This window comes from Carcharodon carcharias, chromosome 10 (assembly GCF_017639515.1).
Source record: "Carcharodon carcharias isolate sCarCar2 chromosome 10, sCarCar2.pri, whole genome shotgun sequence".
NCBI classification, from domain to species: Eukaryota; Metazoa; Chordata; class Chondrichthyes; order Lamniformes; family Lamnidae; genus Carcharodon; species Carcharodon carcharias.
The window spans coordinates 44,285,649-44,357,737 of record NC_054476.1 but is presented as its reverse complement, the minus strand read 5'-3'; the positions used below and the strand labels follow the sequence as shown (position 1 = coordinate 44,357,737).

Sequence of the window (72,089 nt, the reverse complement as noted above, 5' to 3'; positions counted from 1 at the left end):
ACAGTTGAGATAATAGCGCAGCATTTGAAACTGGAAGGGATAACAGAGAGACCATATTCCCCAGGTGGTGAGTCAATTGAGTTAGCTAAGTTCGAGTTGCAAATGAAGCAACATGAAAATGAAATGAAAACTTGAATTAGAGGCAAAGAAAAAAGAAAATGAAAGAGAATTGGAATTGAAAAGGCTGGAGGCAAAAGAAAAAGAAAAGGAAAGATAAAGTGATGAAAACGAAAGATCAAGGGCAGAAAAGGAAAGAGAAAGAGCATTTAGGAAGCTGGAACTGGAATTTCAGGCAATGGAGAAGGTTAAAGAAAGAGAGGCAAAGGAAAGAGAAGGAATGAGAAAGGGAATACAAGATTAAAAGGCTGGACCTTAAAAAAGAGGCCTCAGATACTGAGGAAGGTTCTGATGATGAAAAAACCTTCAAGGGAGATGTTTGAATTTGTAAAAGCTCTTCCAAAGTTTGAGGAAAGAGACGTAGAGGCATTCTTTATTTCATTTGAGGAGATAGCTAAGCAAATGAAGTGGCCAAATGAAATATGGACATTGCTCTTACAGAGTAGGTCAGTGGGTAGAGCTAATGAGGTTTATGCTTCACTTTCAGAAGTGCTATTGGTGGATTATGATACATCAAAAAAGGCTATTCTTAGTACACATGAGTTAGTCCCTTGAGGCATAAAGGCGGAAATTTCGGAATATAAGGAAACAGCCTGGGCAGACCTATATTGGGTTTGAGAGGGTAAAGCAATGTAATTTTGACCGTTGGACATGGGCATTAAAGGTAGAGACAATATATGAAGCTCTTAGAGAAATAATTCTCTTGGAAGAATTTAAGCATTCACTTCCTCCAGTAGTTAGAACTCATGTTGAAGACCTAGGCAGGCAGCAGAGATGGCTGACAATTATGGGCTGCTGCATAAATCTGAACCCTTTTTCCATCATCCCCACAAACCCGAGAAGGATGGAAGGTGAAAGGAAGGCAAGTAGCTAGGGAAGAGAAGGACAGCTGGAAATTCCCCAGAAACCCCTCCTCAGGCCAGAAAGGAAGATGCTGAGGGTGGAAGTGATATTCCAAAGCCTAAGTGTTTCCATTGTAACAAGGTGGGACATGTTCATGCCAAATGCAGGAATTTGTGTGGGAAATCTATGGGACTTACTGGGGTACATAAGGGTAATTCAGGAAAAAGAGCCATGACTGAGAACACAACAGATCAAGTTGTAGCATTAACTGCAGCTGTGAAACCAAGTGTGAACACTGCTGTGAGTTCAGGAAAGGTGAATAAGGTACATGAGAGTTACAAAAAATTTTTATTAAGGGGAAAGGTAATGCCTTATCCCTCAAATGAGATAGCTAAATCTATAATTATACTTAGAGATACAGGAGACACTAAAACACTTTTGCTGGTGAAAGGCATAACTTTTCCACCAGAGAGTGCATTAAAAACCAAAGTTTTAATTAATGGTAATGGTGGGGAGTATATACCTGTACCACTTGGAATGTGACCTGTTGTCTGGAACAGTGACAGTAGGAGTCGTTCAGCAGTTACCTATAGATGGTGTTGATTTACTCCTAGGAAATAATTTAGCCGGAGTGAATGTTCAGCTTCTCCCATAATTCCAGGAAGCCCAAGCGAGGTTAAAGAGACGAAGCAGTTGCAGGAAAAGCTTCCAGGAATATTTCCTTCATGTGTGATGGCTTGAGAAATGGCTAAGCAAAGTCCATCATCAGAGGTCAAAGTGATACCACAGACAGATATTTGGTTAGCTGAAACTTGCTTTAAAGACTTTGATAATCTGAAAGAGATGTTTAACAAATCTTTTCTAGTTGAGGCTCAAGAAGCTGATCCAGAGTTAAATAAGGTGGCACAATCAGCCCAAACTGAAGCTGAGGTTAAGGCAGTTCCAGAATGTTATTATATTCAAAATGGAATTCTAATGAGGAAGTGGAGACCTCCTCGCAGAGCTGCAGATGACGAGAGGATGCTTGTTCATCAGGTAGTGGTACCGCCCAAATATTGTAAAGAAATATTATGGATAGGACATGAAATTCCTACAGCAGGACATGTAGGGTTATGGAAATCTCAAGCATGGATAAACTAGCAGTTTTACTGGCCAGGTCTTCATAAGGATGTGGTGCAGTTTTGTAAAACGTGCCATACTTGCCAGATGGTAGGAAAACCACAACATTCAATCAAACTGGCACTCTTAATTCCCATACCAGTTTTTGAGAAACCATTTAGTAGGGTGTTAGTGGACTGTGTGGGACTATTACCAAAAATGAAAGCAGGACACCTGAATATCCTTACTATTATGGATATGACAACTTAATTTCCAAAGGCCATCCCTTTAAGGACCATTATGACTAAAGTAGTGGTAGAGAAGTTAATCCAATTTTTTATTCGAAATGGATTATTGGCAGAGATCCAGTCGGATCAAGGTTCCAATTTTATGTCTAAACTTTTTCAGAACATAATGAGTAGTTTGGGTATAAAACAGTTAAAGTCCACAGCATGTCATCCACAAACACAGGGAGCTTTAGAGAGCAACCATCAAATCTGAAAACAATGATTAAAGGGTATTGTCATGAATATCCCCATGATTGGGACAAAGGACTGGATTTTCTTTTATTTGCTACCCAAGATGCAACAAATGAATCTACTGGTTTAGGCCCTTTTGAATCGATTTACAGGCATGAGGTAAGAGGTCCTCTGAAATTAATCAAAGAAAAGTTTTTCAGAGAAAAGGACAAATCCTCTCTGTTAGATTATGTGCCTGTGTTCCAACAACGGTTCACAGGAGCCTGTAAATTGGTTCAAGAACATCTTAATGTTTCTGAAACAAAGATGAAAGAATGGGCAGACATGCAAGCTGTGATTTGAATATCACAACCAGGAGATGAAGTGTTAGTATTATTGTCATTACAGGGGGAACCCTTGAAAGTATGGGTTAAGTGGTCCATACAAGGTAATTAAGAGGCTTAGTAAATTATTTGATAAATACACCAGATCGTGGGAAAAAGAATCAACTGTGCCATATCAATATGTTAAAATGATACTATCATAAAGAGGAAAATGGGAACGAGCAGGTGTGTCAGGTTGTACACTTAATGGAGGATGAAACAGACAATGGGCGGAATTTTCTGTGCCTACTGGCGTTGGATGTGTTTGGCGGCATGAGAGGACAATATGGTGAGAAGGCCAAAAATCGGTTTCATGATGTCGTGAAACCACTTCGTAATCGCCGCTCAGCCTGTCAAAGGCGGGCTGCGTTTCCTGCCATCAAATGTCGGTTACCTCATTGTAATTACCCTGTATCCTCTTGAGCAAATTGATACAGGGAGTGACAAGATATTGGAGGTGTTGGCAGGCTTAAAAGTGGACAAATCTCCATGTCCAGATGATTTGTGTCCCAGACTGCTGAGGGAGGCAAGGGAGAGATCGCAGGGGCTCTGACCCAAATTTTTAATTCCTCTTTGGCCACGGGGGAGGTGCCAGAGGATTGGAGAACAGCTAATGTGGTTCCGCTATTTAAGAAGGGTTGTAGAGATAAGCCAGGGAACTACAGATCAGTGAGTCTCACATCAGTGGTAGGGAAACTATTGGAGAAAATTCTGAACGAGAGAATCTATCTCCACTCGGAGAGGCAAGGTTTGATTAGGGATAGTCAGCATAGCTTTGTCAGAAGGAGGTCATGCCTAATAAATTTGATTAAATTTTATGAGGAGGTGACTAGGTAGATGAGGGTAGTGCAGTTGATGTAGTTTATATGGATTTCAGCAAACCTTTGACAAGGTCCCACATGGGAGATTTATATAGAAGGCAAATGCACATGAAATACAGGGTAATTTGATAAGGTGGATTCAAAATTGGCTTAGTTGTAGGAGACAGAGGATGATGACAGAAGGATGCTTTAGTGACTGGAAGACAGTGTCCAGTGGCGTACCACAGGGCTCTGTGCTGGGTCCCCTATTATTTGTCAGTTATATAAACAACATAGATGACTATGCGGGGGTAGGATTAGTAAGTTTGTGGATGACACAAAGATGGTTAATAGTGAGGTTGAGTGTCTTGGGCTACAGGAAGATATAGATGGGATGGTCCAATGGGCAGATAAGTGGCAGATGGAACTTAACCCTGAAAAGTGTGAGGTGATACACTTTAGAAGGAGTAATTTGACAAAGAAGTATTCGATGAACGGCATGACACTAGGAAGTTCGGAGGAACAAAGGGACCTTGGCGTGTGTGTCCATAGATTTCTGAAGGCGGTGGGGCATGTTAGTGGGGTGGTGAAAAGGCATATGGCACACCTGCCTTTATCAATCAAGGCATAGATTACAAAAGTAGGGAGGTCACGTTAGAGTTGTATAGATTGTTGGTGAGGCCACAGCTAGAGTACTGTGTGCAATTCTGTTTGCCACATTATAGGAAGGATGTGATTGTATTGGAGGAGGTGCAGAGGAGATTCAATAGGATGTTGCCTGGGATGAAACATTTAAGTTATGAAGAGAGGTTGAATAGATTTGGGTTGTTTTCATTGGAGCAGAGAAGACCGAGGGGCAACCTGATCGAGATGTACAAGATTATGAGGTGCATCGACAGGGTGGATAGGGAGCAGCTGTTCCCCTTAGTTGAAAGGTCAGTCACAAGGGGACATAAGTTCAAGGTGAGGGGCAGGAGGCTTAGGGGGGATGTGAGGAAAAATTTTTTTACCCAGAGGGTGGTGACGGTCTGGAATGCACTGCCTAGGAGGGTGGTGGAGGTGGGTAGCCTCACATCCTTTAAAAAGTACCTGGATGAGCACTTGGCAGTTCATAACATTCGAGGCTATGGGCCAAGTGCTGGTAAATGGGATCAGGTAGGTAGGTCAGGTGTTTCTCATGTGTTGGTGCAGACTTGATGGGCTGAAGGGCCTCTTCTGCACTCTGTGATTCTGTGATTCTGTAATACATCCGCATATCATTATGAGGCCAGCCTGCCAGAATCACATCTCCATGCTGGATCACCTGAGCACATTGACGTGATTGCACGCTGACATGTTTCACAGCAGCATATATAAGACGTCCACTTGGGGGGCTGCACTTTGAGGGGACCTCGGAGGCGAGTGCACAGTAAGGTTGTGCGGCACTTGTGAGGGTTGTGTGTTGGACTTCAAGGTTGAGGCATGTTGAGGGGGGTGGGTAAGGGCTGCCCAGCAGTTGACGATAGTGCACAAGCACATGCGGGGTGGAGGGGAGGGAAACATTGTATAAAATGACCATTCCCCTGCAGCTGAGACAGTTCAGGTGTAGCTACATTGGCATGTGTGGAGTTGGGCCTCTAGCATAACTGCCCACTCAAGCAATGCAGAGGCATGAAATTGCCACCAAGTGCTCCAGACCTTCTTACCCCTCGGGTACAGACTACAAACTAATGAGCATTTTAGTGGACTGCAGAACAGTTGGATGACCTGGCATCTTGTAGTCTCCTTGCTAAAGCTGGCCATGGAGCAATCACTGGTGGAGGTTGCTCACAGCCCCTTGCAACAGTGCAGCCTTGCTGTGTGGGTTAGGAGAATGCCTATGCCTGAGCTGAGAGCACAGCATGCAATCCAGTGAGCAAAGCTGCAGCCAATCGGTCGAGTGGAGTGGGGCAGAGGAGGGTGGGGTTTCAGGCAGCCATGCACTGCACTAATCTCTGGCCATCCAAGTGGTGGCTAGCCATCTCCAAGATGCATTAACGGGCCTTCAAACTTAACCAAGAAAGTTCCTTAGAACTCCCAAGCTAACCCACACGTCTCTCTCTTTCAGCCTGCAGAAGGAGTACATCAGGAGCATGGAGCCTGGTGAACTAGCTGCAGAGCCACAGCGAGCCATTGCAGGTTAGTGCCTAGCTAGACCCAGGGTCTATAGATGCCACCTTTCATCCCTGCTGATGACCAAGAGCCAGTGTTGCCGGAGACTGCGCATGTCTAGGGAATTGGTCGGTCACATCTGCCACCTGCTGCAGGATTTGGCACCACAGGGACAGGGATGGCATCCACTGACAATGATTCCGGTGCCTGGACTGGTCTGGTGGAGCTCTAAAATATAGCCCACAGAAGGTGTCATGCATCATCGTTGCCTACTGCACCCTTTACAACCTAGTGCTGCAACAGGGAGAGGAGCTGGCTGAGGAGGAGATGGAGGAGCTGAGGTCACCTCTGATATGGTGGACTTCAACGGGGATGAGGATGAAGAGGTCCTCAAGGCGACAATGATGGTGATGAGGCAGACGTGCTCGGGAGGCCCTCATAGCTGCTAGATTTGTGGAGGTTGATGACAACATGCAGTAAGGAAACCCCATAGATCCTTACATTGCATCTGTGAGCGCTTGGCTCCAGCCAGGCTGATGACAGCGCACATACCCTCTTTGATAATGCTCCTGTCATGGAAATGCAGCGGAGGCCCTAATAGTCACTCGATTGCAGGAGGATGATGATGATATGCAGTGGGGACATTCCATAAATCTTCACGTAGCCCCTGTGAATGTCTGACCCCTGTCTGGCTGAGGGCAGCTCGCTTGCATTCTGCGATCAGCGTCATATCATGGAGAAACAGCTATGATCCTTTAAATGCATCTGATCCGTAATCAGCCTTCTGCACCTGACCCCTTTAGGAGCACAGTGTCACTGGTCACAGATGCTGACAGAAACCAGCTACACCCCCAAGGTGCTGAGAGCACACAGAGAGAATGATGAAACTCTGTGGCGCCTGCCCACTACATTCTGGCAGCAATGACAAGCATCACTGAGGTGCAGGCATCAGTAATGTGTCCAGGGAGTGTGAAGCCGGATCATCACTTTGGTATGAAGGCTGCACAAAGCACAGTGAAGAGACTCTGGACTGAGAAATCTGCTTTTATATTGTGCAGGAACCAAGGTTTCACATCTGAGTGACACAAACACTGCTCATCACAACAAGGAGCCATAGGCAGGGAGACGTTCTTGAGAGTTTATTTACAATAGTGAACATTACGTACAAGTGATTAACACCCATGCCCATGCACCTTTTTAACCTTTCTAACTCTGCCGATACATTCTTGGTGCTCTCCAGGCATCCACAGCGGAGGTGTGGGCAGCCTGCTGACTGCGACACCCATCTGTGATGACCTTGGCGAGTGTCCTCTGGAGGGCCGAGACATGGAGGGCCCCAGCCTGCTTTTGGGGTCCTGCTGTGTGGCAGTGGTACCCTCCTCGGCCTGTGGAGCTGGAGCTGCTAGGGTCACAGGAAGAGGGGACTCAGATAGATCGCAGTCTCCCAGAGTCAACTGGGTGGATGGCTCCAGGGTGTGCACCTGCTGCTGCTCCTCTCTATGGGTGCTTAAGGGTCCCTGGCTGACACCTTGAGGAGAAGATGTGTGTTTCTGCACTAGTGGAGGGTATGGGTGAGCGCTGTGATGGGTCTTCAATAAGGGTGCCTTCAGATTCCTCTCCAGAGGTTTCTTCAGGGCTTGATTGGAGGCCCTGGGTTATGGACTCCATCAGCTGTTTCCCATATGTGCCTGTGAAAGCAAGGAGAGATAATTCATGCATGGCAGTGGTCTCTGAAACAGGACACATTACTCACAGTATGGTTGCCTGATGGATGTTGCACTTCTGGACCCTCACTTGGTAGAGCACCGCTGACCTCACCGTCAGCACTGGAATGGTCCAGATCCTCACCAGCCAGCTGGTTGGCTCTGCTTTTAAAGTCTGTGAGGGCATTGATTTCTGGCATTCCTCCACCAGTCTGTGACCTCTCTCCCTGCTGTTATGTGCCAGCTTGTCCTGCATGAATAAAGATGGAGAGAATGTAAGCAGGATGCCTGCCAGGCCAGATGATGAGTATGCCTGGCATGTGTGGATAGTAAGTGGTCCCATGGACAGGATGAGGACAATGAAGAGAGAGCGTGAATGGTGATGTCTCTTGAACTGGCAGTGAATGAGGTACCTGCGGATGTGTGATGAGTTTGTGAGTGTGTGAGTTGAGAGTGATGAGAAGAGTGACTTACCCTGGCAGAACAGAGGAGATCATTCATCCTTTGTGGCACTGGGTGGCTGTCCTCTTTTGCAGGGCTGTTGGTGCTGACCACCGCTGCTACTGTCTCCCAAGCCAGGTTAGTGATGTTGCAGCCCATCCTGCAGCCAGAGCGGGGTTATAGGACATCATGGCGAACCTCCATTGCATTTAAAACTCACTTAAGGAATGCATAATTGAATCTGGGGCCTGCAGTCTTTTTGCCTTTATGGGATGTCTTCTTTGCAGCAGTCATGGGCTGGAAGCACTGAGAGGTGTCTGAATGGCTGCACTTTAAATGTGCGCCCAGTGTGATGAGGTGGCGAGGTGACAGCATGGTGGGCGAATGAGAGCCCGCTTGCCATCAAAATTGCATGTTTCCCAGGAATGCGTAATTAATGCAGCGGGATTGGAACAATGCAGAATGCGAAGCTGCCATTGCGGCTAGTGAGTAAAACGTCATTTTTCACGCCCACTACCACACTTAGTGCAAATCTGGGACAATTCTGCCCAGTGAGAATCAGGCAGAAGGAGACTTAGACAGTTCACAAATTGATCCTCCTACTTTCCAATTAGCTAGCAGTGAAATATTAGGACCGTTAGATACCATATTCTCATACTTAGAGGTAGGACTATGAGAGGATCTAGTAAGGTTACTCACAGAATTTAAAAAGAGCTGTAGGGATAAACGAGGATCTACAACTTCAGTCACACACAATGTGGATTAGGGGAATTTTCTCCTATAAAGCAACATCCTTATCAGTTAAGTCCAGAGAAGCAATCAGATGTGACAACAGAAATTCAATATATGTTAGAAAATCACCTAATTGAACCTAGTCAAAGCAATTGGTGTTTTCCAGTAGTGTTAGTGCCTAAACCTGATAGGTCAACTAGATTCTGCACAGAAGGTTAACGCGGTAACAAAAACGGATTTTTACTCAATTTCTCATCTAGTAGATTGTATTGACAGGGTTGGCAGTGCCACGTTCCTTACTAGATTTGTTGAAAGGATACTGGCAAGCACCTTTCACTTTGTAAACTAAGGGGATATCGGCTTTTTTCTGGCCACATGGGCTATAGGAATGCTGAGTAATGCCATTTGGACTAAAAAATGCTCCAGCCACTTCCCAAAGACTAATGATTCAGATGATCACTAATGTTCCTAACTGTGTGATTCACTTGGATGATGTATTGGTTTATAGCAACATGGGGAATGACCATTTAAAACAACTGGAAGCCTTGTTTCAACAATTGCAGTTGGCAGATCTAGTAATAAAGCTTGCAGAAAGTGAGTTCAAGAAAGCACAGGTAACTTATTTAAGGCATATCATAGGGCAGGGACAAGTTTTGCCAAGAACAGTGAAGGTACAAAATTTAATAGAATCCCCTGTCCCTAAAACTAAATGGGAAATTATGAGAGTTTTAGGGATTTGCAGTTTCTAATGTAAAATTGTGCCAAATTTCAAAACAATAGTGGCTCCACTAATGGATTTATTGCAAAAGAAAGCAAAGGTGTATGGTCAAGAGAGTGTCAGACAGTTTTTGAGAAGCTGAAGGTGATTCTAACTAATGAACCAATATTAGCCACCCCTAGTTTCACTAAACCCTTCAAGCTGGCAATCGATGTTCATGATTTGGGTGGGGTGCAGTCTTGTTGCAAGAAGATGAATCAGGCCAGCGGGGTACATTCCTAAAAAATTAAATTGGCGTCAAAAGAGATACCCTACAGTAGAAAGGTAAACACTGGGTTTATTACAGGCTCTTAAGCATTTTGAGGTATAGATCTGTCATGGCTGTAAAGAAACATTAGTATATACTGACCATAAACTTTTGGCTTGCATGGAAAAATTTAAAACTCAGAATGACAGACTGTTCCGATGGAGCTTGCAAATACAACCTTATAACTTGAAGATTGTTTATATTGCTGGAAAAAATAATATAATTGCTGATGCATTATCAAGAATGTAAATTGTTTATAATTGTCTGGAATGCAAGAAAATCAGAAAACTGAACAGATTCTGTATAAGGAGCGAATGGTTGAGTGAGTGCATGTTGAATTCTGTTTCTATGTTATACATATCTTTTTCTGTATACCTTGCGATGAAACATATTTGGAAATGGTTGTACAGATTGGTAACTATTTCTTCATACTAATGTTAGAATTATGTTTCTCAAGACTGAAGTTTTATTTTACAAAATGGAAGGATTTGGTTGATCTGGACATGTGGATGCTAAACTGGGACTTTTTTTAAAAAAGAAGTTCATAAGTTCACCTTGTAACTATAAGCAAGCAGGCCTCTTCCAAGAAATCACCTGATCTATTTGGTACTTGAGAAGGAGTTGTTTGTTTGTTGAACTGCACAGCACTATGCTCAATGAAAAGCTGGGAGACAAAAAAGGCAGTCACATGGGAGAGAGGGAATAAAACTTAAGTTGTGAACCTGCTTGTTTGGAAGGCAGTTTTGTTGGAGACCAAGCTGAGGAAAGAAGGTTAACCTGACTGGCTCCCTCTCTCTATCTTGCCTAAAATTGTGTTTGGCTATCAACTTGTAGCCAGAGAACCCTCCTATGAGTGTAACTGGTCTGCATTCAGACCTGTAAAGCTGAGAGCTGGTGAGAACTTCCAGGCATCCACCGAGACCCATCTGCACACGAGAGAACTCCAAGTCGACAGCATCGAGACCCTTTATTTTATCCTTTATTTTATAATGCCCATCGTCCAAAGTCCATCTCTGCAAAGCGACTCTATCTGCTTGTCCTTTGTCTGCATGCGTGTCTGTGTGTGTGCTGGGGGAATTCTTTAGGAAGAGGTAGATAGTTATACTTCCCAATTACAATTGTTTGTTAACCAATACTTGCAATTTGTTAAAAAGAAGTTTTGTTTTAAAGTAATTTAACCATTCTGAATTTTTGAAAGAAGCCTGGTCAGACTCTCTTTTAATCTGAGTACTAGAGCTTTAGGTACACAATTGGCCATTTCTGAGAGAAAATTAAACAGTTAAGTTAATAGTACAACCTACGGAGTAGTGGGGGTTGATAACTCATGCATTCCTCCCATCCCAGTTGTAACACTAACCAGATGGCAACCTTTATTTGCTTCTTAAATTTTTAACTGTGGCAGAAGTGGCTAAAAAGCAAAGGCGCAACAGACTACAAAGGCTTTTGCCAATGAATTCTAAGTCACAGATTTCTGGAAAGAGTTCAAGGTTATTTAACAACCTAGGCCACTCAGCAAGCTAGTTGCACATCCTGTCCCTGGTGAGGCTTGAGGTGCATAGCCAAGCACCTCAAGCTTTGGCCTCAATTGTTTTAAATATATTGAGGGAGGTCACAAGTGTAACCAATACTAGTCTCTCTGACATTCAGCAGCACAAACCATAAGCATGAGCTTATGTTATGATCACTGATGCAAGCAGGTAGATCTTAGCTTCATACGATCATATAAAGTGGGTGATAGTGAGTTCTTTTACATCTCTCTCAATTTTTATTTCCATTGACTCCTATTGGCACTCCGGAAACTTTCCTCAGTACTTCCTCCTGACACCTTACTGTTGCTGAATTCTCTGGGACTGCCATACTTTCCGCGGTGTTCTGCATGTCTTAGGAAATATTCCATAATGTGTTGTGGATGTATGTAGTTGACTCATCCCATTTCTCAGCCATTTCCACCATATCCATGGAAATCAGCATCATTGCCTTCAAATAATGTTGATGCTCACTAATCATAGCTCATTTTGGCCAAACCTGATTTCGAGATCTGGGTAATTGTTTCTTTATCCTTTGTGGAGGAATGGCATTATATCTTTCTTTCACTCCCAGATCTTCATTCTCATTCATGCTCAGTGCTTTATCTGGTAAATCCATTCTGCCTCACCAACTGCTTTCTCCCAGCAGGTGTTTGTTCTGGTGCTTGCATAGTCAAGATGCCATTGCAAAGTTGGCGCTGAAATGCCAGAAACCGGAGATGTGGATGTGGCAATGTCTCAGGAAGTTACTGAGTGGTCATCAGGGTGGGTGACCTCTTCAAGCATGGCACCTCCTATGAAAAGAGATGAGTTTTCCCATTATGCGCATGGTAACAATTGTTTTTGAAAACACAATGGGTGAGTGTAAGGGAGTATTATAAAATTTTGAGATATCACATGAAGCTTTTGAGGGTCTTGCTGCTGCCACCTCTTCAACCTCATTGCTTTCCATAGCACCTCTTGTTTGCCAATTGCTTATATGCAGAACTTCTGTTCATATGGACTGCCCCCGTGTATTTCTCTGTCACTGACTGTGTGCTACATTTTCCTTTATGGAGAAATCTTGAAAGAAGAAAGACTTGCATCACTCGCATCCACCTTTAGATGGATTGTAGAATGTCACAAGTAGTGATTTACAGCCATTCAAACACTTTAAAATTGTAGTCACTGTTGTAATGTATGAAGCATGAAGCCAATTTGCTCATAGCTAGATCCCACACACAACAATGTCATAATGACCAGATGTCCTGTTTTACTGATGTTAGTTGAGGTATAATTGTTGACCAGGACACTGGGAAGAACTCTCCTGTTCTTCTTCAAAATAGTGCCATGGGATCTTTCATGTCCACCTCCAAGGGCAAATTGTATGTGAATTCTGGATGGCTGAGGGAATATGAATGTATCATGGAAACCTTCCTGCCCCCTTTGAATGCATCTCTCATGATGATGCAAATTAAAGGTAGATTGTGTTTTGGGTGGTAGCTCAAAATATGTGAAAGCACATTGTAGCTCATTTTGCACTGTCTTATTTTCTTCATATGCTCTTGTAGGAGGCATTGTGAGAGTGATCATGAGTTTAAATGATGCTTCACTGCTTGTGGAGTTTGCCTTTTCCATATGCAGGTTTTTAGAATGTAATGAATTTAATAAAATTGATTAATTATTTGTTTTTGGCTACATTGGATTTCTGATCTTGCCATGAGCAATGTAATAAGTTCTTGTTGAAAGGAATTGCCTTATTTATCACAGCAGCAGGATTACATTTTCCCCTCAAAGGATTTGGAGATGCCACCAGCAGCTGATCTCTTAGGACAATGGCTGACAATTACAAAAAAAATGGCCATATGTCCTCAGGTAGTATATAAAAAAATAACTAAAAGTCTTAAAGGGCCTAGTGTTACAAAAGAAGAACACATTACATGCACTATGGTGATGGCTGAGCATACACTGTGGTGTTGTACAGCTTCCATTTTAATAATGTGGTGTGAGCTCTCTCCCTCAGCTTTTATTCATATGCAATAAGTTTTATCAGATAGGAGGACATTCTTAAGTGTAGAATAATTAATTGGAGGATGAAAAAACAAAAGGTTTGTTTCATGTAATGGAAAGATGCAGCCATCAGCTGAATTAGAACTCTGAACTATCCCATGAAAAGATGGATCAGTTTATCAGCTCTCATGAAAATGTCTCTTGTAGGAACATTCCTAACCTTCCTCAGCTCAGGCACAGGAACCTTCCTTGGATTCTCCACACTATTCTCATCTTTATTCCCTGTTTCCAGTTTCCATTTATGCTCCTGAAGCTGAATTCCTTTCTCCAAAGTAAACCTGTTGAGAATACAGCAGTGGCACATTCTTGGCCACAGGAACTGCACCACATCGAATTGTGCCCCCCAGACATATCCAGAAAAGCATTGTCCTGTGGTATGCAAAATCTATCAATTGATGCAGACCTGCCAAGACCCCCCGTGCAAACAAATGTTTACTCATAACGCTTATCTACTTAGGTTCACATTCCAGAGTTCCTGAAATGGATTCCAGCAAAATAAATTGCCCAGTGGAAAGGACTGGATGTGACTTGTGAAACCTGCTAAAGTTAACATTCAGTTTCCTTTGTTAAATTAGGCCACTAAATTTGACAGATTTTTATGTGTCCCAGAGAATGCTAATTCTGTTCCAAAGTGAGGTCAGTATTATGAAATCTGGAAACGTGACAGTTTGAAGTTTGACGGTGGGAAAAATGAATTAAACTCAGTATTAGGAATTTCAGCAAATATGGCATCAACGGATTGTCTATATCTTAAATTAAAGGTTTGATTTAGCTTGCAGTTGCAGTCTAGGATACCTTCCACTGGCAAATTCTCATCATGGTGAATCATCTCTTCACTGTCACTATCAGGAGAGCTCTCTTATTCAGCAGGATTTATACGCCAGGATTTGGCAGGTCTGGAATGAATGGGATTTTTGAAGAGTGAAATCACACGTCATAGGAAAACATTTGCTTAATGGTCTGAACCAAGGCCAGTAAAGCGTTAGTATCATGTATTGTCCTCAAAAAGAGATAAAAGCTGGATGGGGCTCTGTACTGTTTCCGAATGTTTCAGAATGTTATAGGATGGGGATTACAAATGTAGGTAAAGAGACGTTAAAAGAGACTCCGACTATAGAAAGAAACTGAGTATTTATTGTTTTTTTTATGCTTATTGTGGCTTTGAAGATCAAGCCGAAGGGCAATGTACATGAAAAATCCAAACAGCAGCAACAATCATTAACATTTAGTGACCTAGAGGCAGAAATTTTATATCCAAACCGTGCACCCTTGACGCCGAACAAAGACTGACACCGCTGATGGTGTTTCAACCTTTTAGTAAGAGTTTACAGAGTGACGGAGATTGTTTTACTGGTAGATCCATTCTCCCTCACATATACTTATTTTTCCTCATTCTAGTTTAAAGAAAGAAAGGAGTTGTCTAATGGAATGCTTAAGTAGGGGAAATTAATAACTTTAACCGGGTCTAGAATATGAGAGGACTTGAATAACGTGAGGTAGTGAAGGAAGGAATACTGGAGCAGAGGAAACTAACTGACCCTCAGTTACACAAGCGGGAACGGCCTTGGGCAATAAAGTTCAAGTGCTTTATACTCAGTTTGGTGTTCCCCAAGGCCAATGGGATTAATGATCAGATTCTTAACTGAATGCGGAACGCAAAATCTTGAAATGATCTGTGTCGCTTGCGAGATACATTAGCACTGACTTGTCTTCGATAAGATACTCTAATTCCAACCACACGAACAGATTGGCATGTTGACAGAGTTCCCAGTAAGATCTTGCCCATAGCCAGCCTGGATATGAGGTTCATTCTGTTCCAGGGAGCTCAACTTAGTGTTGTTCATACACTTTAATCTGAGGAATTTGCAGTTGACCAGGGACTATTCAGTAAAGAGTAAACATTTCAAATTTGCGGTACCTGAGCTAAAAGTAGCCAACGAATAAATGCAATTCGAAATTATTGTGGAATTGCGCACAGATGCTTTATAACAAAGATATGTTATTGTGGGCTAAATATCACACAGCACGTTTAGCCTCTGGTAGAAAATGACAAGTACTGAAACTAGTGGAAATGTTCTGGCAGCACCGAAGTGAGTTTACCCATGCGCCATCATCATAGGCAAACTCTAGAGCATTGGTATAGCATTGCACCAATTCTAAGTAATATTGTGAAAGTGTGTTCAAAACCACTCAAGGAAATCCCTTCTCTGATATATTCTATTACAGGAAACAAGAATATTAACTTAATTAAAATATTAATGAATATTGTAAGCAGGGTTTAAACATTCAAAATACTTTATTAGCAATTGCACTTTACCTATCATTATTATATTTTAAGTATTGCATTATCCAGTCTCTCCGAACGTCATATCTCCTCGCTGGCAAATACTTAAATTTCTCATTTTCTTGTTAATTACCGAAAGTCAGAGTCTGGTCTCTTAGACGATTGACAAAAAAAAAACCCATAAACAATACAATCCCTAAAGATAATGAAAAAAATGTAGCGTCCATTCATTGAAATTAATGCCCAGCCATCTTTCCTTCATTTGTGGTTAGATTTTAGAAAGAATTGAGAGAGAGGGATCGCATCGAGCTCGATAACGAGTTATACCATTGCAATACACCTCTGTTCAAAAGCTGATGAGCTCGACCTCGTTCCCAATTGGTGGCGGTGATGGGGGGGGGGGGGGGGGGGGGGTTGGGGGATAGGTGGTGGGAAACTACTTGGAACCTTTTTACCAATGAATGCCTACCGAGGAAGAACTCCCAGTTCTAAAGAGAGCGCTACATATTAATGATCACGTGAGGGAGCGGAATTTTCTCACCAAAGGTAAACGTGTCTACTCTCTACAGCCATTTGTTCTCTTAATAATGATGACATGTGTTTAACTTCACTTAGACTAACAGTGCCGAATTAATGGGCGCCTTCATTCTCAATAGATTAATTTCTATTGCAAGTGCTCCTCTCAGAGCTTTATGTAATTACCCTATTTCCTTCTGAAGGGGCATCTCACATTTTGCCCAAATAATATAATCATTACCCACATCCTGCAGCTGCACAGATCTTAAGCATTGATAGCACCAGGCAAGAAGAAGCAAACAGAAATAATCCATGTCATTAACTTAATGGATAACTGAGTAAACACTGCTTGTGTCCAACCTAACCCCACGGCTCCCGGAAACTATTTGATACGCGCGGTCAATATTGTTTTAAGAAAAACTCTAGTGGAGAGCACTCGACCTTTCAGCACCACGGAGAGCTCACCGAGCGAGTCCACTCGAACATCCTCTCAGTTATAGTCTAAAGTAGCAGAGCCCCGAGTCTAGCCTTCCTCTGACTGTAATTTACGAGCGCGGTTATTTCTGTAGGACTTAGCTCAGCTGCGAGGAAGCTCAGCTACTCTAATGGATTACTAAAATGACGTAAGGCGCATTGGCTAGTCAAACGCATTATGACACGATTGTTATTCATGATAGAAAACTGGAAGCTATGGCAAAATAAGTAGTTTTCTTGACTTAATCGTGAGTGTATCCGGATCAATCAACTTATGCCCGTCTAGCCTTTCTACAGTTAGAATATAATAATTATATAAATCAAGCATAGTGATTAGATATTTCTTCCCTTTACATTATCCTCTTTATCTGTGATCCTGCAACAATGGTAAATAGTTTTAGGGAACTTCAGTTCTACAGAAATGATAAACTCGACCGTTCAAGTAGCAGAGTTTTGATAGATTGAACGGATGTTAGTTCATGCAAACTGAAAAGCACAAAGGGATAAGTGCTAAATGAAAGTGGAAAGCTGTAAGTCTCGAGACTTTCACTAAAGTGAGTTATTATTTTACTTCCATGGACGTCCCGGTTCAATGAAAATAAAAGTAATCCATTATTCCTAAATGAAAATCCATGTTCAAATTCTCCCAAATATTTCAAAACACACTTAATTGTGAAATGTCGCTCTGTTTAGATTTGCACAGTGTGGACTCGTTTTATTATGTGCATATTAGGAATGATCGGTTTTCTAACACGTTCACTGCAGTGGGGGTCAAAAATTGAGAAAATGCTACTTGCCTTTTTGCACAGGCTTTCAAATAGTGATGTTCCTGAATTCCTGCAAAGGGATTTTGCGATTGGTTATACAAGCACCCCCGATATCTTAACTGAATTTCTTTTCACTTGTTAAACGGGACACCTAGTTTTACAAAATGCAACTGTAAAATATTACCGCTGGTCTGGTGGCACCAGCACCGTTTGCTGTCATTTTCAGTATGTAACTCACATGAAAAGATACACTACAGGAAAAGAAACGCAGTATTGGTATTTTATTTATCTTTTTTAAAAAGCTGTGATTTCTCCTGATAAAATCCTTATTTGATTTGTTATTTGGAAGTATAATTATGCAATTGCTAAAATATAATGGTCCTAAGTGTGATGCGGCAGATTTACACCGATGCAATATATGAATACAGCAGCAGATGTCGCTCTACACAAAGTGACCAATCTTTGCTTTCTTTGCCGACCAAGCAGACCTCTTGGCATTTAGAAGTCACGTAATGTTACATTTTTAGTAACCATAAAACACTAATTGATCGAGATGATTTTCTAGACTGTTCATTAATCGTCTGATATGCTTTACGTTAAATGACCTCAATGCAAGTAAACCGGTATTGACTGTTTCACGAGATCTATAACTTTGTGAATGAAGCGCCGTGAAGACCTACGTCATGAGCGGGGCGAGCCGTCAGCCCTGCGCTGATTGGCATATTCTTGCAGGTTAGATTTATGATTGGCAGATTGTTGACGATCTTACACCCACTCACTGAACACACAAAGAGCCAGCAACGTTGGATATAAAAGGATGGGCGTTGAGCAGCTAACAGTACCAGAATTAAAAAAGCTAAGTTAAAGAAGAAACTTGCTTTGTTATTTCTTCGCAAAAGTGAATCTCAAGGTAAGACAATGCAATTGTGATAGTCGTTTCTGTAGGTTTTGAAAAACGTAAACGACGTTTGCTATTTTGTCTTCACTACTTTGCTATATTTTCATTGCACTTTCTGCAATTCTGTTCAAACTTTTGGTCTGTTTTAAGTAATTAGACTGGAATTCAATCCCTTTAAATCTATTTTTGTGTGTTTATAACCAGAGAAATACAGATAGCTGATTGGAAGTTAGGAAGTCTATATGTAATAGGCATGTATATCTAATGTATAGCTTCTATTCACCAATGCATATATTTCTTTGCAAACTTTATAATGTAGCCAATGGATGCGATTGTACCTGACAAGAGCGTCTGATATTTAACTTTGTAGTTTAGGATTTGCTTTATTTTCGCGTTTCAAGGCCCTTATCGTCTTTGGGAATGATTTGTATGACCACATTTGATATAAGGGCAATCTATAAATCGCTATTGCCTGTATCAGATTTAGCGAACGCCACATTAAAAAAACAAATGCTTCACAAATTTTATTTACACATAGGTTTGAAAAGCAGTTTTTGCAGGAACATTTTGCATTTATTTTCCCACCGATGCATCTGCACCCGTTTTCCTTCTAATGCTTTGATTCTAGCAAGAATATTAATCATGTTATTCTGGAGTTCTGCTTCTATCTCTCCTAAAGGTAGCAGAAAGATAGTCAATATAGATCAGCATGGCTAAAATGTGAGCGGGAAAAGGGAAGGCTACACTGTCCATTTTGAGTAAATCATTACTCCAATATTCCAGGAATGCAGCGCCGTCATTATTTAGTTGGACTTTTAGATGCTTGAAGCAGAGCTCTAATATCATCAGCAGCATAGTTAATTCATTACACAATCCATAACTGGGTAGTTCCTGTGCTGCCAAGTTTAATCGATTGAGTAATAATTCTTGTATTTTTCTGTCCGGTTTTGATTTTACCTAGTTTGGTTAACGGCAAATGTTAGGTTTATGACCTTTAATTTTTCTGCTTAGTGCATCTTTTTTTCCTTTTTGTCTCTAAATACTTATTTGTTAACTGAGTTGGGTGCCACATCACAATTTAATGTTTCAACCCGGAAAGAGCCGGAAACTAACACACATCATTTGGCTGAAGTAACGCTAAGTGCCTCGGAGTGGCGCTCTAGAGTGACATTTTCGGGAGGTGCTGTGCTACTTATGAATTGGGTAAAATCATGCCTTTGTCTTTCCCTCAGAAACATGGTTCTGCTGAAGATCTCTGCTTTCCTTGTGGTTTATGCTGTTTTTGTATGTCAGATAAACAGCTCCCACGCAGTTCCTCTCAGGTAGGCATCGGGAGTGTAGTATTCTGTATTTTCTCTCGTATACTTTTGAGTCGGATTTCTATTGGGGAATGACATCAGCTTATTATACACTCAATATTTCATCTTAGTAACTTAGTTGTCCACCAAGTGTTGACTAAAATGTAGTCACATCAGTAAAATATAACACAATCCGAAATGAGTGGAAAGTGAGATCGAAGGAAGAAAAGGTTAACCGTTCGTTAGGGTTTACTTTGGGGGATGTTTTCGAAATCCTCACATTAATATAATGTCTATATATAACATTTTTTCTGCTTTTATTAATCGGTTTATCCTCTTGCAATGTCACAAGGCAGAAAGCAACATCGGAGATAGAATTTCGAAAACATCGAGTCAGATAAAGGTGGAAAAACGAGTAACGGTGTGTTTAAAAGGCAACTCAGAATTTGCAGGTTTACTCAGTGATACGGCTGTAATTGAGATTATTGTCAAATATGGCGCGCGCAGTTTTTTTTTGTACTCATGGATTTTAAGTTTAGCGGGAGAGAATTTGCATTTATATTGAATTCCCTGGCCACACCGGGGTGTCCCGCAACGCTTCCCTGCCAGTGAGGTACTTTTGAACACTAATCGCCATCATAATTTAGGGAAACCAGCTGCCAATTTGGGAGCAGCAAGATTCAATGCAATTCACTCAGCAATGAGATAAATAACCAGATAATCTGTTTTCAGTGATGGAGATTGAATGATTTTATAAACCCACCTGAGATAATAGAGGATGTGGGGGTGGGGTTTCGTCAGAATGGAAAGACAGCATCTCCTGCAGTGCCTTACTTTTGCACTCGAATGACAGCCTAGATTATGCACTCAAATCTCTGGGATGAAGCTTGAAGGCTGACTCAGCGGGACAGTGCTACCACTGAGCCAAGTCTGAATTTAATAGTAATGAATCAAACTCTGCTAGTAGCATAACTGATACAACAGACCAAATCTGCACTCTTGCAGTGATTTAATGATCCGGGGGACAATGGTCAGGGTGACAATGATTTTAAGTCTCCGCGCCCTACCGTATCAGTTAGAATTGCACAGATATCCATGTTTTTATACTCTAGCGACATTAGAATTACAACTGACCATTTATTGAATTGCATATGGAGACAAATGTATCACCACTCATTGTGAGGTTCTGGTTTAGATCTGTGCTGGAGTCATCTTCAGACAGGGTGGCGCTCAATGATTACGAAGTTCGGCGGTTACTGAATGCGCTAGTAAAGGAATTCATGCAAATGATGACAGAGGAACTGGAGCAACAAGTGCCCAACGCCAATAGGTAAGGTAACGCATACATTAAGATTTAAAAATAATATTCCTTCACGGGACTTAAGCGTCGCAGACTAGGTCAGCATTATTTGCCCAACCCTAATTGCCCTTGAGAAGGTAGTGGTGAGCTGCCTTCTTGAACCGCTGCAGTTGCTGTGGTGCTGTTAGGAAGAGAGTTCCAGGATTTCACTGAAGTTCTAGGTGTGGTTGAGTGATATGTCTCAAACAATATTACTTATTAAAGAACATAAAGAGTGTATTTCAGATTTATCCTAAGAGTAGCCTTACTTATATCAGGAGATGTTGATTAGAAAAATGCAGCGACATTGCTTTCTCATATAACAATCACCGCTAAGTCTTGGTATATAAAGTGAAATTAATTTGTTTTCCCGTGAATCAACCAGAATTATCTGACATAAAACACCACAATGTGGTTCATTAAATTTTGAGGAAAATGAATAGCTTGTTTTTAAAGGAGGATTGTGATCAAAAGGTATGTTTTAAATAAACGACATAGCCTGGTAAACAAAAGTGAGTTCTATGTCTTAGCCTTGCATGGGAGAAATAATGTTGGAGAAATTAAGTTTTGCCTGCAAATGACAGCAACGAGTATGAAACGAATGCTTGATGGGGTGCAGTCGTTATGCATGTTCATTAAACATATCAAAGCGGGTTTTGTTTCGGCAATTAGTTCAAAATGCATGAAGAAACTTTAAAAAAGCTGTTATTCTAAGTTTCGAACCGACGAGAAAAGCATGGCCATCCTTTTTGCAAGACCCCTTGGCACAGTAACGGGTATCCAGTACCACACTGAATAGTAACTCCTCAATGCAGATCATTTTGCATGTAACAGTTGCTTGTTTGTTACATGAAACCGTGAAGTTATACCTACATATAGCTCTAAGTGCATGACCCCGCATGCGTTATTATGAGATTGTTTGTTTTTGCATGTTTTTTCTGCAGCTTGGATAGATCCATTGTCAAACGATGCACGAGTCTGAGCACTTGTGTGGTGGGAAAGTTGTCCCAGGAGTTGCACAAATTACAAACCATCCAGCGCACTGACGTAGGAGCGACAACTCCTGGCAAGAAAAGGAACATTCTCACTGAGCTGGAAAACGAACGCTATGCAAACTACGGAGAGCCATTTGAAAGCAACTAATCGTTTGTTGTGATGCATGGATCTTAAATGCTTGAAGGATAAAGTGCTATGTTTTTTTTTTCGCCTCAATTTTTGACGAAGACTGCTAGACATGGACATAAATTAGAATAGTACATTAATCTTAATAAGCAATTACTTTAGCTTAAAACTGTTTTTCTCATTATAAAGTTTTACTGCCTTCTGTGGCTATACAGCTGTTTCATTAAATGAATGCTTCTTCGTGCATGACATGGGTCTTTGTTCAATAAACTTATTTTTCTACCTGGAATATTTTTTTCTATATTATCCATTCGACGGCAGGATTCTAGGCACAGTGACTTATTCAATGGTGTACAAGTTTCACTTTTTGACGTTACCTTTTCTGATGAGATGAGAAATTTTATAAATGCCCAATGTTACCAGCGCCTCTGGTAAATTTAGTTTAAAAGAAGTTAAAAGCCGTTTCCTCTCCATGTATCATGTTTAAATGCAACTGAATGATATTTATAAGTGATGGCATTTAGTGGCAACTTTAAAAACACTAGTTATTTATTTTAATTTAAAACAATTCTAAGACAAATGACTCAATGTTCATTGTAGTGTTTAAATAATGTACGGACTGCTGCTATAGAGACAACGTTCATGGTATTCTTGCGTAGCCTTCAATTTGACATCTTCGAGTAAGAGTTCATTTTAAAAAAAATTAATGCCCTTCTTTTCTAAGGTCGCTTGTCCCACGTAGTCCCTTCGGTTGAAGGAACTTGCTCTGTTGCATCTGATCGGATCATGTCGAGTTGATCGGGTCAGAATGGGTGGAATTAAAATCTGAAAACTCTCAGATTGGCTAAAGCACTGTCACATTCTTCCCGTAAACTGGCAAATGGATTAGATTCCAGACGCACTTGAAATTACAGTTTGCAATTTCAGGCATTTTTTGACTGACTGTGGTGTATCCATTTCAATTAGTATCAATTACATCTTGTAATTTAATATTGTCATTATTTTCCCTCCGTAGATATCTGTATTTCTGTTCGTGGACGTTCTTATTATCTTATTTGTTTCTACATTCGATATTTTTGTGCCCCTTCAACTCCTCCCAGTTATTCAGTGGGAGTTGCTGTCTGTTTTAAGGCTCCAGGTCTGTGGCCAGAAGCCAACGTCTGTTGCATGCACAATGCAATCTTGGTAAATATGCAAATCACATGTCAGCAGTGAAGCAGGCTTAGAACTAATAACATTTCGGGCACCATAGCCATTAGTTGTGTGACTTCTAGTGGTTTACATTCATGCATAATTCATCTTGGTCAATAAAGAGGGGACAGCAGAGATGCTTTTAAGGAAAACCCAGATAAACAGACGCGGGAGAAAGAAATAGCAGATATTCTAATAGGATTAGATGGAGAGTAATAGGAAGAGGTTCGGATGAAGCATAAATGCCGACATGGACCACTTGGTCCGAATGGCCTGTTGCTGTGCTATACAGTCTGTAATTTTATACAAAGAAAGAGTTAACATTATCTTCTGGAAAAACTCAGCAGGTCTGGCAGCATCGGCGGAGAAGAAAAGAGTTGACGTTTCGAGTCCTCATGTCTGTCGAAGGGTCATGAGGACTCGAAACGTCAACTCTTTTCTTCTCCGCCGATGCTGCCAGACCTGCTGAGTTTTTCCAGGTAATTCTGTTTTTGTTTTGGATTTCCAGCATCCGCAGTTTTTTTGTTTTTTTTTAACATTATCTTCTACCCGTTATGCAGACCGCAAGTCTTTCGGCAACAACGGATTAACAGGGAAGGGTTAGTGCTTTGGCCTCTGGGGTATGCACTTAACCTGATAAATGTTTCTGTTTCCATTTGTGAAGCAGTGTTCCTTTGGAGAAGCGAGCCTGCAAAACGGCCACTTGTGCGACTCACCGCCTGGCTGACTTCCTGAGCCGGACCGGAGGGATGGGCAACAGCGACTTCGTCCCAACCGACGTAGGGGCCAATGCCTTCGGAAGGCGAAGAAGGAATGTTCAGATGTAGATTATTCAGGGAACTGGTAATGAGCTGCTTCTCCGCTATTCTTGAACGCCGTATCAGCATCGATATTTGCATGTTTCTCGTGTCTAATTTCTGACTTAAATCGTAATGTTAATGGCAACAATCCACAACCACAAGAAGCAGTTTACACTTTGATGCCGAACTTGCTGCTGTTAGTAACATAGTTTTCCTGATGTTTCAACTAAATGGATCAACGCAATTATAGCTTTGGCGAAAACAGACACGTTACAGCGGATTATCTTGTACAGCCTTGGTTTAATATATGTAAAAGTTTACCCAGTATGATTTTTGATTCCAGTCATAATGTTGCGTTGTGGTACATTGAAGTTCACTGCCGTGTTTGTTTTAAGGTGTTTGCTAATCTTGATTACTATTTATATTGATTCTGACACCTAACGGATCAGTTGAACTAGTTTCCAACTGTTTACGCAGGAAACACTCTACTTCACCTACATTATCATCTGCTGCATTTACGTGGTAACAGAATCTTCCCTCTGTTTAGATAACTATCAAACTCATACTATCAAACTCATACTATCAAACGCCTTAGGTCAAATATTCATGGCTGTTCATGGGGATAGTCATTGTTAATGGGAGTAAAATTAATTCAATGAAGCAACATTTCCACTTCGCTTACATCGTAGTCTGCTTAGTATTTTGATAAGTGTAAAAAAAAGGCTAAAAACTATATAATCCTTTTCAATAGAAATTTCGGTTTTGACGCCCCACTGAAATTTATTAACCACACGGGAGTGCTTTAAATTGCTCTTTTAATACACGTTGACGATACAATACTGCAAAACGCTTGGATTCCCACTCCAACATTCTACATGCTATACGTAGATGATTACAAATCTGATCTGAAAATAACCAGTGTACAATCAGTTTGGGTTGTAAAATGAACAGTGCATTGTCACACTTCTATGGTACTGTCAAATACATAAAAACTCCACAAGTTGAAACGTTTTCGGAACTGAATATTGTATTTAGAAAATTCGCCAAACCTGGTCTTATCCTGCAGCCAAATGGAGTAAATAGTTAAAGTACTGAGTCTCCTGTACTTTTTGTGTTTTACAGGCAGACAGCAGTAACTGACGAGGCAAAGTTCTTTCCCGATTAGATGTCGCTTGGCTCGCTTCCCTCATCGCAGAAGCACGGAGAACAATTACGATTGGAAATGTTTACTTCACATCGTCTTAACGTTACAGTCCAAACTCATAGTTTTGTCCCAATTCCCCATCTTGTTAATCCTCGTTACTATTATGTAAAGCACTTCCTAAATGTATCGTACAGCAAAATAGACTTTTACATCACATCATGTTTTATATCCAATTATATTTGAAATAAAAGTGATGGTATATATATATTCTATTATTTATTAACGCTTGGGCACAATGTGCAATGTGACTTCCAGCTCTGTGCTGTTAGAACTTGGTCTCGACAGCACTCTTCAGTATCTCGGGGATATAGTAAATGTTGCCTCTCAAGGCATGTATGTAATATACTTTGTGTTGTGCCTTGATGTAAAACGCCATAAATTACATGATTGTACAGTATATTAATGACATCTTAAATATTGTATCAATTGTGAAAATCGCAAGATTAAAATATTTTCGATACATTGACGTCGCGGTACCTTTATTGGACGAAATCTTGGTTAGACCGAAGGGTTTGGAATCGTTGCGGCCGTGTTTCTGAGAGTTAACTGCAGTGACATGCAGCCTTTCCTGATTGGCTTCCTTAGACAGCAAGTCAGAATGAAAGTTCTGGAAGAATTAGGCTCTCATTTAGCCAACATTTAGTTCCAGCTCAAACTGCTACAAATTAAAGGGCGATAAGACTAATATTAACGTCGTTTGTAGTCCCATTGGCGCAGAGCTGGAACATTAGCCACTGCTTTTACCCAGTGAAAGTTAGCTTGGTTGCCTCAGCTTCAAATGTGTCCACAGCTTCTCTTGAAGTTACATCTTGGTGCTTGAGATTTTTGTTAGGGATTAGGCTGGGTGGCTCATTTTTTTTCGGTTGGCACAGACACAATGGGCCAAGTGGTCTTCTGTGCCATAAACTTTCTATGATTCTATTTGTTAGCCATGTGTTAGCCCTCGCTCAGTTAGCAGCGCTCAGCGTGAGTCAAAAAGTTCTGGGTTTGCGTCTCACCCCAGGGCTTGAACACAACAATCTAGTGCAGCTCAGTGCAGTGCTAATGGAGCACTTTTCTGCTAGTGGTACTGTTTTTCAGATTGAATGTTAAAGTGAGACCCTGCCTGCCCTCTCAGGTGGATGTAAAATATCCCATGGCAGTATTTCAAAGAAGAGCAGGGGAATCCCTCAATCAATATCACCAAAACAGATGATCTGGTCATATCATATTGCTCTTTATGGGAATCTGCTGTCCATTTCTGACATTCTTTTAGGATGGGAATAGAGGGATACGGACCCCGGAAGTGCAAAATGTTTTAGTTGACGGGCAATATGATTGGCACAGGCTTGGAGGGCCGAAGGGCCTGTTCCTGTGCTGTACTTTTCTTTGTTCTTTGTTCTTTGTTCTATTTCAAAACTACTTAATTGGCTGTAAAGTGCTTTGGGGCTGGGGGGCAGGGGGAGGTCAGGAGTAATGAAAGGTGCTATATAACTGCAAGATCTTCTTCTCTATTTTCTTCTTGAACAATTTATTCAAGCCAGTGAAACTTGTAGTTTATACAGTGGACAAAATAGGCGTATGAAATCTCCCCCCAAAAACAAATGCTTACAAAAGGGCGACTGACGTAGACACGTTCCTAGTAAGAAATAGTAATAATCATCACACAGTATCAGCAATATGCAAATCCCTGGCAAATGGACATCAAGAGAAAGACACAACTTTATTAAATATAAAATTTGCTAAATAGACCAAAGTCCCAGCTCTATATCAATCCATTTTAATAAAAGGCAAGGATTTATTTAATGTGTATCCTAGTTCAGCCTGATGACCAACATTGATGTATTTGGCATACAGTTATTGCTGCATTTACACTGCAGCTCAGTAACTGTTACTCACTGCACTGGATAGGGGCCAGTTGATGTTGCTTGGCTGTGTCCTGTTTAGGAGACACTCTCTCCCATGTCTGGGCATTGATTTGGATAGAATTGCATCCTAAAAGCTGGGCATCTCATGGAGTTCTCCAACTTGTCTGATGTAACATTATTAGAAGGGCGACATTTGCAACATTTTTCATGTGGTTGCTCTGTTATTCCACTGAAGCTATGGCAGAGAGGTAGAAATCCAGCCCTTAAAATTTTAGAGAGGAGAACGTTTAGAGGCCCAATTAATTTCTTGCACAGCTTGACAAACAAGTTTGGCACCACCCTGGATCCTAATGTCAAACCAATGGAGTGCCAGCATATCACTTCAAGAAGCATTGCTGTGGATTGAATTTGGCCCTGGTTCTCGGTTTGCAATGCTTTCCTCCCATCAGTGTTTTGCATTGATACTATACTTGCAGTGTAAATACATTGAAACATCACCTTTAGTGTGGTCCCATTGGATGTGTTTATGCCTCAAAATAGTGTTTTTGGCTTTGAAGAATAACATGGGTGTGAAGTTAACTAAATGATATGAGACTATGAGAAGCTCGTATCACACAACTTCTGGTTGTAGTACAAACAACTGATTAAAACATTTCCAGGAATTTTAGCTTTATTGTTGTCCTTGTGAACCAGCACCAAAACAACTGTTGTTGTTTAATTGTCCTGCTGACTGTTTCCACCCTCTAAACATGGGAAGATGGCCATTTTAAGAGTCCATTAAAAGGATTCTCAGCTGCCGTCGGAGAAAGATGGATGTAAACCTTTTATGCATGTTGTTTCAGTATTTTGAGGGCTCCACAATTAACCTCCTTGCTGCAAAAACTTTACATGCCACTCAAAACTGGTTCTTCCTTTCACTGCTAACTCTTCCAACCTTCCCTTTAAGTTGCTGCAGCAAATATTCAAAAGTGACTTTTGGGATGAGATCTTAAACTGGCACCATATTGGTCTGTTCAGGTTGATGCAAGAGATCCCATGGCACTTTTGTGAAGAAAAGCAGTGAGTTCTCCTCGTATCCTGGCAAATCTTCATCCCTCTACCATTAGCTGGTCATTTATCTCATTGCTACTTATGGAATTTTGCTTGACTATTACATTGACCTACAACCGTTCAAGATAAGTAATTGGCTTTGAATCTCTTTGGGACATCCTGAGAAGATAAAAAGTGTGATACAAATGCAAGTTATTTATGTTTATCTATATCCTAGGCCTTTTTAATAAATAATTTGGAATGTGTGCATTTAGCTACAGCATTTTATACTCCGTCATAATGTTTCCAATGCATCTGAGAGGTATAACAGGCCTGTTGTCCTGATTGAAACTTGTATTGTGACACTAGGATTTCCAATGCATGTGCATAAAAAAATTATTTGTGCACCTAATTACTCCAACAGGGATACTGGAGTGTGTTGTTGGCTTATATAATAAAGAAGTTCTTTTGGTGCTGCCCTAACAGGATCCAAACCTTATTAAGGTGTAATATAAATGATGAACTTGATGAGAATAAAAGAAAAACTCTGAGATGCATGCAATCCTTGCAATTCAGAAGAGATGATGGAATAAAACAATATTGTTCAAAACAAAATATGGTGGATGCTGGAAATGTGAAACAACAACAGAAAATGCTGCATATGCTCATCAGGTCTGACAGCATCTGTGGAGAGAGAAACTGAGTTGACGTTTCAGGTCGATGACGTTTCATTAGAACTGCATATAATATAGTTGTTATGTTACTGAACTAGTGATCCAAACATCTGGACTAATAATCCAAAGGAAGCTACTTGAATATTTGAATTTATCTTAGAGATCTGGAAATAAAAAGCATGGGCAGCAAAACTATTTCTAGTGTACCCATTTACCCTAACAGGGCTGCGCAGTCATAATTATAAAATTGACCAGGAGGCAGTTTCATTGTGGAATTTTAAACCAACTGGTTTACTCTCCTACAGTGACACCATGGCCCACTCCCTAATTATGCACAATACTCCCTGTCCTTCCTGCAGTACTTCTTCATGCAAGCGCAGGAGATCCTTTTACCTCCTCCCTTCTCACCATCCAAATCCTCAAGTACTTCTATTAGTTAAAACAGAAATTTCTTTTAATTTAATATAAGCAGTTCGTTGCTCACAATGTACTGTCCTGTACATTGGGGTGACCAAATACAGATTGAGTGACTGCATTGCAGTTGGCCTCTTTTCAATAAGCAAGCCCATCTCTGTGCTTCTGTTTGCCAGTCATTTTAAATCTTCACCTTGCTGCCACTTTGCCTTCCCTGTCCTCAGCCTCCCACAGTGTTCCAATAAAACTCAACATAGACTTGAGGAACAGTACCTCAGCTTTCAATTACACACTTTACAGCCATATGGACTCAACACTAAATTCAACAATTTCAGACCATAGTCTCTGCTTCCATTTTATTTCCATTTTCTTTATTGGTTTTAGTTTCACTCTTTTGATTTTCTCTTTTATTCCTTTTTTTTTTGCTTTTGGACTGCAGCTGTTCATGATTCTGCCATGCACACATCCTCTAGGCACATGCCAATGGTCTCTATTAAGGACTTTGCTGCAGGATGTGCTGCAAAGTATTTCTCCTCAGATTCAGTATGTGGACAATGAATGGGTGTCAGCCTTTTCACTGGGGAGCCAACCCTGAATGTGCTGAGAGCCCTCAAAGAACTGTGGCACCTCTGAGTGACTCAAGGTGTAAGAGTTGTGTGAGCACCCAGGGTACCTTGCACAAATATGCATTATCTGCTTTTGGTGATCACAGATCAGCTGCACGTTCAAAGAGTGGAATATTTTTCTATTGATAAATCTTACTGGCAGGGAGCTCTTAAGGCCACATGCATGCAGTTGTGGCACCCTGCACTTGTGGGAAGTGGGAGATCACTGCAAATCCCACAAGTCTGACAGTCTGCCTTGCTGCATCCATGGTGAACTGCATGTAATTGCATGCTTTATTGAAAAGGGCATTAGTCACCTCCCTTATTCATTTATGAGTGGATGATTGTGAGATTTCACAGAGGTTCTCAGGGGAGCCCTGAAATAATTTGAACATAGGAGCATAAGACGCAGGAGCAGAAGCAGGCCATTTGGCCCACTGAGTCTGCTCCACCATTCAATGGGATCATGGCTGATCTGATAATCCTCAACTCCACTCTCCTGCTTTTTCCTCATAACCCTTGATTCCCTTACTGATTAAAAATCTGCCTATCTTAGCCTTGAATATACTTAATGACCCAGCCTCTACTGCCCTCTGCAGTAAAGAATTCCTCAGATTCATTACCCTCTGAGAGAAGAAATTCCTTCTCATCTCTATTTTAAATGGGTGACCCCTTACATTGAGATTATGCCCTCTGGTCCGCGACAATCCCACAAGGAGAAACAACCTCTCAGCATCTAACCTGTCAAGCCTCCTAAGAATCTTATATGTTTCAAGAAGGTCGCCTCTCATTCTTCTAAACTCCAATGAGCACAGGCCCAATCTACTCAACTTCTCCTCATAAGAAAATCCCTCCATACCCAGAATCAACCTTGTGAACCTTCTCTGGACTGCTTCCAATACCAGTATGTCTTTCCTTAGATAAGGGGACCAAAACTGTTCACAGTATTCTAGGTGTGGTTTAACTAGTGCATTGCATAGTTTTAGCAAGACTTTCTTATTTTTATACTCCATTCCCTTTGAAATAAAGGGCAACGTTCCATTTGCCTTCCCTATTACCTGCTGAACTTGTATGCTAACTTTTTGGGATTCATGCATGAGGACTTCCAAATCCCTCTGTGCTGCAGCTTTCTGCAGTCTTTCTCCATTTAAGTAATATTCAGCTCCTCTATTCTTCTTGCCAAAGTGCATAACGTCATACTTCCCCACATTATATTCTATCTGCCAAGTTTTTGCCCACTCACTTAACCTGTCTATATCCCTCTGTAGACTCTTTGTGTCATCCTTACCACTTGCCTTCCCACCTATTTTTGTGTCATTCGCAAACTTGGTGATAGTACATTCACTTCCTCATCTAAGGTATTAATATATATTGTAAATAATTGTGGCCCTAGCACTGATCCCTGTGGCACTCCACTAGCTACAGGCTGCCATCCTGAAAATGCCCCCCTTATCCCAACTCTCTGTCTTCTATTAGTTAGCCAATTTTCTATCCATGCTAATATACCACCCCCAACAACATGGGCACTTATCATATTAAATAGCCTTATGTGTGGTGCCTTATCGAATGCCTTTTGGAAATCCAAATATATTACATCTATTGGCTCCCCTTTATCTATCTGCTTGTTACCTCTTCAAAGAATTCTAATAAATTTGTCAGGCATGATTTCCCCTTCATGAAGCCATGCTGACTCATCTTGATTATATTATGCATTACTAAATGCTCTGCTATTACATCCTTTATAATAGACTCTAATATTTTCCCAATGATGGATGTTAAGCTAACTGGCCTATAGTTACCTGTTTGTTGTCCCCCTCCCTTTTTGAATAAGAGTGTAACATTGGCAGTTTTCCAATCTTCTGGGGCTTTTCCAGAACCTAAGGATTCTTGGAAGATTGCTACCAGCGCATACACTATCTGTGTAGCCACTTCCTTTAATACCCTAGGATGCAACCCATCAGGTCCAGGAGACTAATTGGCATTTACCCCTATTAGTTTCCCTAGTACATTTTCTCTAGTTTCCCCCCATCCCGCTTTTGCCACTTGATTATTTAATATTTTTGGGATGCTATTAGTGTCTTCTACCGTGAAGGCTGATGCAAAGTATTTATTCAACTCCTCTGCCAATTCCTGATTCCCCATTATTATTTCCCCAGCCTCATTCTCTAAGGGCCCTATGGCCTCTCTCTTTCTTTTTATATATTTAAAGAAGCTCTTAATGTCCATTTTTATATTACTTGCTAGTTTAACCTCAAAGTTATTTTCTCCCCCTTTATCTTTTTTGGTCATCTTTCATTGGTTTTTTAAAACTTTCTCAATCCTCTGGCTTACCACTAATCTTTGCCACATTGTATGTTTTTCTTTCAATTTGATACTATCATTAACTCCCTTGGTTAATCATGGTTGGTTGAGACCCTTCCTAGAATCCTTCTTCCTCACTGGGATATACCTCTGTTATGAGTTATGAACTAATTTCTTAAACATCTGCCATGGTTCATCAATTATCTTTCCTGCTAAACTCCTTTCCCAGTCCACTCCAGCCAACCCTGCCCTCATTCCTTTGTAATGACCCTTATTTAAGTTTAGCACAGTTATTTCTGATCCAAGTTTCTCACACTCAAACTGAATGCTAAATTCAACCATGATATGGTCACTGTTTTCTGGGGGACCTTTTACTCTGAGATCATTTATTAAACCTGCCTCATTACACATTACCAGATCCAACATAGCCTGATCCCTGGTTGGATCCACTACATCCTGTTCTCAGGAACTGTACCAAATACACTCTATGAATTTTTGTTCATGGCTACCTCTGCAAATTTGATTTTCCCTATCTACATGAAGATTAAAGTGACCCATGATTAATGCACTGCCTCTTTTACATGCCCTCATTATCTCTTGATTTATTCTCTGTCATCTGGTATAGCTACTGTTAGGGGGCTTATAGATTACACCCACCAGTGTCTTCTTCTCCTTGTTATGTCTTACCTCCACCCATATGGATTGTACATCTTCCAATTCAAGGTAATTTCTTGCTATCATACTTATTCCATCTCGTACTAACAAAGCTACCCCACCACCCTTTCCTTACTGCCTGTCCTTTCGAAAAGTCTCGAATATTTAGTTCTCAGCTTTGATCTCCTTGTAACCTTGTCTCTGTAATGGCTATAAGATCATATCCATTAACCTCAATTTGTGCCATTAATTCATTTATTTTGTTCCGAATACTATGTGCATTTAAGTAAAGAGCCATTAATTTTGCCTTTTTACCATTTTTGCTGGCAAAAAAGTTAAGTGCGGCAATTACATTCATAGTGACCGGTATTGGGTGGCCTTGCAGTCTGTGCGGAGTAAAATCTTCACAGAAAATGTGGCAGGTATGATCCACCACATCCCTAAACATGTGAAGGCATTTGCAGCACTGTCTCTCGCTCATCTCCATGTATGAGAGGCATCTTCTGTAGACCCTTGGCCATGCCACATACCTCCGTGGATTTGGTCCCTCCTTGTCAGCATCTGCATCTCCCTAGGGCCCCATTGGCTCTTGTTCCTCAGGGCAAAGCTCTTCTCTGAGCTGTGCCAAACGGTGACAGGCCCTTCTTCTCCTCACTTGAATCAAACCTATCAAGAAGGCAGCGTTGCCTGCACTCTGCATTCTATACTCATCTGTCTCTGTGAACAAGTAGAATAGAGACATGATTGCACCTTACCTTTCTCCATCAACAAGCCAGGAAGCCAGTGTGAAATCCTATCCCTCATTCTAGTCATGGCATCCCCAGCCCATTCCTTGCAGCTGAAGCACATCCTGAAGGTTCACAGGAGGCTGAGCATCCACCTCTGACATGATTGTGCATTCACAAAGAGGCTTTGATCAGGCTGAATAGAGCCATGCGCACTTACCCTCAGTCAGACTACTATCAGCCTACCTCCTTTAACCTAAAAACTAGCCCAGACTTACACTAATTTCATGACTGCAAATGTTGTGGTCTGTAAGCCATGACCATTCAAACGATATTCTGGATCCTTGTCTTGTTGCTTATTTGCAGCAGCCATGGCCCCTTAATCATGTGAGACTCTGTCCTTCATTATATGTCTCTGTGATGGACGTGTGGGCATTCAGAGGAAACCAACATTGCCCCAAACCTTAATTGATTCTAGCATGAATGTGCTCCATGAATTAAGGTGCCAAACTCGTTCAACTGGCACTTGGCACAAGTTAACAGTTCTCAGCTGAGTGTTGACCTGCATGTTTTGAACCGATAATTATTAGGGTGCCCTTTCACTTGGCCCAAAATTATCGTTGTTAACTCCTCCCACATCCTCTCAATTCTTTTTCAAGCATTATTTTTCAACTCTGTCATTCCAAGGCCTTGGTCATCATGGTTGTGCTGCGATTTGTCTGGGTGACCAATTTTCAACCTCCCTTTCTTACCCTCTAAGTCCCTCCAATCTCACTGCATCCACATTCCCCTTCTTCCGATCACTCTTCTGCCTCCCCCTGTTATCCTGGAGCCAATGTTGATATTCCTGTCCTACCCCTGAATCATTTAGTGTTGCTGTCCCCATGCCCTTTGTTGATCTGACCTTCTCCTTCTCAAGGTTACCCCCATGAGACCACCCAATACCCCCACTGACTTTCCAACTCCCCATTCACAGGATGCTGATGCCTCCCCTGATCATGACTGTGCCACCTGCCATCCAGCACAAATCCTCCAACACCCAGGGCCAAAATCTGCAACCAACTGACCATTCCCCGTACACGATGCTGTGCCCAATCATCACTGCCCAGAGAGGCCTTTCCCCTCTCAGGACCAGGACCAAGACATGCGTGCCATGCAGAGCCCACTCAGGCCCAGGGATGTCTTCTGAATCTGCCCCCGACGGTGTGGCCTCAGCTCCAGGACAGACTCACACTAATACCCTTTGTGCTTTAAACAACCACCCCCTTCCCCAGTCATGTTTCTATGCTCCACTCTTCCCTCCCATCCTCCAGTCAGCCCCGCTCCCCAGCCCAGTCATACCTATGACTTTTCCCTCCCCGCTGGCATTGCTTCCCATGCATTAGCCTTGGTGCGGCTTCTGACAAGTAATGAAACCTTGCAGCACCCATTGTTAAAGGTAGACAAAACCTTCTATGTACCTCAAAGTCACTGATTAAAGTGAAGGTCACCAGGTGTACGTCACTTATATATGGCCATAAAACAGACCACATATCATGACAAATATCTAACGCTTATTCCCTGGAGTTATATTCCATTGTGAACAAATGATACATTCTTGTAGACAGAGTGCAGTTCTAAAAGCAATGTTACATCCTCTTATCAATAATACACTCCATCATAACCAATTCACATAACACAAATTACCCACGTCCCACAGATACCAAGTGATTCCGGTGAGTTGTATTTTTAATGAGCATTCATGAGATGCAAATAGATGCAAATGTGGTTCCCGATATCGATCAGTGGGAAAGTCAACCCGCCTTTAGCATGCCACAAGAACAAAATTCCAAACTAATTCCCGCTGGCAGGAAACTGACTTTTCCACTCCAAATTTTGTGCATCCACGAGTGGAACTTTCCGCCTTTAGTGTTTTATTCCAGAATTTTTGATTCCAATGCACCTGGGCCAAATCTCTTCCTAACTGAGTGAAATTAAACCTCCTCTGGTTGACTATTTTCATTTTTGAATTTTCCTTGTCCTTTTCCATAAGAACTCTAAATCTAATATAGAGTGGTAAAAATGTGGAACACCCCACCACCAGGAGTTGTTGGAGTAAATAGTATAGATGCATTTAAGGGAAAACTAGACAAGCATGTCAGATTTTGATAACACTACTAATTTTTCAGGATCTATGTTGGTCTGAAGTAGCATTTATGGATTTTGTCTTGACCACCTTTTAAACAATTCTGTTTGAATTTCTGTTAGTGGGACGATTTACAGTTAAGGCAGGCTGGGAAAAGGATGGCAGCTGTTTGGGAGAAACTGGTGTTGATGACTTCATTACTTTAAAGGTACCAAAAAAATTTGGGTTCAAGGAATTGTATTTGTTTTAATGAGACTGTGCAGTTGAGGGCTTCTTTGTCAGCTTTGAAGAAATAAACAAAAGGTTTAAGTCCAGCAGCTTGAACTTAATATGACACCTTGTCTTTAAACCAGAGCCATGTGTTTTAATAGGTTTTGGTTTACGAAATGCCTTAATTGATTTACCATATCTGTAGGACAGAACACTTGCAATTTAAAAGAAAGGCATTTATTTCCTGACATTATGGTTGGAATAAGTACTCTTAATTGTCTTGGTATCTGTGGGGCGAGGGTAATTTGTGTTACGTGAATTGGTTACCATGGGTTGTATTATTGATAAGAGGATGTAACATTGTTTTTACAACTGCACTGTGTCAACAAGGATGTATCATTTGTTCACAATGGAATGTAACTCCAGGGAACCAGGGAATAAGAGATGGATGATAGACTGTCCACCAATGTTCATTACAAGCCTACCGACTTCCACAGCTACCTCAACTACAGCTCCTCACACCACGCTTCCTGTAAAGACTCCATCCCATTCTCTCAGTTCCTTTGCCTCCGTCGCTTCTGTTCTGATGATGCTACCTTCAAAAACAGTTCCTCTGACATGTCCTCCTTCTTCCTTAACCAAGGTTTTCCACCCACGGTCATTGACAGGGCCCTCAACCGTGTCCAGCCCATCTCCCGCGCATCTGCCCTCACGCCTTCTCCTCCATCCCAGAAACATGATAGGGTCTTCCTTGTCCTCACTTATCACCCCACCAGCCTCCACATTCAAAGGATCATCCTCCGCCATTTCCGCCAACTCCAGCATGATGACACCACCAAACACATCTTCCCTTCACCCCACCGGCGGCATTCCATAGGGATCGTTCCCTCCGGGACACCTTGGTCCACTCCTCCATCACCCCCTACTCCTCAACCCCCACCTATGGTACCTCCCCATGCCCACGCAAAAGATGCAACACCTGCCCCTTCACTTCCTCTCTCCTCACCGTCCAAGGGCCCAAACACTCCTTCCAAGTGAAGCAGCATTTCACTTGCATTTCCCCCAACTTAGTCCATTGCATTCGTTGCTCCCAATGCAGTCTCCTCTACAAACTTAAACTGTGCGACCGCTTTGCAGAACACCTGCGGTCTGTCTGCAAGAATGACCCAAACTTCCCTGTCGCTTGCCATTTTAACACTCCACCCTGCTCTCTTGCCCACATGTCTGTCCTTGGCTTGCTGCATTGTTCCAGTGAAGCCCAACGCAAACTGGAGGAACAGCACCTCATCTTCCAACTAGGGACTTTACAGCCTTCCGGACTGAATATTGAATTCAACAACTTTAGGTCTTGAACTCCCTCCTCCATCCCCACCCCCTTTCTGTTTCTTCCCTCTTCCTTTTGGTTTTTCCAATAATTTATATAGATTGTTTTTTCCCACCTATTTCCATTATTTTTAAATCTTTTATGCCCCCCACCCCCACTAGAGCTATACCTTGAATGCCCTACCATCCATTCTTAATTAGCACATTTGTTTAGATAATATCACCGACTTTAACACCTCTGTGTTCTTTTGTTCTTTTGTCTGTGACATCTTTTGATTATCTGCTCCTATCACTACTTGCTTGTCCCTACAACCACACCAACCCCTCCACTTCTCTCCCAACCACCCCCCCAACAACCTTAAACCAGCTTATATTTCACCCCTCTCCTTGGATTCACCCATTTCTGCTGAAGGGTCATGAGGACTTGAAACGTCAACTCTTTTCTTCTCCGCCGATGCTGCCAGATCTGCTGAGTTTTTCCAGGTAATTCTGTTTTTGAATAAGAGATAGATATTTGTCGTTATTCTACAGGACTCTAGTTATGGAGTTGGGGTAACACAAGAACACCCTCACCCTAAGCCAATGAAAGAGGTTAATTTGAATTATTTCCAATAAAGAAGAGGGACAGTGAGAAGTAGCGATAAATGTTAGAAAATCAGAGTTCTTTTTGCACAGTTTTACCATCGTTTCTGTGGTATAATTCTTCTGAGACACAGTTCAACATATTGTCATTTCAAAGACAGAAGAAGAAAGGCATTGTGTATGGTGGTAGCACTTGAGTAATCCTAGGGCTGTGAGGGATAAGAACCATCCATGTTGGCTTCATCATTTTTTAAGTATATGTAACAAATTGCTCAATAAATTCTACTTGATTCGTAAATGCTATTTACAGCTGAGGACCCTATTGTTAGAAACTGTAAGAATTCAGAACTTAGATATTTTAAGTAAAAGGGTTTTATATCTCGAAACCCCTAAAGCCTGCAAGCATATGAGGGAGAAGTATATAGAGGGTTACGGAGATTCATTTAGATGAGGAAAAATGGGAGGAGACTTGAGTAGAGCACAAACCTTGGCATAGACTGGTTGAGGGTGACAGTGGCCTATTTCTCTGCTGCATATGCAATGTAATCCTATGTAATTAAAAAAAATCATTTAAGGGGTGTGAGCATCACTGGCTGGGCCAGCATTTATTGCCCATCCTTAATTGCCCTTGAGAAGGTGGTGGTGAGCTGTCTTACTGAACTGCTGCAGTCCATGTGATGTAGGTACACCCACAGTTAGGGAGGAATGGTGATATATTTCCAAGTCAGAATGGCGAGTGGCTTGGAGGGGAAATTCCAGGCTGTGGTATTCCTATCTATCTGTTGCCCTTATCCTTCTAGATGGTAGTGGTCATGAGTTTGGAAGATGCTGCCTAAGGAGCCTTGGTGAGTTTCTGCAGTGTATCTTGTAGATGGTACACACTGCTGCCTCTTTTCTTTGATGGTGGAGAGAGTGAATGTGTGTGGAAGGGGTGCCAATCAATCAGGCTGCCTTGTCCTGGATGGTGTCAAGCTTTTTGAGTGTTGTAGGAGCTGCAGTCATCCAGGTAAGTGGAGAGTATTCCTCACAGTCCTGACTTGTACCTTGTGGGTGGTGGACAGACCTTGGGGATTCAGGAGGTGAGTTCTTGCTGCAGGATTCCTAGCTTCTAACCTGCCCTTGTAGCCACACTATTAAATGGCTAGTCCAGTTCAGTTTCTGGTCAATGGTAACCCCCAGGATATTGATTGTGTGGGATTCAGTGATGGTAATGCCAGTGAACGTCAAGGGGCGATGGTTAGACTCTATCTTGTTGGAGATGGTCATTGCCTGCCAATTGTGTGGCATGAATGTTACTTGCCACTTATAGTCCAAGCCTGGATATTGTCCATGTCTTGCTGCATTTGGACATGGACTGCTTCAGTATCTGAGGAGTTGTGAATTGTACTGAACATTGTGTAATCATCAGTGAACATCCCCACTTCTGACCTAAGGATGGAAGGAAGATCATAGATGAAGCAGCTGAAGATGGTTGGGCCGAGGACACTACCCTGAGGAACTCCTGCAGAGATGTCCTGGAACGGAGATGATTGACTCCCAACAACCATCTTCCTGTATGCTAGGTATGACTCAAACCAGTGAAGAGTTTTCCTCTGATTCCCATTGACTTCAGTTTTGCTCGGGCTCCTTGATGCCACACTCTGTCAAACGCTGCCTTGATGTCAAGGGCAGTCACTCTCACCTCACCTCTGGAGTTCAGCTGTTGGAACCAAGGCTGTGATGAGGTCAGGAGCTGTGTGACCCTGGCGGAACCCAAACTGAGCATCAGTGAGCAGGTTATTGCTAAGCAAGAGCAGCTTGATAGCACTATTGATGACCCCTTCCATCACTTCACTGATGATTGAGAGTAGACTGATGGGGCAGTAATTGGCCAGGTTAAATTTGTCCTGCTTTTTGCAAACAGGGCTTACCTGGGTAATTTTCAACATAGCCGGGTAAATGCCAGTGTTGTAGATATGCTAGAACAGCTTGGCTAGAGGCGTGGCAAGCTCTGGAGCACAAGTCTTCAGTACTATTGCCGGAATATTGTCAGGGCCCAGAGCCTTTGCAGTATCCAGTACCCCCAGCCGTTTCTGGATATCACGTGAGTGAATCAAATTGGTAGAAGACTGGCACCTGTGTTGCCTGGGACCTCAGGAGGAGGCTGAGATGGATCATCCACTTGGCACTTCTGGCTAAAAATTGTAGCAAATGTAGCCTTATCTTTTGCACTAATGTGCTGGGTTCCTCCATCATTGAGGATGGGGATATTTGTGGAGCTGCCTCCTCCAGTGAGTTGTTTAATTGTCTACCACCATTCATGACTAGATGGAGTGCAGAGCTTAGATCTGATCTGTTGGTTGTGAAATTGCTTAGCTCTATCTCTTGCTGTTTATGCTGTTTGGCATGCAAACAGTCCTGTGTTATAGCTTCACCAGGTTGACACCTCATTTTTAGGTATGCCTGGTGCTGCTCCTGGCATGCCCTCCTGCACTCTTCATTGATCCCTTGGCTTGGTGGTAATGTTAGAGTGGGTGATTTGTCATTCCATGAGGTTACAGATTGTGTTCGAGTACAATTCTGCTGCTGCTGATGGCCCCTCATGGATGCCCAGTCTTGTGTTTCTAGATCTGTTCGAAATCTATCCCATTTAGCAAGATGGTAGTGCCACACAACACGATGGAGGGTATCCTCATTGTGAAGGCGGGATTTGATCTCCACAAGGACTGTGTAGCGGTTACTCCTACCGACACTGTAATGGAGAGATGCACCTGCGGTAGGCAGGTTGGTGAGGATGAGATGAAGTATGTTTTTCCCTTTTGTTAGATCCCTCACCATCTGCTGCAGACCCAGTCTAGCAGCTATGTCCTTCGGTACTCAGCCAGCTCAGTCAGTAATGGTGCTACCGAGCCACTATTGGAGATGGACATTGAAGTCTCCCACCCAGAGTACATTCTGTGCTCTTGTCACCCTCAGTGCTTCCTCCAAGTGGTGTTCAACATGGAGGAGCACTGATTCATCAGCTGAGGGAGGGCAGTACGTGGTAATCAGCAGGAGGTTCCTTTGCCCTTGTTAGACCTGATGCCATGAGACTTCATGGGGTCAATGTTGAGGACTCCCAGGGCAATTCCCTCCTGACCGTATACCACTGTGCCCCCACCTCTGCTGGATCTGACTTGCTGGTGGGACAGGACATACCCAGGTATGGTGATGGTGGTGTCTGAAACATTATCTGTAAGGTATGATTCCTTGAGTATGACTATGTCAGGCTGTTACTTGACTAGTCTGTGAATCAGCTCTCCCAATTTTCACACAAGCCCCCAGATGTTAGTAAGGAGGATTTTACAGGGTTGACAGGGCTGGGTTTGCCGTTGTTGTTTCTGGTGCCTAGGTTGATGCTGGGCAGCCTGTCCGGTTTCATTCTTTTTTTGAGATTTTATAATGGTTTTATAAAACTGAGTGTCTTGCTAGGGCATTTTAGAGTCAACCACATTACTGCAGATCTAGAGTCACATGTAGGCCAGACAAGGTGAGGATGACAGATTTCCTTCCCTAAAGGGAACCAGACTAAGCTTTTAATTCCAGATTTTTAATGAATTCAAATTCTACCATCTGGGTAGTGGGATTCAAACCTGGGTCCCCAGAGCATTACCCTGTGTCTCTGGATTACCAGTCCAGTGACAATACCACTAAACCTCCCATGTGTAATTCTGTGTAGTGATATTTTGACCTGTTTCCCAATACTCCACCATTGAAACATGCCACACCTTATTGCCCTAAAACGAGGTCCAAGACTGCTTCTGTTAGGCTGGAAGCATATTGATCAAGAAATTTCTCTTGTGCACATTATAGAAATGCCTTCCTCTCTTTTCCCTTTGCACTGTTACTTTCCCAGTCTACATAAAAATAATTGAAATCCCCCATTATTACTAATCCGTAGTTCTTGCATTTTTCTGTAATGTGCCTGCCAATGTCCACCTCTATTTCATTATTTGGTGGCCTTTAGCACACACCTAGCGGTGTAATAACTCCTCTAACACTCCTTAATTCTGACTAAATAGATTCTGTCTTTGAACCCTCAAGTGTGTCATCCCTTCCTAGTGCTGTAACAGTATCTTTATATTAGCACTGCCACTCCACTCCTTTGTTTACTTCCCCTAATGTATTGTAACTAGAAATATTAAGTGCCAATTCCTCTGCTTGTTTGAGTAAGGTATCCATTATTGCCATGATATTATAATCCCCTGCGACTATTTGTTTCTGTATTTCACCAACCTTATTCACCACATTCCTATATTTCTGTATATGTACTTTGAAGCCATCTGAGTCTATAATACTTTTCCATCCACTGTCTCCCCCCAACCTGATCCCTCACGTTTCTGAAAGACTCTTTAATCTGGGGTTATTTCTCTCTCCCTGTGAGCTTTGTAGCTTCTCTCTAATGCTTCCTCTTGTTGTCCCTCCCCTTGCCAAATTAGTTTAAACAAACCCTGGCCTCCCATAACACTAGTTAACCTCCCTGCGAAAATATTGCTCCCAGCACAGTTCAGATGCAGTCCGTCGATCCTGTGGTGACCCCTCCAGCCCCAGAACTGGCGCAAATTTTCTAGGAATCTGAAACCCGACCTCCTGCACCATTCTTCCAGCCACGTGATACCTTGTCTTAGCTTACTACTCCTATACTCACAAACACATAGCACTGGGAGTACATTACTACCTTTGAGGTCCTGCTCTTTAACTTCCTCTCTAGCCTCTGAAACTCTGCTTAAGAAAGCATCCCTTTTTCCTGCATATGTCATTAGTTCCAACATGCATCACAACTTCTGTCTGTTTCCTTTTCCCCCCACAAAATATTCTGCATCCCATCAGTGATGTCCTTTAAGCTTGGTACCAGGGAGGCAACACATCACACAAGACTCATATCGGTGGTTATAGTAACACATGTCTATCCTCCTGACTATTGAATCTTCTATAACAACTGCATTTCTACACTTCTCTGTGCCCACCAATCTGCAGTTGGCTGTCCCATGGGTGAATGTGTTCAAGGCTGCAGTCCTCTGGGGTGTTATTCCTCTTTTTGGCATTCAGTACTGAAAAATGTTTTGACAGTGTCACAATCCCAGAGAATTCCTGTACTGACTGACTCTTCCTACCCTCTTTAATGGCCACACCCACTTCCTATTTTAAATGTAAAAAACAAACAAATTATTGTTTCATGTTTACATCAATTTGATTTTCTTATACTCTTTATATGCATTGATTGGCATGCATTCTGATCAAATATTAAATAAATTCTGGAAATCCTGGGAGTTATTTCACCCAGATAACATTACATACATCACAATTCAATGCTTTGTATTTAAACTGAGAAAAATCATAGCTCATTTAAATGATGAATGCATCTTGTGCATTCTGTCTGTGGTCATCATAATGCCTGTAAGTGAAAACCATCACTCAAATAGTGGACAAAATGTTCCTCTTAAATGGTGTTAACACTATTCTCGGCACACTGCATTGCTCATAACACAAAGTACCCCTCTGAGCATGTGAGTGCATTTTCCCAACTGAAGCATTAGTTTAAATGAACAAGATGGTCAGACAAAAAGGAAAATGAAAAGTCACTGCTAATGGACCACTAGTAGTAAAGGCCAGTGTTATTTGTATTTCAATGTTTTAAATATCAAAACAATAATAAATTTTAACTTGATATTGTGGTAAGGATGAGAGTTTCTGATTCCTGACAAACCAAGCAATGACATCCAATTCCCAGCAAGATTGATTAACTTTGTTTGAATATCACAACTATTGTCCCAATTGCCTGTCATTTAAATGTCGACGTAACTTCTCATCATTATTGTGTGTTAGATACAAATTCATCTACAGGTTCATTCAAAATAAGGGCATCCAGGGATCTAGGAACTAATCTATAAATTAAGTTCACTTAAATAGTCTTGCAGGAGGATAGTACATTTTTGACGTTGCCTGAGATTCTTTTTGTTTTCTGTGTTTCAAATTGCTTTATCTCCCTATGTCCCAGAGAGTGTTTACACATACTCAGATAACTAGGTAAACTCACAGCATGCCTAAGGAAAGAGCAGAAAATTCTCTTCAGTTCATTTCAGGTGCTCATTTTATTACATTCCCTCGAGTGTTCTTTGTTGTTGGCAGAATATTACACCAGATTTTGACTTACACTTAAACTGCTAAATAAATCTATTGAACAGTAAAAAGATTATTAATGGCAACAACACAATATGGATTATTACAAAAGATTAGGTAGCTCCAAATGCAGTAGAAAATAACATAACATTTGTGACTGTTGTACTAGACTTCAATGTATACAATTTCTAGAGTCAGCTTGGCTCATTTGCTAGCACTCTTTTGTGAGGAAATTGTGGGTTTAAGTCCATTAGGATCTTGAGCACAAAATCTTGGCTGGCACCTTTAGTGCTCTACTGAGGGAGTGCTGCATTGTTAAAGGGACAACCTTTAGGTGAATCCTCTCTTAGGGTGGCTCCTGGGCAATCAAAGCTATTCCCTGGAGCATGACTGCTGACAGCTCCGTGATATCTCAGGACTCCTACAGCACAAATAGAATGAGGTAAGTGCATCCAACTGAGTAATTATAAAGTATATCATTGTTATATCCAGCAATATAACTGGGTTAACTTTCCAAATGTCACTATAGTGTGCTGCATGCTGCATAATTTTACTTTATAAAAAGGCTCATAAGTGCAGCAAAGAAATCAAGGGGAGCAGGAAGGGTCTGATAAGACTGCAAAACAGCACCTGGCACTGCAGGCTCATTCACCCTTATTTAATTATTTTTTTAAATTCATTCATGGGATTTGGGCTTCGCTGGCTGGGCCAGCATTTGTTGCTCATCCCTAGTTACCCTTGAGAAGGTAGTGGTGAGCTGCCTTCTTGAACCACTGCAGTCCATGTGGTGTAGGAACACCCACAATGTTGCTAGGAAGGGAGTTCCAGGATTCTGACCCGGTGACAATGAAGGGACGGCGATATATTTCCAAGTCAGGATGTTGAGTGACTTGAGGGGAACTTCCAGGTGGTGGTGTTCCCATAAAGCTGCTGCCCTTGATCTTCTAGATAGTAGTGGTCTTGGATTTGGAAGGTGCTGTTTGAGGAGCCTTAGTGAATTTCTAGAGTACATCTTGTAGATGGTACACACTGCTGCTACTGTGTGTTGGTGGTGGAGGGAGTGAATGCTTGTGGATGTGGTGTCAATCAAGTGGGCTGCTTTATCTTGAATGGTGTCAAGGTTCTTGAGCGCTGTGGGAGATGCACTCATCCAGGCAAGTGGGGAGTATTCCATCACACTCCTGACTTGTACCTTGTAGATGGTGGACAGGCTTTGGGGAGTCAGGAGGTGAATTACTCCGCACGATTCCTAACCACTGACCTGCTCTTGTAGCCACAGTATTTATATGGCTAGTCCAGTTCACTTTCTGGTCAATAGTAACCCCCAGGATGTTGATAGTGGGGAATTCAGTGATGGTAATGCCGATGAATATCAAGAGGCAATTGTTGGATTCTCTGGAATCTGGACCTTATACTGGAGGTCTTTTAATATTTTAATATGCCCACTACATTAACAGTCATGTCTACAACTTTACATGCCCTCTACAAATATGCTTTCACTGACAGCATCTTCATTTATCCAAGCAACTCACAAGTATTCCATTCTTGCCACTTTATGAAACACTCTCCAAACCTTTGCAAGTATACTTTCTGCAAACATAACTTGCAGGTATTTCGTGTCAAATCATATTATGTGTACAGCTATCAGCTATTCGCTTCTGCATGGCCTTCCCTTTCCATTTCCGATGTACCCCTCCTGCAAGGCCAACTTTACTGTCACTGATTGAGAATGAGACCAGAATGAAGGGCACCAATAAGAACAATGAAGCTATCTCCTGCTTGTCTCTAGATGATCCCAAACCTGTTGAAGTCTGATGTGTTTGCTTAACCCTGGAATCCCACTCTCTCTGGTGACAATCCGTACATTTGATTTAGAATTAACAAGCCTTAGGGCCTTTGATATGGACTCTGCTGAAATATCCTTAGAGCTGCCCCATGCTCAGTGATGAACAGTCAACAGCCTGCTCTGATCCGCCAGTGTAAGCGGCGGCATAGCTACATGCTACTAATGGGTCTCTCATGGTATCATTATGTGATGTATCTGTACAAATGGGCCATTAGGCCAGAGGGATGAATGCATAATCATTCTAGTACTGTAATAGGTATTGAGGCCAAAGCTTGTGACAGTTTGGATGAGCATTTGGATTCAATGTACCACTGACAGGCTAGTATGTGATGGGGATGCATGCAGACAAGGGGGTTAGGTGTCATTTGACATGTCATTAAATGTGAACACTGTCATGCAGGAGAAGCAGACCCACAAGTCAAAGGGGAGGGCAAGGACTGGAGGGGGGATGCCTGACCTGAAGATTCTCAGCCCTGCCAAGAAAGAGACACTTGAGATGGCAGGAGAACAAGCAGCTGAGTGGTCGCATATGGTGAGGCTGGAGTGGCCAGGTCAGAGTAATAATGCATCAAAGCCGCATATGGGCATACAGGATGCACGTGAGCAAATGCTACGCATTCATAGACTGTGTTGATCTTTAATGTGTTTGTTTTTTTTCTCCAATACAGGTCCTTGCAATGCCCAGCCCAGGCCTCAGTCACTGTAGGAGACTAAGGACTTCATCTCTGGGAACAATGACACCCCTGACCAAGAAGATACACTGTCACCTGCCTATTCCACATCCTCCACCAGCACAGCGTGACACGACAGGTCACGTAGGGTTCATGTTTAGAATTGGGAGCACAACCTGGTGAACACATTACAGAAACATCCCAGCTCTGATGCTTCACTCACCAAAATGGCCAATTGTTTACCTTTGCTACTGTTAGATCCAGAATAAAAGAGATTTTAACAAGGTGTCTTTCAGTAAACTCAGAATAATTGATTTATTATGAAATAAAACTTCTTTTTTTTAAAACAAGTTTCAAAACTGGTTAACATGCAATTTGTAATCCGGAAGCGTAACAATTTACTGCTTTTTAAATCCTAAACCACACACAAGTGCACAATAAAAACAAAGGGCAAGACAATATGGTCTCTGCAGGGGTTGGAGTGAGGGAACACTTTATGAAAAAAGATAGAGTTTGAAAAAGTCTTGATGCTGTCGATTTGGTGTTCCTGCATGTGAAGATGCAGCTCTGGTCACAGGACCCATGGCACTTAGAGGATTGATGGGGACCAGGCCTCTGTTGCATGTTAGGAATCCATATCTCCAAGAACAACATGCTTTTTAAAAAAAATTGGAAGGGCATTGAATTATTTGAACACTCCTGAGTTTTGTTTTAAAAAAGGTTACAAGTTCACTTGGTCTGTGAGCAAGCTGCTTTTTCCAAGGAATCACATAACTTCAGCTAAATGATCAGCAAGATGCCTGGGGAGATAAGAGTTATTTTGTTCATGTGAGTTAAAATAAAAAAAAACTGCTGTTGCCAGGCTGTGGGCTCCTGCTGTTTGGCTGAAAAACACCTGGCCTGGGAGAAGTTTTCTCTGAATATGTTTTTTGAACTCAGTGTGTGTCTTGGGAGCAAACTATGAAGGAAGATTGCTCCTCTCTCTCTCTCCCTTTCTCTCTTCCTGCATTGCCTGCAGTCCAGAGTGGGTATTCACCTTCAACCAGAAATTTCTCAACTCAGAATAATTCATCTGTATTTCAAAGTCTACAAAACTGTGACAAACGCGAGTTAACAAAAACAGTGTTTCACTGAAGGTCCTTTGGAAAGGACTTCTAGACAACTACTGTGATGAGTGCTCTATCTTTACACACAGGATCACCAAATCAACAGTGTCAAGACTTTTTCAAATGTTATCCTTTTTCATAATGTGTTCATTTACACCAACATCTGCAGAGACCTCATTTGTCTTGCCCTTTGTTTTTGTTGTGCCTGTGTGTGTGTTAGGATTTTAAAAGGGATAAATTGTTATACTTCCAAATTAGAAATTGCATGTTAACCATTTTTGCAATTTGTTTTTAAAACATTTTGTTTCATAATAAATTAATTATTCTGAGTTTATTGAAACACACCTTGTTTAAGCCTCTTTCATTCTGGATCTAACAGGAGCAAAGGTAAACAATTGGCCCTTTTGATGAGTGAAGCATCAGTGCTGGGATTTGGCTGTAATGTGTTCACCAGATTGTGCTCCCAGTTCTAAATGTGAACCCTCTGTGTGACCCATGTGGGTGTCTCTGTGCTGTTGGAGGGTGTGGAATAGGCAGGTGACAGTGCATCTTCTTGGTCAGGGGTGTCATTGTCCCCAGAAATGAAGTCCTTAGCCTCCTACAGACTGAGGCCCGGGCTGGGCATTGCAAAGACCTGTGAAGAAAGCAGGAAATGATATGAGCACCTCTATCTACATGGCTTTCATCCATACAGCTTTAACAGGGAGGTTTGCTGTCCCCCTAATTCTCCTGCTGTCTCCCTGACTCTCATGCTGTCCCCCAGGTCATGCTGGACCCCTCATTGCAATGGTGGCTAGGGCCCGCTGGCTGTTGGCAATGGCCGGGGAATGCGCCTGGTCAAGGAATTGTTCTGCCCTCAAGAGTCCTTTTGGCGGAGGGAACAGAGTCTGTGGCAGGTGAGAGGGAGTGAAGTGGGAGGCCATGAGTGGCGAGCTGAAGCTAGTGGGAGTGGCAAGTGGAAGCTAAAGGGCCAGGAGCTCAGTATGCCAAAGCATGGGCTGCAAGCAAAGGAGCCAAAGGGAGAGGCCAAGAGAACACGAGACAGCAGCGATGTTTCTCCTCATAGGTGGTGGTAAAGCAGGCAAAGGCTCCGGCAAGATGAGGGAAAAAGTGGTTTCTAGCATGCGCCAAGCCAGGCTGCAGTTCCTGGTTGGTTGGATCCAGTGGCACCTGAAGTCCAAGACCACTAACCACAAACAGGTTGGTGCCATGGCCTGGTTTTACATAGCAGCCATTCTGGACTGACTGCAGGAAATACATTCAAAAACTTGATGGTAAAGCACATTAACCCTTGGAATTCTTCAAAGGTACCATGGCTGGTGGTGGCATCATTCCTCACATTCACAAATCCCTGATCACCAAAAGTAAAATGGTGGACCGGCTCAGGACTCTTCAGGTTGGGGTTGAGCTCTCAGTGGTTTTCATGTGTTTTGGGGTGTTGAGCAATGGTCATCCATTGTAAAAAGTTCATTTTCAGGAATGTATCTATAGGTTTGATGCCGGCGGAATAAAAAAAATCACTGTGCTGGAACTCGGATGCATTCTGTGTGCTTAAGTTCTGCATTACACAGCTGCTCATCAAATGACATTTTCTAATCCTTCCATAAGCTACACCCAAAACGCCTCACCTCCCACTTGGACCTGGACTCCTACCAGTTGGCTCCTTGCCCATATAGCTATCAAATGACTTTGATTCACAACCTATCCTTTTTCAACTTTTGCACCTTTTGCTTGTGACTTTACACACCTTATTCAAACTTATTGCATATATTTTCCAGAACTGATGCCTTCAAAGAGAGATAGGGCAGGACCTTTCAGTCAGTGTGATTTGGCGGGCCGACACGCCGAAGCATAAAATGATGTGCGATGACGTCAGGTGTGTGTCCCGATGTCATTGTGCAGTCCGACAATATTTTGTTCAGTGCACACGTGCCAGAGTCGGCTGCGCGCCTGCCGATATCTAAATGACCTATTAAGAAATTAATTGAAGTACTTGTTAACGCTTCCCATCCAACCTCACAGTTGGTGGGCAGGCAAAAATGCCAAGCGGCCTTCGCGTCTTTTAGGAAACTTCATCCATGAGTGTGATGAGGTTTCCTAAAGCTTTTATTTAACAAATAAAATGTTTTTCATAAATATAAAATCATGTCCCATCTCATGTGATACAGTCACGAGATGGGACATGTTTAAACAATTTTTTGACCCACTTATTTAATTTCTTCCGATATTGATTCAATCTCCCTGAGGCAGCTCCATGCCTCAGGGAGATTGAAGCACTCTTTCGAGTGCATACTCGAAATAGTGCTGGCCCTGACTCTCCCTCCTTCCTCCGCCTGCACAGGTAGCGCTGAGCGCTATGGTACGCATATTATGCTGGGCGGACCTTAATTGGACCGCCAGTGTAAAATGGTGGCGTGGAGCTGATTGCGGGTGGCGATCGGCTCAGCGACCATCCCTGCCTGCTCCCATCGAGCCTGCCCGCCGCCTGGAAAATTCAGGCCATAAGGACATAACTTATTTGATGCACCATGCCCATGCTTAACAAATGTAGTCCCAGAAGGAAGGGTTAAGAAAGAGAGTAGAGGAAGGATAATAATAAGTAGAATTTTCTTTCCAGACAGCTTTACCAGTCCCTGCCACATTTTTCTGCCAGAAGGGTTGAGGTTCATCATCTCATCTTGTGGGAGCTGCTTCATACAGTTAAGATAATGATGGGAACCTCCTGAGCATCCCAAATATATAACAATCGGAACAGGAGTAGGCCATCTAGCCTCTTGAGCCTGTTCCGCCATTCAGTGAAATCATGGATTATCGGTGATCTAACTAGATATACCCACCTTAGTCCCATATCCCTCAATATCCTTGTTTAAAAGAAATCTATCAATCTCAGATTTAAAATTAACAATTGGCCTGGAATTCATTGCTGTTTACAGAAGTGTGTTCCAAACTTCTACTACCTTTTTTGTGTAGAAGTGCTTTACAACTGCACTCTTGATTTTTAGACGATGGTGGAATTTTAGGGCTTGTCATGCTGAGGGTGGGGCCATAAAGTGCGGTGAGCTGTTCAAAATTCCATTGGCTTCAGCAGGACTATAAAATCCCGCTGGCGAGAATTCCACCCTATGTTCCCAATAGATTCCTCAATCAGTGTAAATAACTTTCTCTGTGTACCCCATTAGTTCTTAATACTTTGAAAACTTTGATCTAACCACCTTTTAATTTTCCCAATGCCAGGGAATGGAACTCTGGCTTGTGTAATCTTTCCTCATAATTTAGCCCTGGAGCCCAGGAATTATTCTGGAAAACCTATGCTGCATTGCCTGCAAGGTCAATATGTCCTTCCATAGGTGTGGCACCCAGGACTGAAACTGTACTCGAGATGTGCAGGTGGCAGTTTCTGATCCAGAGACTAGAGATGTCGTGGTAGGCAGGAAAAGCAGTGTGTTTCGCTATGGCTGGTGTGGTGGGTTACCACACCAGATCATCCGCTTTTCAGCTTATTATTTACGCATGAACGTGCAGCACATTGTATTGAGTGGCTGGATGGGCTGGGATTCATCTGCCCCACCATGACCTCATCAGATCATCTTTCCATGCACCATGTTTAAAATGCACCCACACACACATTCACTGTCTGCAGCCCAAGACTGGTCTAGGCGAGTGATGGCCCTGAGGAGGAAGAAGCCTACTGCTCCCAAGTTCAGTGACAATGCACTGGGGGCACTTCTAGAGGCACGCTAGGAGGTCCTTTACCCCCATGATGACAGGACGAGGTCCACCAACTTCACCAAGTCAACTTGGGAGCAGATCGCCGGGGCAGACGTTGTCAATGCTCCTCACAGGAGGACCGCCATCCAGTGCAGGAAGAGGTTGAATGACCTCATCGACCCCGCCAGGATAAGTCAACCTTCTCCTCATTCTTAACTCATGCTCTCACAAGCCTATCAGGCATTCGCAGGGCTGCACTCCACAGGGATCTCACACACTGCCATCACAAGGGACATCACCGCTGATTCTCTCACGCACACTTTGACATCATCATCTCTTCTTGCATCCAGTGCAGCTTCCACCCTCAGTCCTTACACAGGTTCACTCAGCACCCAAAGGAAGCAGGCATCCTTATCATCTGCTGTGGCATCCGTCCTGCCCACAGTCTGTCCATTTGTCTTTATGCAGGAGAAGCTCGCCCACAATGAACCAGAGAAATCCCAAACTGGAGGGACGTTGCTTGAGCTCAGGGCCCTCACCCTGTAGGAAGACCATGTGGGAGAGCTGTCTGGTGAGGACTGAGACTGTCTCTGTGCTGATGGCGAGACCGGCGTCTCCCAAACCAGTGAGGACCCATCAACAGCTCAGTGTTCATCCAGTAAAACTGTGAGTGCTTTGTAATGTTGTTGACCATGCAGCCAATCACTAATTATCTCTTCTCTCTTTAACAGGCACCAGGAGCAGAAGGAAGAGGTACATAGCCAGCCAGCCTATCAGCCCAGCCCCCACACCACCTTGGCTGAGGATCCTCGGGGCACACTGGATGAAGACGGTGTTCACCTGCATCCTCCACCAGTGCAGACACACACCTCAGTGAAACCTGGTTTTGGAGCAGATTCGGGGTCACAATCTGGTGAGCACAGGACAGATTCAGTTCCACAGCAGATGGAGGCAGGGATACCCAAGGCTGTCACTGGTGCTTGGAGGACTGCTGGAGGCCAGGCTCCTGCTCAGTCAGAGTCTGATGACGAGCCTCTGGACTTGGCCCTCACACAGATGTTGGAGCTGCAAAGACAGACACGGGAACATCAGGCAGGGTTGTCAGATGCCGTCACCAGATTGCAATGATGGAGGAGTCTGTCCAAGTTCATTTTGATGTCGTTGTGCTGACATGCCAGCACACAGAGGTCAATACTGGTAGAATGGTGACCGCCATGGAGAGCTTTGTCCAGGACATTGCGCCTGATTATGTGTCATGATCTGCATCCATCGCTGTAGACAGAGGTGGGATCTATCAGTGGCTAATTGAGAGTTGGACAATGCAAGCTCATTCAAGAAGTCAGGCAGGGGCCCTTGGGCACCTATAGGGAGGAGGAGCATCAGCCCTGGAGCCATCTACACAAGTGACTCCGAGAGTATCTAGCCTATTCCAATTCTCTCTGCCGGTGACCCCATCATCTGCAATTCCACAGGCTGCCCCACACCCAAAGCAAACCGAGACCCTCTAGAGGACACCCTCCAGAGCACGCTCGCTAAGGTCATCACAGACAACAGGGCATAGCAGTCAGCAGCCTGCCTCAACATCTGCTGTGGATGTTGGGGAAGCACCAAGACGTAGCGGTGGGGTAAGAAAAATTAAGGAGTACTAGGAGATCAAAGGTAGCACGGGTGTCCACAATCTGTACAGAATTTGCACTAATGTAGATAGATTTTGACTCTTTCCACTTCACAAGTTGTGTGTGCTTCTTCTAACTGATGCTAGGCTCCATGGTCTGTCAAATGTCACCGTTTCTGCCCCACCCCACCTCCCAGATGTCCCATCTTCTGCCTCCACTTTATGGTGTCTAGAACCATTTCATTACAGTGCCTGCCCTTTCGCTGTGCAGTATCAACATCAATGAAGTATCTGCCTCTAAGAACTTTGTGGTTGGCCAAGGCATCTCTGAGGCCTGTTTCAGAGGTTCACAAAATGTTGCCCCATGAGTTCAGAACCTGGAGGCTGCTTTAGTCCCCGATGCCTCTGCATTGTCGAATGCTCGATGTGGATCTTACAGGATTGAATAGTGACGCGCATGGAGCCAGTGCATCTTTCATTGGCCTTCACGTACTTTCCAACAGCTTTGAGTGAGCTTTACATATGAACCTAAACTCGGAGCTCTGATGCTTTCCTGACTGCCCGCAACGTTATCTCATGTCCACGTGTACGTCTGAAAATCACCCCAATATTTGTCCCCACTTTCCCACCTCCAAGATTTAGAGCTATGGACCTCGCTGACACATGCTGATCCTTTAACCATCCTGTTAGATGGTTAGAACTGTGCAACCTAGCAGTTGTGTGCAGAGGCCCTAGGTGCCTGACTTGGACATGGGAGGATGCAGCCCTGGGCCAGATTGTCTGGTTAGCGCCTCGTCACATTAACCCTCTGACAGCTTAATCAACATGGTAATGTGCAACTTACCATTGCACTGGTGTGCCTAGGTTCTGTGTGCATATGCTAGACTGTTGGAATGAAAATGTGGAGGCCTCAATTGGGATCAGAGCGGAGATCTGAGACATCTGATGTATGCTCTTTACTATCAATGATTGGGATCCTTAAGGCCCAGATGGATTGTCATTGTTTTCTTCCAGGCCCACAAATGCCATGACTAGTCAGCACAGGAAATTGGGAGACTCCAAATGGAGACATAGTCATAACTATTTGACAGATGCCAGACTATTCTGCTCCTGAAAGTTACCTGGTCCACTGAAGGGTCAGCTGAAGTGTAGCCTCGCATCCATTACTGAGAGTTACATATGACTGCATCATGAAGAGTTATCTAATGCTGGGGACTGAGAATGATGATGAGGCCTGAACACTTGTTTTGCCTGAACGATTGCCTGTGTGGACAAACTACAGTGCGGATTCAGAATTGAGCTCACACAATAAGGTGAAAACCATTGAGTGATGATTGTCTTCCATGAGACGTCTTGCCAGACTGCAGGCATACTATCATGAGAGCTCTGAGGATCACAGTGCTGCTCTTGCCTATTGAAGGCTGCTGTAGGCAGTGGAATGTTGGCAAAATGCTTGAAGAGGTTGTACCATCTCAACTCTGTGCACAAAGCATCATGTTGGAATTATTATTCCATAACAGAAAGGCCACATTGCTCCCAAGGCTGTTGTACCTTCCAAGGATGAGGACATCATGACACAAGGTTGTAATTCCTCATTCAGAGATGGATGTGTTGTTTGAGATGAGTAGGATTGCAACCAACGTGGTAAGGTGGACCCAGTTTGGAGGGCATTGGTCAAAGAGATTCGTATGAGCTATTCGCCATCATCCTTTTGGAAGCTGGTGGCTATAAGCATCTCACGTACATGCCTGCCTTGTCTGGCCCATGAAATGGCCTCTACCTCTGGAGCCTCAGCTTCCTCACCCTCATTGAGCTCAGCCCTCTCAATGTCAGCCTTATTGGAGGAGATGTCCAACTCCTCAATCTCTTGTTCTGCCAAGTCACCCATCTTTGGTCGGCCAGGTTGTATAGAATGCAGCAAGCCACGATGATGCGGGAGACCCTCTGGGAGAGTGCTGGAGAGCGCCATCTGAGCTGCCTAGACCGAAAACCCATCTTCAAGATGCCAATGGTCTGCTCAATCAATGAGCGTGTTGCAGAATGAGCAACGTTGTGCTTCTCCTCTGAGGAACTTTCTGGCCTCCGAACGAGTGTCATAAACCATCTTTGTCAACAAGGAGCCAACCCTGGATACACTGGGGGCCCTCGATGATCTGTGGTACCTGCGAGTGACTCAAGATATATGAGTCATTAGAGCTTCCAGGGTATCTCGCACATACCTGCACAATCTGCTTCTGGTGGTTACAGACCACCTGCACACTGAGAGAATGAACCCTTTCCTGTTGACGAATTGTACTGACTGTTCCCAGGGAGCTCTTAAAGCCACATGAGTGTAGTCGATGGCACCCTGCACCTGTGGGAATCTGGAGAACTCTGCAAATCCCACTGTTCTGGCTTCATCCAGGGCGAATTGGATGTAATTGTGCACCTTGCTAAATTGGGCATTTTTATCCTCTCAGATGCACTTCTGAGCAGATGTTTGAGAAATCCCGCAGTGGTCCCCAGTGGAGACCTGGAGCGATCCACTTGTGAAGAAGTTCAGAGAGACGCTCACTCTTAGAGCCACTGGAAATGAATGGCCGCCCCTTCCTGCAGCATCAATTCCTCCTGGAGAATGGGGAAGATGGCAGCAGCCACATGCTAGACATGTGGAGGCCTCTCCGGCACTGTCTCTCACTCATCTCGAGGTATGAAAAGCGTCTTCTCTACACCATTGGTATTGTCAGATGCCTTCACTCAATGGCTCTGTCAGCCTCAGCCTCTGGGTCTGGAGGGGGCCCTGCAGGCTCTTGTTCATCAGGGTGAGGCTCATTCCTTAGCCCAGCCTGGCAGCGATGGGTCCTTCTTCTCTTTCTTAGTTGCCTGATAACCAGGATGAGCGCAACGTTGCCTGCTCCATCCATTACTCGCCACCACCTTCTCAAGGGCAATTAGGGATGGGCAATAAATGCTGAACTTGCCAGTGACACCCACATCCCACATGAATAAAAAAAAACTCGTGCTCGTCTCTGCAAAAACATTGAACGGAAACACAAAAGAACATAAGCCTGCAATGGTCACATTCCAGTCACTAACTAGGGAGTCATTGTGAAGACCATGGGTCACTTTCATCCCAGACATTATGGCCCACTTCGTTCCTTGGAGTGTAATTGCAGCCTTCTGGAGCACCGGTAGGGCACATACCCCCACAAACCACACCCCCCGCCACCCCTCAAAATGACATAGGTATGACAGGACTTTGACACAGGGGCTTGGATCTGACTGAGTTCTGCCAGGCAAGAGAAGTCTCAGTCAGGGCACTGTCAGACTGTATCCTTTGGATTACACAACAGCCCCAACTTGATGAGAGTTTTGTGGTGGGAGAGGGGCCTTTTAACTCTGAAACTGCCAGCTGCAAGGTTTGGAGGTCTTAGGGCCATTCTGCATATGCATTTTGGCCCATGGTCCCTTTTCAGTTGATTCCTTCTGACACTTGGGGTTTCCCAGGAGATGGACAAAGGGTCTTTGGGAGCCAATCCGACAAAGGCCCCAATCGGGTTTATACTCTTGCAAGAATGCGCAATGTGAGTTAAGGTGCCACATGCCCTTCATTGCTATTTGACTGTTCCTAACACATCTCAGCTATGCCTTCCTCTCCATTTGGAAAAGTGGAAATGAGTAGGGTACCCCTTCAATCGTTCCACAAGTGCAGTAGTCGACTCCTCCCGTAAGCCCTCCCCCGGCGATTTTTTTAACCTTTGATTTTGTACTGCGTCTTTGGATCAGTTTGAAAGATAATGGGGCTGAAGTTTTACTACCAGACCATCTTCGGGCCCTCCCCAACCCTCTTGACCGAAGTCCCTCCCATTGTTCTATGGTTCTGGAGCAGCATCATGTGCAGGTTTCCCTCTGTCCAATCACTCTCCTTCCTCCCACCCTAATCTTTGATCCCATCATTATAGATGTTGATATCCCTGTCCTCCCCCCCAAACCGTTTGATGTTGATGTCCCCGTGCCCCGTGTAGACCTGACCCCTCCCCATCTTGGGGCCCATAGTACTGTGGTCATCAGGTGCCCCCCCTTCCCACATTGCCTGCTCCCCATCTACAGGCTGTCGATGCCACCTCTGGCTGTGACCGTGCCATCTGCAGCCCGGTATCAAGCCACCGATCCCAGGACTGACATATGTGAGGGACTGACCACGCCCTGCGCAAAATGCTGGCCACAACTGACACAGGACTGTTAGGCTCTCTCGCCCCCTGACTAGGACCAGGACAGGTGTGCCAGGCATAGCCCTTTAAATTATGGTGCAGATCCACAGGACTCTCTATGCTTTGTGGCCCCAGCTAACATCCCTCCCTCTCAGGTATCTGTGTGCTCTCTTCCCCAGTCATCCCCCCTCAGTCTTGAGTCTGTGCTGTCTTCCCCAGTCACCCCAATCTTAGTCAAGTCTATGTCCTCCAATCCCTTCCCTTGCCTCTGTCTTGTCTAACACGCCCTGCTACCAGTCAAGTCTTTGCCCTCCAGCCCTTTCCCTAGCCTTTGCCTTGCCTAACCACCTCCCCCCTCAGTCAAGGCTTTACCCTCCACCCCCTACCATCTCACCCACCCGGCCGTCCTGCTGGTCTTGCCTGTAAGCCTTGATTCTGACACCGCCCCCCCCGCAATGGTTTTGGCTGTGCAGCTTTGGCACAGAGTCGGAGCAGTCGCGAGTTTAGCACAAAGGTAGGTGAACATACCTCAGAGTCACGAGTGAAGTAGTGGTTGCCAGGTGAATGTCATTTATGTGCTGCCATGAATCATGCCGATCTAATTAGCTGCTGGTGTGGCCATTTGATCTGGGGTGGGGGCCTGATCCTGGCAAGCTGTCTTTTTAATGAGTATCCATGGTAGTCAAATCAATGAAAATATGGTTCCTGACATGGTGCAGTGGGCTACCCTTACTGCCATGGGACCGGAAAATTGCAACTTTTTTTAAGCTGGCGGGAAACTGGCTTTTGGTCGTTCTCCACATTTTCCTGTCCTGCCTGTTGAAGGGACTGAAAGATCTCGCCTCTGCCAGGGCTTCACATGGCTGTAGCATGTCTTCTAACCCACTTTTTATTCTAGTCCTTTAGCTATAAGGCCAACATCCATTAGTCTTCTTATTCTTTTTTGTACCTGTCCCTGACATTTTAATGTTTATGTACACGGACAACTTAATCTCTTTAGACCTTCACAGTTTCTAATTTCTCATTGTTTAGAAAGTACCCTGTTCTATCCTTTTTAAGTCCGAATTAGATGACCTTACACTTGCTTAAATTGACATCCATCTGCCACAATTTCACCCCTTCACTTCTTCTATTAATACAAGTATGTATTTTAACATTTCCATCCAAATGCTTATAATGCTGCCTATCTATCTGCTATTGAATAACTTGGATATATGGCTCTCTTTTCCAATATTGAAGGTGGTAGAAGTGCAATGAATGGTTGAGGCCCCAAACATAGACCCTTGCAGGACACCACTAGTCACAATGGGTCAGTTGGAGTACCTCCCCATTATCCCCATTGTTTGTCTCCTACCTCATAGCCAATTTCCTAACCAGGTCAATACTTTTCCCTCCATTTCATGAGCCTCAACTTTAGCCAAGAGTCTCTTATAAAGGACTTTATCAAATGACTTCTGGAAGTCCATATACATAACATACGTAGTCATTCCCCTACTCACTGCTTAATCACCTCTTCAAAAAATTCATTCAGATTCATCAGTGTGACCTAGTATCTTGCAAATCCATGCTGGCTCCCTCTGATCAGTTGAACATTTTCAAAGTATTAAGTCACTCTATCCTTAATTCTAGACTCTGGTGATTTCCATTCCAAGTTTCTTTTCACATTCCTTCTTATAGTTCTCACATGTACTTTATTACCTATAACTGGTCTTTGTAGTTCTCCCATTCACCAAGATAGTGCTATTTTTTGCATTCTTCTACACTTTTTCTTTTAACTTTATGTGGTTCCTACCTCTTTAGTGGTCCATAGCTGTTTTCTTTTGGCAAATAGAGTTTGGGTCTCTTATGGGTACAAAGTGGTTCTGTATCATTTTAAATTCTTTTCTGAACATTTCCCATTGAATCTTCTCTCATTTCATCTATCATTAACTACAAACTTTAACTCAGTTTTTCTCTCCACATGTGTTCGTGACCTGCTGAGTATTTCCAGCATTTTATGGCTTCCATCGCGATTATAATTAAAATCTAAAGTGCCGGCAATGTGCATTTGAGACCAGTATGCTCACATGGTGGGGAAGCTTTTCAGTGGCCTCAACTGACAATGCAGCAGGTACGGGTGGGCTATAAAAGAGTCGCTTGGTCAAACAGGGAGGCCCTTCATCACGGTGACAACTTTCTTGCCCAACTCCATTGAAATTAACATAAGAATTAATGAGAGCAGAAAAATGGAGGAATGATTTTCAAATTTAAAATTCACTTGTAAATATTTCACATGACATTAGGTTCACTTAATTCATGTGTGCACCATTGTTATTTGTTGAGATTAGTTTTGTCAGTAAGCTCAATATACTGGCACACCTTATAGTTGGCACACTTTGTTGGTTACAGGGGAGTTAGGGGCATTTCTTTATTGTGGAAGAAACAATGTTGCCTTTTTGCATTCACTCTTAATTGAATGTTCATGTTCATGTCCAGTGTTGTACTCTCCACTTAGGCTCAGCTAACCCTCCCTTTTATGCATTGTTAAGGACATTGCCCGAGATCACTCTGTGGGGATAACTGAAATGTTGTAGGTGAACACAAAGCCCAGCAAGGACTCTGCCAGCCACCATCCTGGGATAGACCCATATGTGGACAGTACTGATGCCGCCCTTTATGCTCCTATTTTTCTTACCTTGACTGACTGTTCCTATCACACCAGGATGTATCCGCTTCCACTCCTCCATGCCCCCGACCCAACTCCACACCAGCCCCCTCACCACTGATTAACTCTTGCCAGTCCTGAACCTCCATGTGAGCTGCCATTTTCCTGCTCCTCTCCCTTATGCCACAGATTTCAAGGAAAACCGCTGACCTCAGACACAACTACACAAAGCCGACTGCCACCTTTAAACAAACATGAATCAGTGATTCTCGATCACGATTCTCGTGAGCTACTGACTATTTTGATGGTAGGACGTAATTTGAAAAAGTTTTACGCTAGTGAGTATTCATGGCATGCAAATATATTGCAAGTGGTTACCCGCCACAGGATAGAGTGAGGCCCAATGCGCCACAAACACAATGCTGATTTAATCTCTTCACCTCAACCCACCATTGTCAAATTGTAATTTCAATTCCTGCCTAATTCAGCCACCCTGCACACCACATTTCCTGCTTTGTGGACTCCTTAAATTTCCCCCATTAACATGGTTTTTCTATCTCTACCAATCTGCCTGACCTGCAGAGTATTTCTGGAATTTTTCTCCTGTTTTTGTAACAGATTTTTCCAGTTTACTGTGAACAGTCTCTGTCTCATCCCATTGAAGTTGGCCGTCCCTATATCTAGGGTGGAATTTTACACCAGAGGGATTTTATGGTCCCGCTGGAGTCAATGGACTCTTGAACGGCTCAGCGCATTTTATGCTCCCCCCAGCCACCAAGAGGCCATAAAATTCCGCCGCTAGAATCTTATCTTTCAAACACAAAGGGTTGAAGTTTTCTGTTGGTGAGAAGGGGGTGGGACCTGCTCGCTTACATGAAAATGATGTGGGATGATGTCGGGGGGATCTCCCAACGTCATCCCGCCCCATTTAAATCTTCAGGAAGGCAGGGGCACAGTGCGATCAGCTGTCCGTCCACCGACATGTCAATGGCTAATTGAGGCCATTGACAGGGTAATTAAAGCAATTAAAGGACCTGCCCGTCCAACCTTTATACTGGCGGGCAGGCCAGGAGCCTGGGCGGGCTTCTGAAAAAACCTGAAACCTCATCCACCGGTGGAATAAGGCTACATGTAGGTTTTAGAAAAGTTTATTAAAGATTTTGTGAAATTTATTAACATGTCCCATCTTGTGTGACATTGCCACATGAGGGGGACATGTTAATGATTTTTAAATTTTTCTATTTTTAGAGTTTGAAAACCTTTCAGTGATCTCCCTGAGGCAGCACTTTGCCTCAGGGAGATATGCGCTCTTTTGTGCGCTTGCGTGAAAGAGTGCACTCTCGCATTTGGGGATCCGCCCCCCCCACCGCTGACACAGGAAGCACATAGCGCTTCCTGTCAGGCATCACGCTGGGTGGGCCTTAATTGGCCCATGCATTTAAAATGGCGGCAGGGCCCGCTTCTCCGGCGGGGATCGGCTCCCCACCCGCTGGAGATTGGGTTGGGCCCACCTGCCCAGTAGGCAGAAAATTCAGCCCAATGTTGAGCTCAATCAATGCTATTAGATGAATGTTCACACACTGTTCAGCTGTTAATTAAATCTGACATATTACTTATTATTAAATTGAATTTTTCCTGTCCCTTTATTTGTTTCGGGATATACTGTCCCAGAAAATTGCCCTGAATACACTGAAGAAATTTACTACCTTTCTGACATGAGCCCATCTTTTAATCCCAATCTATGTTACATCCTCTCACTAAAACCACTCTGCCTTTACTACATGCTTGCCAAATCTCTGCATTGATACATTTTGTCATTTCAGAACTGCTACTGGGGGTCTATACATAAGTTCCACTATAGGCTAAAATTCTTTTCTATTTCTTGATTCTCCTCATAAAGTTTCCCTAATCTGCTTACCTCTTGACATATCACCTCTTTTCACATAAGTCACCTCATCCTTAATGCTACTTTTCTCTCTATCAGATTTCCTATCCGTCTTGTAGACATTATAACCTTGTATATTCAGTTCTTAGTCCTTACCTGTTTCAGCCATGTGTTAGTGATAACCTCTCACTAACACCCCACCTCCCACCTGCACATCATCTCCCCCCGTCCTCCAGACCCAGCTCTGCCAAAACCACTTCCCTCCCAGTGACTACACGTTGGAAATGAACTGACCTAGATTTTCTGCTAACAGTATATGTGACCTGCACTTTGATCCACCATGTGATGGGTATTACCATGTCCAATGCAATTGTACCCTCTACCTTCTGTTGTATGAAAGAGAATTGACAAAAGGGAGCCAAGCTTTTTCCATGTTTTCTCCTTGAAGGTATGGAAAAGTACCACTTCTATTCCATACTTAAAGAGGAAGCACATATAAAAGCAGGTACAATTTTCTGGGTATTGCTCTAATTATCTGAAAACATTATTCTCATTGCTCCTAGGTATAACTATATTATGACTCCATGTTACTACAATCAGACCACCACAATGTTTCCAGGAGTTTCTGGGTAGATGGGCCAAATGGCCTTTCACCTCTGTATCTATCTTGCAGTCATATCTCCTGGCTTAATCTCTTTAGACATCAAAGTATTTGACTGTGGGGAGCATCAGAGCTGAGCCTTATCCTGTTGACACTCTATGTCCACACACATGCAATGCCCAGCAGAGGTCACTAGATAATGATGTTCTCTGATATGAAAATATTTTACAACAAAACATACTTGTGACATGATGTCTCCTGTGTAATTCAGTTGGTGGGAGCAGGTTGATCGATTCAGTGTGGGCAAAGCACATAATCTGGCACCATTAACTTGAGGTGTCAGTATAATTCAGGAAGTCTTTGGTGCTAGCAGGTGTGTTGTATATTTTTGAATTCTATTTTGTATAACTTTTTAAAGAAAATTGGCAATTAGTAAAAATATAAATTTACATTTACAAATGCAATTACTAAATTTTATTTCTTATACATGACACTGAATTTTCACTTTGGAGGTGGGAATCAGGAGCTGGAACTGTTTCTGGGTTCTGAATCTGCCCTGGAGGGGGATCAGTCACTGAGCTGGAATTTTGACTGGGGCAGCCCCTTAATTGACACGGAGACAGGTTCCCTGTCCAATTAAGTGGGATGGGTTGTGTGAGCTCTTGAAGATGGAGGACGAATCAGGGGCCTTTCAGCTCCAGAACAGCAGCCAGCTGCAGTAAAAGGTAAGTAACTGAAAGGGTGCTTCAACATGAAGTTGCCTTCTCAGCCACGTTTATAAACATGCCAATCTTCTCAGCTCCAGGATGTCATCACCTGAAGGAGTTCTTCAGGGTAGTATCCTAGACCCAACCATTTTCACTGCTTCATCAATGATGTTATCTCCATCATAAGGTCAGAAGTGGGCATATTTGCTGATGATTGTACAATGTTCGGCGTCATTCTTGACTCCTCAGATACTGAAGCAGTCAATGTCCACGTGCAACAAGATGTGGACAACATACGAGCTTGGGCTGATAACTTACATGTAATATTTGCGCCACACAAGTGCCAGGCAATGACCATCCAACCAGGAAATAATCTAACCATCTCCCCTTGATGTTCAATGGCATTACTACCAATGAATCCCTCACCATCAACATGCTGGGGGTTATTATTGACAAGAAACTTAACTGGACCAGCCATATAAATACTGCAGCTACGAGGACAGGTCAGAGGCTGGGAATGCCACAGTGACTAATGCATCTCTTGACATCCAAAAGCCTGTCCACCATCAAGAAGGCACAAGCCAGGAATGTGATGGAATAGTCTCCACTTGTCTTTTTTTTATTCATTGGATGTGGGTGCTGCTGGCTGGACCAGCATTTATTGCCCATCTCTAATTTCCCTTGTTCAGAGGGCATCTAAGAGTCAACCACATTGCTGTGGGTCTGGAGTTACATGTAGTCCAGACAGTTAAGGACAGCAGATTTCCTTCCCTAAAGGACATTAGTGAACCAGATGGTTCAACAACATCACAATAACAACAAGGTCATCCTTAGTCTTTTAATTCCAGATTTTTATTCAATTCAAATTCCACTATCTGCTGTGGCAGGATTCAAACCTGGGTCCCCAGGGCATTACTATGGGTCTCTGGGTTACTAGTCCAGTGATAATACCATTATGCCATCACCTCCCCTTAATGATGAGGACAATTCCAACTATCCTCAAGAAACTTGGCACCATCCAGGACGGAGCTTGATCATTACCCCATCCACTACCTTAAACATTCGCTGTCTCCACCACTTGCACATAATGTTTTACAATCCCCGTAGAGACCAATAACTTTTTAAAAAGAGATATAAATTTCCCAGTGACCAACATAAAGGATCACATGACAAGATTTTGTAAAATCAACTCCAACTAACCATTATAAAAAACAAAAAAACTGCGGATGCTGGAAATCCAAAACAAAAACAGAATTACCTGGAAAAACTCAGCAGGTCTGGCAGCATCGGCGGAGAAGAAAAGAGTTGACGTTTCAAGTCCTCATGCCCCTGTGACCTTTCCCTACAAAGGAAATGCCACATTATAATTTATAGCACATTCTCAGCAGATCCATAGCCTTGTATTTGAAGTCCCAAATGCCTCCTGGTGATCTAACAGGCTTTTTTCTCCCTCCCCCACCAGAGTGAATCTTTCATTGTTCTTTTTAACAAAGTCCCCTACACTCAATCTTCTGAGCAAATGTGAGCAGACTTCCAGCAGCAAGGCACTCACTGGTGATTCTTTAATCCTCAATTTTCCACAACAAGCTTTGTTGAAGTGGATTATAATCCTAGACCCTTTTAGGACTATTCTGGATCAGATGTACTCCTCACGTGATCACTGTCATTTAACATTGAGAAAGACAAGCCTCACAGACACTTAAATGGGTCTGAAGAACTGACCTAACTCTTTCCAAAGGAAAGAAACTACCAGAGAATATTATCGTCCTCCAGATGGCCTTTTTAACAAGTTTTAGCTAGATTATAACTATCTGAATATTATAAGGGTGCGGGCATCTCTCCTCAACAATATACCTCTCCACTGAAGAATGTACAGAGATGGGTTTTCAAGTTTGGGTACAGAAAACTATGAGAGACAATATATTTTCTAAATTAGTTAAGAGTTTTATTGAAGATCTGAACATGCAATTCACTTTTGATGGTAATTCAATCACAACATTGACAGTTCTAGGAAAGGTAAGTATAACCTTGTTTCTATTAGAGAATCCAGATCGTATTAATGTTACAGAGAGATATTTAAGATATCAATCAATATTTAAAGTAGTATTTGCCTCAAATTCCCGAGTAGAAAGCTACCAAGTCTAGCAAGAATACCGTTATCCTAATTAAGGAGGAACTATCTTCATTATATTACAGCATCATGCCTTTACCTGAGAGATCCTGGAGTGAATCCAACAAATCTAAAAATCCTACTGTGTGGTTTGAATATTTCTACCCTAAAAGAGCTAAACCAGCAGGAAGCATGTTGAGCACTCATGCTGGACAACATCCTTTGTTTTTCTTCAACATCCGTCAAGCAAACAGGACACTGAGAAGCACAGATCATGGCCATTCAATTTCCAGGATTCAGTTTGACAGGTTATTTAGAGTCATCCTTAAAGTTTCCATTGTCAGATTATAGTATCTTACAATTTGTCAATGGCTTTCTGAGGTGATGTAAAGGCCAATTCCTGAAATTCCTTAAGTGTTAGATGATATGCCACAGTATATTGATGTACAATTATATTTAGACATGTTTACAAACTTTTTGTATCTTCCTCTAGCAGATGAGCTCTGTTTTTAATTTGAAATCTGATTTTAATTTTTAATCACTACTTCACAGGAGAATCACTATTTGAATCTTAGAACTCCGTATTTATAATGGATCCTCATATAACTTTGCAATTATAGTTGCATTCCTTTACATACTCCTTCTAACAGGGGTTCCGTCCTCATCAGCACTTCACTTGGTGATTAACTCAAAAGCAATCCTTTTCTTCTTCCTGGCATAGTAGTACCTGTCTCTGAGAGTTTGTAAGTCTGCAAGCAGCAAGAACAGCTGCCTTCTTCTTTGTGTTCAGGCACCAGATTTTCAATAGGCCTTGACATGGGCCCCTGTCTCCATGGCAACAAAATCACATGGGCCTGTTGCTGGACAGAGTTCAATATAACTTTGCAGCATCCACTATTCAAGGCCATTTGAAATTAAAAGAGACAATTTAAAACATAACTTGTAAAGTCTAGTGGTCATAACAAGTGGCAGCTGAGTGTATTATCTATAAAATGCACTGCAGCAACTCACCAAGCCTCCTTCGACAGCACCTTCCAAACCCACAATTTTTACCACATAGAAGGAAAGGACAGTGGGCACGTGGGAACATCTCCACCTACAAGTTCCACTCCAAGAATGCACAATCCTGACTTGGAACTATATCACTGTTCCTTCACTTCTCTGGGTAAAATCTGGAGCTCTCTCCCTAACAGCACTGTGGGTGTACAGCAGTGATTCAAAAAGGTGGTCCACCACCTCCTTCTCAAGGGCAATTAGAGATGGGCAACAAATACTGGCCCTGCCGGAGACGCTTCCAACCCAGGAACGAATAAAACAAAATCACACTCAGATGATTTCAGAATTATGCTTTACTCTAGTCCTCCTGGTCCAACTCAGTCAGGTCAATTTTCAGTGCCTTCACCTGGTGTTAATGGGGTGGTAATAGCCTGACAATGGATTGATGTTCTGACCACCCCATTAACACCAGTGATACAGCTGGCTCCATTTCAAAAGGGGACTGACCATCAAGCATCCAAAGCACCCACCTGTTTCAGGCAATAGATTCTTTAATATGGAAATTTGACTCCTAAGACGCACATAGGATCCCAATTTTCATTTTAGGTTGAAATTGGCCAAAGTTTGCACTGTACTCACACTGGTTTGAAAGTATATGGATCTTGCTGACAATGAAGGTTCAGATATCTTCTTACAAGAAAGGCTCCACCGATTGACACTTGGATGAGAAACGAAATGAAGGCAATTACATTTTTTTGGAATTAAATTCATCAACTTTATCACATTTGACACTTCAGACTGCAATGTGATTTTCTATAGCTTCTGAGTCTGCATTGTTGAGAAGTGACTGTTATAGAAGTTGGCTGAACGGTTTCAATGTCTTTAATGCAGGATTAAGGGATTGGTGAAGAGCGTAACAAGGACTGTTGATGCAGAGGAGTGTTGTGTAAGTTTTCCAGGCAGGGGCATGAATCACAGTGAAATTAACTCCTTTCTCACAGCTCTTGCTGCAAGGTGTTCAGGTGTTTCACCTTCTTCTGTGTTGACTGTTGAGGCCATTGGGGCAGGTGATGGAAAATCAAACCTGGCAAAAATTGCATGGTTGACCTGCTTAATGCAGCTGTGACTGAGAAATCTGGTAAATGTTCCCTCTGAGGGACTGGGGTGAACCAATGGCAAGGAAGGTAGAGGCTGTGGTGACTTTAACAGTCTCTGACAATACATGGCCACCTGGCTTACCTGTCAGGTTCCATTGCAGGAGGTTGCAAAGGTCCGAAACAGCCCACTAGAGAAGTTTAGCCTCCTGATGCACTATTTCTCAGATTGATCCAAGAAACTGACGGTTGTCTTGTACACCTGGGTGCTGGGTAAGGCTTTCTACCAGCAAATCCCCTTACTTGCTGTCTTTTAACAGATACAACTGATGCTCATGATGGCTTCTGGGGTTGCTATTGTGGATTCTGTTGCTGCACCTCTTCCTCAAACTGTTCCTCCATCTTCATAAAACAAGCACTAATAGTAGCCACAATAGAACTTACTGCGTGTACATAAGGCAAATCATATCAGAAAGAAGCAACCTTAACTGAAAACTTTACTGGGAATCCAAACAACTCAATGGCATGTGGATGCATTGATCCAATCACCTGCAGCTGAGTTTCACTGCTGAGTAAGGGCGCTGGGTGAGAATCCGGTGATCTTGGAGTAAAATGGCACACTGGTCCTAATTGCATGATAGGGCCCTGTAGTGACTTAACAATGCGGACAGCTTTCAACAAGAAATAGATAAACTTTATTACAGAGAGCTTTTCAGGTGCTACATGCTTGATCAGGACTCTCGTCAGGAAGTCCCACCCCCCCGTGTTCCCTGCACTTAGGGCTCATTCGTCGGAGCTGCCCAGCACATCATGTGACCCCTGATAGACAGCAGGAGAGGCTATACCTTCAGTTACTATATTTCCTCCCCCTTTAGTTTTTTACAGTTTCTATTTACAGCGAAACATTTGAATATCCAACAACATGTACATATTGTTAAGGTGATTAAAGATCAAGTTTCTGAGGTGCTCTCCTTATATGACTAGAGCGGCGCAGGTCTACCTCTTGAGGTTCCTCAACAGGATCTGGAATTGCAGCACAAGACACATCATTAGAAAGTGGTGGTTCTGGGTTTGGCAACTCTACAGAGACATCAGGGATGTCTATTCTAGGTCGATCTGTCACCTCAGGAATTGACGGTTTGATATTAATCACGGGCGGAATAGTTGGTTGTTGGATTGTCATTCTAGCATGAATATAACCTATGTGCTTACGAATGATCCTATCTTCTACTTGTACTTGGAAAGATAATGGACCAATCTCTGAGACAATGGTTCCAGGAACCCAACAAGGTTCACTTCCGAAATTTTGCATGAATACCGTGTCACCTACACTGAATGTGCAAGCTTTGCTGCGTGTATTGTGGTTCAATTTTTGATTACTCTGATTTCGTTCTACCTTCCCCTCTAAATTTGGAAACACCAGGCATAACCCTGTACATAGGTGGTGTTTCATCAATAATTCAGACTGTGTTAAACCCATAGTCAAATGTAGCATTATATGATAGCTGAGAAGAAAGTAGGAAAGTTGAGTTTATAGATTACCTTCTGATAACCTCTTCATATCTGACTTAAAGTTTGCACAGCTCTCTTGACTAAACCATTTGATGAGGGATGGTAAAGAGCTGTTTTAACATGTCTGATTCCATTCAGATTCATGAATTTCTGAAACTCTGTGCTGGTAAAGGTGATACCATTATCAGAAGCGATGATTTCAGGTGGGCCATATTTGCTAAAACAGTGACACAGCTTCGCGCAAGCATTTTCATCTTTGATATGCTTGGATGCACACGATGAATCTCTGTCATGAGTGGTCCTCTACCTCATGACGGGATGATAACTCTTAATCCCCACAACAAAATTCCATCTTCCTAGCTTAACTCTGTGTTTCTGGCATGGAATAGTCTCAAATCCTCAGATGCAGGTGAATTTGACCATCCTCACAAAACTAAGTCTCTGACTTTCAACAATATTGGATCTCTGTTCACCTGATTTCTAATTTGCTTTCCACACATAGGTGAAGGATACAGGAAATTCAGTAACAGCACAACTTCTTGTGGCACAAGAGCATGTACAATACCATCTGTTAACGGGAGACGACTGAGTGTGTCCGCATTTGCAATTTGTAAGCCAGGACGGTACATAAAAGTATACTCATACGCAGATAATATCAGACCCCAATGTTGTTTCCTTGCTGATGCTATTGGCGGAATGGCCTTCTCCTCACTGAATAAACCATTAATGTTTTATGGTCCAACACAATGGTGAAATGTCATCCATGCAGGTACTGGTGGAATTTCTTCACTTCGAATACCACTGATGAACCTTCCTTTTCTAGCTGGGAATAATCCTACTTGACTGTGGAGAGGGTTCTAGAGACATAGCCAATGGGCCTTTCTGTTCCATTTTCCATTCTATGTGATAACACAGCTATACCATAAGGAGAGGCATCGCATGTTAATACCAACTCTTATGACGGTTCATAGTGTACCAATAAACACAACAAATGCAACAGTTTCTTTACTTTCATAACGGCTTCTTCATGTTGTGAATTCCACAACTAAAGGTGATTCTTTTTTAACAATAAGTGTAATGGTGCCAACACAGTTGATAAGTTAGGCAAGAAGCAGCTATGTTAGTTGATCATACCCGGGAAGGACTTGAGTTCGGTTACATTGGATGGTGTGGGTGCATCTTTTATTACCTGAACTTTCTCTTCTACTGGATGCAAACCCATCATGTCCACCTTGTGACCCAGATAAGTAACCTCTAGCACTTGAAAAGTGCATTTTTCCTTCTTTAATCATACGTCAGCTTCCATGAACTTTCTTAGCACCTCCCCCAGGTCAGTCAAGTGTTTGGTCTTGGTTGACCTTGTGATCAGAACATCATCTAGGTATACTACCTCTCGGGAAAGTCCTTGCAAAAGACTGATAAAGACCCTTGTGTGTGTTAATAGTCGCATATTCTCTTGATGTGCTATCCAGTTCTAATTGTTGGTAAGCATGGCTCATGTCCAATTTTGTATAGGACTTGCCTTTACATATAAGTCGCTTATCCTTGGAATGGGGTACTTGTCTAGTTTTGCTGCCTTATTTACAGTCAATTTATAGTCCCTACAAATGTGTATGGTTTGGTCAGGCTTAACCACTGGAACTATGGGTGCTGCCCATTCGGAGAATTGGACAGGTTGGATGATGCCTAGTTTTTTCAACCAGCACAGTTCTGCATCCACCTTCTCATTCAATGCATAAGGCACAGGTCTGGCCTTAAAGAAACGTGGTGTCACCTGAGGATCCACATCTCTTTTTGCTTGCAAGTCTTTTAATTTCCCCAATTAAAATACACTGTCGTATTTCCTTAGCAGTTCAGGAACTCCTCCTGTTTTCAGGTGGAATATCTCAGACCAGTCAAGCTTGATTTTCTGTAACCAATCTTGGCCCAGAAGACTACCTTCTCCTTTCACTGTTTGTTGCCTATAAGACACTGGTTCTGTGGCGATGCCCGTTACCTGAATAGATTCTCCAGTGTATGTCTTTTTACAACGGTTACATTGTACAGGGAATAGATGTCAGTGTTGGCAGCTTCAGGTTCTGCTGTATTTTTAAATTCAATCATGTTGGTTTGCTGCATTATAGGCTGTTTTGACTTTGTCCTGCATTGCCTCCCTGCACGACCTTACTTATGGCAGTAATGGAGTTCTGCCTCCTTGAATATACAGATGTCCGGTCCCTGGTCACCCCCACATCTATAACAAATTAACCCTGGAGCTGCTGTTGAAGTGTTTTTACTAGGCCTTTTCATGTTTCTAACAGTGGACATTGCATCTCGCTTCGATGCTGTTGGTCTGGTTTTCGCGCCACGCTCGGCAGTAAGCTCAACCCCCGACATGAAAAATGGTGCCAAGTAAACAACACTGTATTGTGTTGTCCTGAACACCACAAACTAATTTGTCCTGCAGCATGTCATTTAATATGTCTCCGAGGTTGCAGTGTTCTGTCAACTGCTTTAGGTTTGCTACATAGTTTGCATCGGACTCTCCTGGGACCCTAACTCAGGAATTAAATTTTAAAAGCTGCATTATTACAGATGGCTTCTGCTGGAAGTGCGTTTTCACGAGGGCCACTAATTCATTATAGGACTTAGAATTGGGCGCGTATGGGGCCATCAGGCTGCGAATAAGATTGTATGTCTTACTGCCACATACACTCACAAGGATAGCTTTCAACCTTTTAATCTCGTTTGCTACAAAATAAAATCCGAGGCGCTCTACATACTGGCTCCAGTCTTCCAAGGTCGCATCATAAGGATCAATTCTGCCAATGAGTGGCATGACTGGTGAGTATATTTTTCTTTTTCTTAGGATTCGATGTATTCACGAGGTGCAGCGTTGGAGCTATTTTACCCTCGTCACCGAATGTAATGACTTGACAGGCCAGACAGTTTCAACAGGAAATAGATAAACGTTATTACAGAGAGTTTTTGAGGTACTACATGCTCGATCAGGGCTCTCATCAGGAAGCCCCACCCCTCCAGGTTGCCCACTCATTGGTTGGAGCCTCCCAGAACATCACGTGACCCCTGATAGACAGCAGGAGAGGCTACACCTTCAGTTGCTACAGACTCCAATTTGCATTATGCATGAGGCCCATTAAGAACCTGTGTAGTTAAAATGACACTGCATTTTTTTGCCACCCCCAAGGAACTGGGGTTTGGCTACTTCATCTCTTTTGGTGTCCTTTCACTTCATTCTGCCTGGCATTTCTTTCCATCCCTCTCTCCAACCATGGCAAATGCTGTCAAATATTTAAAAAATAAATTTTATAAAAGCTGAAACAAAATGCAGTAGTAACTTACTTTTCTTTAAATATGTACACCTATTTAAAATGGGCTGCTGGCTAAGTTGCACAGACTTCACCCCAAATGGTTAGTTATAGGACTAAGGCCAAAACTGTGACCAGCTTGAAACAAGTTCTCTACCTTTCCAGGCACAGATTGGAAATTGGTGATTTTGAAAAAATCGGTGCCTTTGCACTCCTGAAATAATTAAGTGACTTTGTGTAGAATTAATTATCTTGTCAATGCTTTGAGACA

The 72,089-nt window shown here is 42.9% G+C and overlaps 1 protein-coding gene across 3 annotated transcripts; it reads left to right on the top strand.

Annotated features, from left to right (window-relative positions):
• The first annotated feature begins 18,174 nt into the window (after positions 1 to 18,174).
• On the top strand, positions 18,175 to 25,599 carry calca (calcitonin/calcitonin-related polypeptide, alpha). Of its 3 annotated transcripts, none has more exons than XM_041197964.1 (5): positions 18,175 to 18,256; positions 19,477 to 19,566; positions 20,738 to 20,872; positions 23,862 to 24,037; positions 25,117 to 25,599. In XM_041197964.1, exons 2-4 carry the CDS (start codon positions 19,481 to 19,483, stop codon positions 24,019 to 24,021), a joined length of 381 nt encoding a protein of 126 aa, XP_041053898.1. In that variant the 5' UTR covers positions 18,175 to 18,256; positions 19,477 to 19,480; the 3' UTR covers positions 24,022 to 24,037; positions 25,117 to 25,599. The 3 variants fall into 3 exon arrangements, with proteins under 3 accessions (XP_041053898.1, XP_041053897.1, XP_041053896.1); XM_041197963.1 differs by having other exon boundaries at positions 23,859 to 24,037; XM_041197962.1 differs by lacking the exons at positions 23,862 to 24,037; positions 25,117 to 25,599 and adding an exon at positions 21,826 to 22,280.
• The last annotated feature ends 46,490 nt before the right edge of the window (positions 25,600 to 72,089 follow it).

Excerpts from the sequence above, each read along its gene's own strand:
- calca (XM_041197962.1), top strand. The coding sequence starts at position 19,481 with ATGGTTCTGCTGAAGATCTCTGCTTTCCTTGTGGTTTATGCTGTTTTT. Across the intron at positions 19,567-20,737 it reads TCCCACGCAGTTCCTCTCAG|ATCTGTGCTGGAGTCATCTT; the intron begins GTAGGCATCGGG and ends GTTCTGGTTTAG. Across the intron at positions 20,873-21,825 it reads CAAGTGCCCAACGCCAATAG|CTTGGATAGATCCATTGTCA; the intron begins GTAAGGTAACGC and ends TTTTTTCTGCAG.